A 72,089-nucleotide genomic window follows, 5' to 3' on the forward strand; every position below is an offset into this window, starting at 1 on the left:
AGGTGCTAGACATGTTGTTGTTGTCAGGGTGATAGACAGGCGTTTCTGCAACTGATGACGTGAGTTACACATGGTGTGTTGCCTCCCTGGTGTCAGGGTGAAGGACATCACTGAACGGGTGCAGAACATTCTGCGGGGGAAGGGGAACAGCCAGAAGTCGTGGTCCATGTGGGAACCAATGACATAGGAAGGAAAAGGGTTGAGGTTCTGCAGTCAGATTTTCAGGAGCTTGGGAGGAGGTTATTGTAGTGTATGTGCCTTTAAGTCAGAACTACTTTTACAGCTCCTGTATACTGTAGTACCGGCAGTGACCACACCTGTATATAAGCTTTGCGCATGCCTCTGTACCCCCAGTCTTGAGACTACCCTCCTCCAGTAAAGACCTGTTTATTGTTAATGTACAGCATCCATGTGATTATTTAATAACAGCAAATCCACTGAACCACGGATCCAACAGTGGCGTCGAGTGTCGATTCGAATCTACCTGCAAAATAAAAAAAAAATAGTCGAGGCCAGGAACACGGGCGTCGACCACGAGCAACCGCCCAGCAGTCAGGCAGAGATTGAACTTCGCAGGGGAGGCTGTGGAGAGCCGGGCTTGGTTCCCCAGCCACGACGAGCAGCAAGAGACCGACGACAGGTCCAGTGCAGACCCTTCCCGAGCAGCGGCGGCTGGAGCCGACCGACGACGGAGAGAAAGCCGAGCAGCGTCGACGGGGTAAGACAGAGGGTGAAGAGCGCCGGCTGCAGCCGGGGGTTGAACACCGAGCGGCGTCGAGAAAAAGAAAACAAACCGGAGAGAAAGAGGGTAGAGAAACAGCCGGGTTCTAGACTGAGCGGCGTCGAAAAATATAAAAAGAAGAACGCGCAGAGCACAGCCAGGGCTCACGGGCTGAACAGGGTCCACGGGGCGAAGAAAGGGGAGCACGGGAGACGCCATTGAGCCGCGGAGAAGAAGAAAGAGCGCTGGAGACGCCATTTTTAGAAGCCGCAGCGGAGAAGAAGGGCGAGCGCGGGAAGGAAGGAAAGCGCGGGAGACGCCATTTTGTGCCAGCAGAGAAGAAGGGGAAGCACGGGAGGCGCCATTTTTGACAGTTAACTCACACCCAAGGATGCCGAAGAGTGGCAGTATCTCTACGTTCGACAATGAAGTCGAAGATTGGGCGACATATGTGGAACGTATTGAGGTGTACTGCAGGGCGAATGAAGTGCCAGATGCTAATAAAGCACTGGTTCTGTTAAATTCCATGGGTGCAAAAACTTATGGGTTACTGTGAAATCTAATAACCCCAGAGAAGCCGGTAAACAAGAATTTTGAAAGCATAGTAGAAATCCTACAGGACCACTTAAACCCCACACCGCTGCTGATAGCAGAATGATTTAAGTTCCATAAAAGGAACCAACACAAAGACGAAAGCAATGCTGAGTACCTAATGGAACTGCGCAAGCTATTGAAACACTGCCAGTTTGGAGCGGGACTAGCAGATACGTTAAGGGACAAGTTTGTGTGTGGGCTACAAAGTGAAGGAACCCAGAAATGGTTTCTATCAGAAAAGGACCTTACGCTGGACAAAGCTTTCAGTCTGGCAGTATCACACGAAGCAGCCACAAGGGGCGCTGCAGAGATACAACGGAGACCGCAAAAATATGGCACCAATGAAATGTCCTATGGAACAGGGAAGTGCTATCGCTGCGGCAGAACAACACATGACCAGAAAGATTGTTGGTTCAAGGACCAAGTGTGCAGACAGTGTGGGAAAGCAGGGCACATAGCAAGAGTCTGCAGATCTGGGAAGAAAACCAACAGTAAGAAATCTCCACAGGAGAAGTACAAAAAGGTACACCAGGTGATGGACAGTGGTTCAGATGAACAGAAAAGTGACACAGACTCTGGAAGCAAGGAGCTGGGTTGTCTGAAACTACATAAGGTAACAGAAATGGAGGATCACCAGACTATCTGGGTTACACTCAAGATAGACGGAGTCCAAGTGAAAATGGAATTGGACACAGGGTCAGCTCTAACAGTCATAAATCAAAGAGACTACAAGCGGCTATTTTCACACATACCCTTGAAAGCTACAGAGATTGTCTTGAAGACGTATACGGGGCAAAAAGTCTACCCCAAAGGAAAAATAAGGGTGAAAGTGACATATAAAGGCCAGGAAATACCTAAAATGGATATATATGTATTGCCAGATGGAGGACCACCACTGCTGGGACGTGAATGGATCCGGAAGATACAATTAGATTGGCATTCCATACAGGCACTGAAGGTTGAGGCCAAAAAGGATGACGACGTCACACCTGGACGACTGTCAAAAATGCTAACTGATGCAAAAGAAGTGTTCCAGGAGGGACTAGGGACACTAAAAGGAATAACAGCAATGATTAAAATAGAGGAAAATGCAAGCTCAAAGTTTCTGAAGGCCAGACCAGTGCCTTATGCGATCAGACCAGCTGTTGAAGCAGAGCTGGAAGGGTTGGAACGTTCAGGAGTACTGTCCAAAGTGGACTGGAGCGAGTGGGCTACACCCATCGTTCCTGTAATGAAGAGGTCGTTGAGTAATACGCCTGGGGAACCAAAGAAGGTCTGCATCTGTGGGGATTTTAAGGTGACAGTGAACCCAGTCCATCACACGGTACAATATCCACTTCCACGAATTGAGGATATTTTCGCCTCGCTATCTGGAGGTAAACGCTTCACCAAAATTGCTCTAGCCCAGGCGTACTTGCAAATGGAGGTAGAAGAAGCTTCGAAACAATACCTTACGATCAACACTCATAAAGGTCTCTATCAATACTACCGGCTGGTGTTTGGAGTAGCCTCGGCTCCGGCTATCTGGCAAAGGGCGATGGATCAGGTCCTGCAAGGGATTCCAGGGACCCAGTGTTATTTGGACGACATCTTGGTCACGGGCGAAAATGACGGTGATCACCTCGCCAACTTGGAGAAGGTGCTCACCAGATTAAAGGAGCATGGGCTACGAGCTAATTGCCACAAGTGCGAGTTTTTCCAGAAACAGATCTCGTATTGTGGCCACGTCATCGATGAAGAGGGGTTACATAAGTCCCCTGACAAGATTGAGGCAGTAGTCAAGGCTCCAGCACCGGAAAATGTGTCACAACTGAGGTCGTTCCTCGGGCTGGTAAACTACTACCACAAGTTCTTACCAAATTTGTATTACACCCACTGAACACCCTACTGCAAACAGGGGTACCATGGAAGTGGGATGACGAACGTAGACGAGCTTTCCAGAAGTGTAAAGAATTGATCACATCAAAAGAGGTGTTGGCCCATTTCAACCCAGCACTATCAATTCGTTTGGCATGTGATGCATCACCCTATGGTATTGGAGCGGCGCTGTCGCACAAATTCCCTGACGGGTTGGAGAGGCCAGTAGCCTTTGCGTCTCGGTCACTAAACTCAGCCGAGCGCAACTACGCCCAGATTGACAGGGAGGCCCTCAGCCTAGTATGGGGAGTAAAAAAATTCAACCACTATCTGCATGGGCAGAAGTTCACCTTGCTGACTGACCACCAACCACTTGTCTCCATCTTTAATCCTAAGAAGGGTGTTCCAGTGATGACTGCACAGCGGTTACAAAGATTGTCCCTGTTTCTAGGGGCGAATCAATATGAAATAGAATATAAAGGCACAAAACAGCATGGGAACGCTGATGGGCTATCGCGCCTGCCATTGCCTACTGTGGAGGAAGAACCAGCAGTGGACCCTATCGAGATATTTTATTCGTCAATAATTGAACGATTGCCAGTAACGAACGCGGATATAGAGAAGGAGACCCGCAATGATCCGACGCTGTCTCGGGTATATGAATTGACGGTGAGGGGATGGCCAACTCATGGCGACTCACTGTTGCCAGCATTCTCATCCAGAAGAGAACAGCTGTCAGTATGCCAGGGGACAGTGATGTGTGGGTCCAGAGTGGTGATTCCACCCAAGTTAAGGGAGAGAGTGCTAAATGAGCTACATGAAGGTCATCTGGGGGGAGTGAAAATGAAAAGCCTTGCTAGGGCTTATGTGTGGTGGCTGGGAATCGATCAACAAATCGAAGACCTAACTAAGAGCTGCTTAGGATGCCAGAAGGTCCAAAATGCACCACCACATGCCCCTCTACACCCATGGGAATGGCCCTCCTCTCCATGGCAACGGGTGCATGTTGAATTCGCTGGTCCATTCATGGACTCAATGTTCTTAATAGCAGTGGATGCTCATTCAAAGTGGCCGGAGGTGATAAAAATGTCTTCAACCACTACAGAGAAAATCATTGCAGTCCTACAGACCATATTTGCCAGAAACGGCTTGCCAGAGCAGATTTGCTCTGATAATGGACCACAGTTTGTGTCCGACGAGTTCCAAAAATTTATGAGAAGGAATGGGGTAAGGCATTACACATCCGCCCCGTATCATCCAGCCACAAATGGATTGGCTGAGAGGTTCATACAAACCTTTAAGAAGGCGATAAAGGCCATGTGCGACGATGAAATTCCACTACAGCATAAGATGGACAATTTCTTATTAGCCTACCGAAACGCGACACATGCAGTTACCAACCAGACCCCGGCCATGATGTTCTTTAACCGAAGGTTGAGATCTCGTCTGGACTTGCTCAGGCCAAATGTGCGAAGAAATGTTGAGGACAAACAATTGCAGCACATCAATGAGAAGCCGACAAGGAGCTTCAATGTAGGACAAGCAGTCTTGGCCCGTGACTATCAAACAGAGAAATGGCAACCCGGAACGATATGTACAAGGCAGGGGCCATTAATGTACACAGTGGATGTCGGGGAGAACATTGTGAGACGCCACGTTGATCAGATCTTAGCGTCACAGGAATGCGTCAACCCCATGTCTCGAGTACCTGGGGATGAACCCGACATACCGGTAGCACCTACCTCAGACCCAGTAGCAGTGGAACCCGATGAACTACCCGATGAAAAGGGGTCAGAATCGCCTCTGCACCAAGAACAAGAACTTCCGGAAAGGTGCTATCCCGAAAGGGTCAGGAAGCCGCCCCAAAGACTGAATCTATAAATGGACTTTTGTTGTTTAATGTACATGTTGAAATGTCAATTGTTATTTGAATATTAGGGGTACTACTAATCTAAAAGGGGAGGAATTGTAGTGTATGTGCCTTTAAGTCAGAACGACTTTTACAGCTCCTGTATACTGTAGTACCGGCAGTGACCACACCTGTATATAAGCTTTGCGCATGCCTCTGTACCCCCAGTCTTGTGACTACCCTCCTCCAGTAAAGACCTGTTTATTGTTAATGTACAGCATCCGTGTGATTATTTAATAACAGCATATCCACTGAACCACGGATCCAACAGTTATAGATCAAGATCTCAAAGATAGCAAACTTGGGATTGCTTCCAGTGCCACGCGCCAGTGAGTATAGGAATAGTCGGATAAGACAGGTTAATGCATGGCTGGAGAAATGGTGCAGGTGGGAGGGCTTCAGATTCCTGGGGCATTGGGACCAGTTCTGGGGCAGGAGGGACCTGTTCAAGGTGGATGGGTTGCACCTCAACAGAGCTGGGACCAATGTCCTCGCGGGGAGGTTAACTAGTGCTGAGGGGGAGGGTTTAAACTAATTTGGTGGGTAGAGGGGAACCAGAATGAAACATTAGAGAGGAGAAACCAGGTGCACAGAGAACTGGGAGAGGCAAATAGCCCTAGAGTAAAGAATAGTTCAGAAGTAGGAGGGATCAGACAGGGGGCAAATGCAGGCGGACTAAGATGGGTTTGGAATGCATGTGTGTAAATGCTGCTTTTATTTCAGATTTCCAGCATCCGCAGTACTTTGCTGCTGTATGAGAGGACTCTGGGTAGCGGACACCTTTACTCATTTAAGAAGCAATCAGATGCAGTAATGGGGAGTATAGGCATGTTGTGGAGGGATGAATTAATAAGGGCAAATGGCCTTTCCCATCACCACGTGTCTGGTGATCTGAAGTCCAGGCAGACTCCACACCTCTGTTGGATTAATGTGGAACTGGGAGTTTGTTTGCAAAGGAGGGCGAGGACATCTGTTGGAAGAGCACGGAACTGCAACACATCCGCACGACTGCAAAGCTCGCTGCAATTTCTTGGCAAAAAAAATCAATATTTTCCTTACTTTATTTACAAAATTGTTATTAAAAGTATAATCCATATCTTCAGGGTATAAACAGGAAACAGTCAATGTACAATCAAATATTGTGGAGTAAAGATGAGAGGCTTTTAATCAGGAAATGTCCGATTGTTCAGCATTTGGAGCAGTTTTCACCTCTTGCTGAACTGAAATTGATTTAAACCACTGATTAATCTTAACATTAAGATGGAATAAAAAGCTAGTATCAGTAATGGTGACCATGAAGCTATCAGACTGTTGTAAAAACCCTAAAACAAAATTCAAATACACAACTCGTGCGACACTAGAATCATTAGTCCAGGTCTCCAGATTGCCAGTAACATCAACCACTACACTACCAGACCTACTCTCCGCCAAGGAAAACAACCCCAGTTTCTCTAGTCACTCCATTAAAGTCCCTCATCCCTGGTACCATTCCAGTAAATCTCTCTGCACCTTCTCCGAGGCCTTGACATCCTTCCTGGATTCCTTTATATTCGCTGGAGTTTAGAAGAATGAGAGGGGACCTCATGGAAACTTATAAAATTCTAACAGGACCAGACAGACTAGATACAGGAAGGATGTTCCCGATGGCGGGGGCGCCCAGAACCAGGGGTCACGGTCTAAAGATAAGGGGTAAGCCATTTAGGACAGAGATGAGGAGGAATTTCTTCACCCAGAGAGTGGTGAAGCTGTGGAATTCTCTACCACACAAGGCAGTAGAGGCCAATTCATTAAATATATTCAAGAAGGAGTTAAATATATTTCTTAAGGCTAAAGGGATCAAGGGATATGGGGAGAAAGCAGGGACAGGGTACTGAATTTGGATGATCAGCCATGATCTCATTAAATGGCGGAGCAGGCTCGAGGGGCCGAATGGCCTACTCATGCTCCTATCTTCTTTATTTCTATGTTTCTATGTTTCCTAAAGTGTGGTGCCCAGAACTGAACACAATATTCCAGCTGAGGCCTAACCACTGTTTTATAAAGGTTTAGCAGAATTTCCTTGCTTTTGTACTCGATTCCTCTATTAATAAAGCCAAGGATCACATATGCTTTTTAACAGCCTTCTCAACTTGTCCTGCCACCTTCAAATTGTTGTGTTCATACACCCCCAGGTTTCCCTGTTCCTGCACCCCTCTTTCAAATTGTGCCATTTGGTTCATTTTGCATCTCCTCATTCTTCCTACCAAAATGCATCACTTCACACTTCTCTGCGTTAAATTTCATCTGCCATGTGTCTGCCCATTTCACCAGTCTGCCTATGTCCTCCTGAAGTCTGTTACTATCATCCTCATTGTTTACTACATTTCCGAGTTTTGTGTCACCTGCACACTTTGAAATTATGCCCTGTATACCCAAGCCCAGGTCATTAATATATATCAAAAAGAGCAGTGGTCCTAAAACCGATCCCTGGAGGACACCACTGTACACTTCCCTCCAGTCTGAAAAACAACCATTCACCACGACTCTCTGCTTTCTGTCCCTTAGCCAATTTCGTACCCACGCTGCCACTGTCCCTTTAATCCCATGGGCTTTCATTTTGCCAACAAGTCTATTATGTGGCACTTTGTCAAACACCCTTTGAAAGTCCATATACACAACATCAACTGCACTACCCTCATCAATCCTCTCTGTTACTTCATCAAAGAACTCAACTAAGTTAGTCCAACATGATTTGTCTTTAACTAATCCGTGCTGGCTTTCATTTATTAGCCCATACTTTTCTAAATGCCAATTAATCTTGTCCCGGATTATTGTCGCTAAAAGATTCCCCACCACTGATGTTAGGCTGACTGGCCTGTAGTTGCTGGGTTTATGCCTCCCCACTTTTTTAAACAGGGGTGTAACATTTGCAATCCTCCAGTCCTCTGGCACCACCCCCATATCTAAGGAGGATTGGAAGATTGTGGCCAGAGCCTCTGCAATTTCCACCCTTACTTCCCTTGGTAACCTAGAGACATCCCATCCGGACCGGGTGATTTTTCTACTTTGAGGTTTCATGTAAACCTCAACATTTTATGTACATCCTCTTTATCTATTTTTATCCTATCCAAGATCGCTACTGTCTCTTCCCTCACTGCTACATTGGCAGCATCCTCTTCTTTAGTGAAGACAGATGCAAAGTACTCACTTAGTACCTCAGCCAAGCCCCCTGCCTCTATTAGAAGATTTCCTTTTCCCTAATTTCCTTTGACTTGCCTTGTACTATTTATGTCTTTATAAAAGTACTTTTGGGTTCCCTTTTATGTTTGTCGCTAATCTATTCTCGTACTCTCGCTTTGCCCCACTTATTCCCCTTTATAGATCTCCTCTGTACTTGCTATATTCAGTTTGGTTCGCTATTGCATTATGAACCTTACATTTGTCATAAGCCTCCTTTTTCTGTCCCATTTTAACCTCTATATCTTTAGTCATCCAGGGAGCTCGAGCTTTGGATGTCTTTCCTTTCCCCCTCATGGGAATGTGTCTACTCTGTACCCAAACCATCTCCTCTCTGAAGACCTCCCATTGTTCAATGACTGTTTTGTCTACCAGTTGTTGATTCCAATCCACCAGGACCAGATTCCGTTTCAACTCCCTGAAATTAGCCCTCCTCCAGTTGAATATTTTTACGTTTAATTATTCATTGTCCTTTTCCATAACTATTCTAAACCTAATGATATTGTGATCACTGTTTCCCAAATGCTCCCACACTGAGTCATGCTCCACTTGCCCCACTTCATTCCCCAGAACTAGATCCAGCGCTGATACCTTCTTCGTTGGGCTGGAAACACACTGATCAAGAAAGTTCTCTTGTACATATTTCAGGAATTCCTCCCCCTCTTTTCTCTTTACACTGTTACTATCCCAGTCTATATTAGGAGAATTCAAGCCCCCGTTATCACTGCTCTATAGATCTTGCATCTTTCTGTAATTTGCCTGCAAATGTGCTCCTCTATCTCTTTCCCACTATTCGGTGGCCTATAGTATACCCCCAGTAGTGTAATAACTCCTCTATTGTTCCTTAATTCTAAACAAATAGATTTTGTCTTTGACCCTTCAACTACATCATCCCACTCTAGTGCTATAAAAGTTTCTTTGATCAATACTGCCAGCCTTCTCCTTTTTTCCTCCCCTATCGTTCCTGAATACCTGTAGCCAGGAATATTAAGTTCCCAATCCTTCCCTTCTTCGAGCCAGGTCTCTGTTATTGTCACTATATCATAGTCCCATGTGGTGCCTTGTGCCTGCAGCTCGTCAGCCTTATTGACCACGCTCCAGGCATTTACACTCATGCACTCCAAACCCATCTTAGTCTGCCTCGCATTTGCCCCCTGTCTGATCCCTCCTACTTCTGAACTATTCTTTACTCTAGGGCTATTTGCTCTCCATGTTCTCTGTGCACCTGGTTTCTCCTCTCTAATGTTTCATCCTGGTGCCCACCCCCCTGCCAAATTAGTTTAAACCCTCCCCCACAGCACCAGTTAACCTCCCCGCGAGGACATTGGTCCCAGCTCTGTTAAGGTGCAACCCGTCCACCTTGAACAGGTCCCTCCTGCCCCAGAACTGGTCCCAATGCCCCAGGAATCTGAAGCCCTCCCTTCTGCACCATTTCTCCTGCCATGCATTAACCTGTCTTATCTTATTATTTCTATATTTACTAGGATCACAAGAACTGGCTGTTCCCCTTCCCCCTTCAAAATATTCTTCACCCTTTCAGGGAGGCAGCACTCCATGTGGGACTCATATCAGCAGTTGCATTGTAGGATTCGCAAAATTGAACGTTATATTATAAAGGGTCGAATGGCAGAAGAGGCCATGATTTTAAAGACTGTTTTAAAAGAAGCCTAGGAAAAAGGGGCATTCAAAATGGCCGCCAGACCCCGTGACCAACTTATTGGGACACTTTAAAATGGTTCCTGCAGTCCTCAGACAGCTTTGTGGATTCAGCCCACAGTAAGTTCTGGAAGCCTTTTCTGAGAGAACGAAACCAGACACCCACATATACATATAGATTGGATGCAGATCCAGTCAAGATCGGCCTGTAGATAAAGGCCGTCTAAATGTTTAACCAGACAAAAGGGAACAGTTTCATATTCATGAGAAGAGCATCAAGGACCCATTAAGGACATCACCAGGACATTAAAAACAATGAAGGTCATTCCTGACCAGAGATGGCCCGTTACCGGCCATCCAAGAACAGTTTAAAATATAACAACTACCCCGTTGTGCTCCCAGCCCGCCAAAATTAAAACAAAAGACTAACCTGATTTGTCGCGAGATACGGGCTTCTGATGAGAAGTATATCTGGGAACCCAGAGGTAGAAAGAAAAAAACACGGCCATCGTGGAGAGCGGTCCTCGTGGTGCTACCATCGTATCGGTGGCATCATCGCTAGAAGAAGGAGAAGAAGACAGTTCGAGCCGGCGTCCCCCCCCCCGGGGTAAAACATCGGGAGATCATCGACCAACCCCGGGCCATTGACGAAACAGGAGGCCATCGACCCACTCCGGCTCGGGAGAAGAGACAATAAGAAACTGAAGAAATGATGGGGGCCAGCCCGAGGCTCCTCTGACCGGGGTCGAGCAAACGATCCCCGACCCCGCCGACATCCAGACCAGCCGGTGTCCAGCCATCCCCGACCCCCACCTCAGGAGAGAGGTGTGGCGCAGCTCGCTGGGGCTCCACCAACCACGTGGAGACAAGGCGCCTGAAAGGAGCAAACGCAGACCTGTTTCAAAACCTTACACTTCCTAGTTGGATTGGTGAGCATGTTTCTGGCCCTTCATAATCAGATCTAGATAGGTTTAAGGGGGTGGACATTTAAGGGTATAATTAACATGAGTTGTTGTCCCTCGATGTTCCGTGTGTTTCCCCATTTCATGATGACCTTTGTAGAGTATAAGATGCCTGTATTTGACTTAGTTAGTACTGTGTCATTATGATTTGTTTGTGTTTTCCCCTCCCATGTACCCTCTTATTTGCTTGCATTTTGATTTGTTTTACATTATGCAATAAAATTCCATTTCGTTTCATCAAACTTGGTCTATAAGAGTTTTCTCTACATTGTAGTTCCCGCCCCAAAGTACAGAGTACAGAATCTAAGGGGCGAGTGGGTCGAACCGCTCACGGTTTTACTGTGCAAGAGAGAGAGGCCTCTAGAGAGAGAAACCTCTGCGATCTAAAACCCCTTACAGCATAAATGCCTGTCTATCCCCGACCAATGTTCCCAGTAAGCTCCAGGGATCCCGCACAGCCGGCTTGCTGGCCTTTCAATACAAAAACCGCGCATGTGCCAAAAAAAATTAGAGGAAACATTGCCCCTCGACTGTCAAATCCCCTACGGCTATGACCACTGCATTTCTACACTTTGCTGTGTCCCCCTGTGCAGTCATTTGCCCTACAGTGCTGTGGATGTGCTCTAGACTGCACTCCCCCGAGGTGTTGTCACCCTCAGCACTTGGAAATATATCACCGTTCCTTCATCGTCGCTAGGTCAAAATCCTAGAACTCCCTCCTTAACAGCACTGTGGAAACAGCAGTTCAAGAAGACCCATCACCAGCTGCTCAAGGGCAAGTAGGGACGGGCAATAAATGCTGGCCTTGCCTGCGACGCCAACATCCCGAGAATGAATAAAGAACAGATCACATTTTGAAGCTAAATGAGTGAGTCTGGCTCCAGAGGAGGGAAAGTTGACAGGTCTGAGCAAGGGGGAACCGAGCAGGGGGAAGGAGGAAGGAAAAGTTCAGTCAGTCCCACTCTGGGAGTTGCTGCTGTCAACACTTCCCCACAGGGCTTGCCAACTGTGGGAGGCTCCTCCACCTTTGGAAAGGTGGAGGAGCCTTGTGGAGAAGACTAACTCCACTCACTCCAGCAGGAAAGCAGGGCGCCATTGCATCCCACTTGATACAAACATCAAAGGCTCCGGTGGACAAAGAATTGAGACACCAGGTGAAGCGGCAGCTTTCGACAAACTTGATGGCGGCACCAAGATCGTCAACTACATCTGACCCATTCACCTTGGATAAACTAAACGCAGCCCTGTCGACAACCAAACCTGGAAAAGCTGCTGGTCCAGATGGTGCTTTCCCAGAATTCCTAAAAGCACTGGAACCCAAAACGAAGCGATGGTTGACCTCCTTCTTCTCCGAGGTACTGGCAACCGGTAAAATTCCACCTATCTGGAGGGAGACTAAAATAATTGCCCTCCTGAAACAGGGGAAGAATGCTTGTGAAGCCATGGGCTGCTTTTCAAGCTCATCACCATTTTACCCTGCAGAACAACGATCCATCTTCGCAACTCCGTGCTTAGCTACCGACACTCCAGTGTGTACACTGGCACCCAGAAGAGCAGATATAGGACATTGAACAACGGACTCCCACAGGGTTCTGTCCTGGCACCCATGTTATTCATCGTTTACACAGTGACCTGCCGGAAACAGAGTCCCACAAGTTCGTATACGCTGATGACATTGCCTTGGCCACGCAAAACATGAATCTGTCCGTCACCGAGGAGACCCTGACCAGTGGTTTACCGAGGATGGAGGCCTACTTCCACCGATGGCAACTTCGGCCAAACCCGCAAAAGACCGTCACCTCGACATTCCACCTCGACACCCTCAAGCAAACCAAGCTTTGAAAATCTCCTTTTGTGACGCAGAGATGAACCTTTCCAAAAACCCTCCTATTCAGGAGTTGCGCTTGATCGCACCCTGTCATTTAGACAGCATCTCCAGAAGCTTGGAAAGAAACTAAAGAGTAGGGTCAGCTTGAGCCAGAAACTGGCCGGATCCACATGGGGAGCAGACACTCAAACCCCCCGTATGGCAGCACTCGCCCTGGTGTCCTCTACAGCGGAGTACTGCTCTCCGGCATGGCTATCAAGTCCGTGTGTCAAATCCATTGATGTCCAGCTGAATTCTACTATGAGAATTATCACCGGTACGCTTTTATCGACACCAACACCTTGGCTGTCCGTGCTTGTAAACACCGCTCCACCACACCTACACCGCGAATGTGCAGTCTTCAGAGGAAGTATTAAGGGGTTTAACATCCTTGAAAGTAGATAAATCGCCAGGGCCGGATTAAATATATCCGAGGCTAATAAAAGAAGCAAGGGAGGAAATTGCGGAGGCTCTGACCATCATTTTCCAATCCTCCCTGGCTACAGGAGTGGTGCCAGAGGATTGGAGAACTGCTAACATTGCACCATTGTTTAAAAAGGGAGGAAGAGATAAACCGAGCAATTGCAGGCCAGTTAGTTTAACCTCGGTGGTGGGCAAATTACTGGAATCAATTCTGAGGGTCAGTATAAACCTTCATTTAGAAAGACACAGATTAATCAGGGACAGTCAGCATGGTTTTGTTAAGGGAAGGTTGTGTCTGACTAACTTGATTGAATTCTTTGAGGAGGTAACAAGGAGGGTCGATGAGGGCAGTGCGTTTGATGTAGTCTACATGGATTTTAGCAAGGCTTTTGACAAGGTCCCACATGGCAGGCTGATCAAAAAAGTAAAAGCCCATGGGATCCAAGGGAAAGTGGCAAAGTGGATCCAAAATTGGCTCAGTGGCAGGAAGCAGAGGGTGACGGTTGAGGGGAGTTTTTGCGACTGGAAGGCTGTTTCCAGTGGGGTTCCACAGGGCTCAGTACTCGGTCCCTTACTTTATGTGGTATATATTAATGGTTTAGACTTCAATGTAGGGGGCATGATAAGGAAATTTGCAGATGATTCAAAAATTGTCCGTGTTGTTGACAGTGAGGAGGAAAGCTTCGGACTGCAGGAAGATATCGATGAATTGGTCGGTTGGGCAGAAAAGTGGCAAATGGAATTCAACCTGGAAAAGTGTGAGGTAATGCAACAAGGCAAGGGAGGGGCAACAAGGCAAGGGAATACACAATTAATAGGAGGATACTGAGAGGTGTGGAGGAACAGAGGGACCTTGGAGTGTACGTCCACAGATTGTTAAAGGTAGCAGGACAGGTCGATAAAGTAGTTAAAAAGGCATACAGAATGCTTTCCTTTATTAGCCGAGGCATAGAATATAAGAGCAGGGAGGTTATGCTTGAATTGTATACAACACTAGTTAGGCCACAGCTAGAGTACTGCGTGCAGTTCTGGTCACCACATCACAGGAAGGATGTGATTGCACTGGAGAGGGTGCAGAGGAGATTTACGAGGATGTTGCCAGGACTGGAAAACTTTAGCTATGAGGAAAGATTGGATAGGCTGAGGTTGTTTTCCTTGGAACAGAGGAGGCTGAGGGGAGATTTAATTGAGGTGTATAAAATTATGAGATGCCTAGATAGAGTGGAGAGGAAGGACCTATTTCCCTTAGCAGAGAGGTCAAGAACCAGGCGGCCTAGATTTAAAGTAGTTGGTAGAAGGATTAGAGGGAAGATGAGGAGAAGCTTTTCACCCAGAGGGTGGTGGGGGTCTGGAACTCACTGCCTGAAAGGGTGGGAACGATAGTGCATTCCAGATCCTAACCATTCGCTGCATAAAAAATGTTTTTCCTCATGTCACCTTTGGTTCTTTTGCCAATCACCTTAAATCTGTGTTCTCTGGTTCTCGACCCTTCCACCAATGGGAACAGTTTCTCTCTATCTACTCTGTCCAGACCCCTCATGATTTTGAACACCTCAAATCTCCTCTCAATCTTCTCTGCCCCAAGGAGAACAACCCCAGCTTCTCCAGTCTATCCACATAACTGAAGTCCCTCATCCCTGGAACCGTTCTTGTAAATCTTGTCTGCACCCTCTCCAGGGCCTTCACATCCTTCCTAAAGTGTGGTGCCCAGAATTGGACACAATACTCCAGTTGGGACTGAACCAGTGTTTAATCCTCCGATCCAACAGTCATCTGATTTCTACAAAGTAGAAAGGTTTGACGAGTCCTGAACACAAGATCTCATCAAACTACACAGAATGTCAGTGATTTGACAGCTTCACAGAGCTGTCAAACGATGATATTTCTTCGTTCAAAAGTTCTTGATAGATGACACATCATACGTTGACGTGCTCTGTCACTGACTTCCTACTAATTGGCCTGCTGAGCCCGCCGGGCAGGCTTAACAAGGTCAATCAGGGGAAGATCCTGCTGGTTGGCCAGAGGCTGATGGAGGCGGGACTGAAACCAGGCAAGCAGCAGTCCCGCCTCCAACACCTCTCCATTCATAAAATCCAGCCCTGTGCCTCTATTTATGAAGCCCAGGATCCCGTAAACTTTTTTAACTGCTTTCTCAACCTGCCCTGCCACCTTCACCGATTTGTGCACACATACACCCCTAGGTCTCTCTGTTCATGCACCCCCTTTAGGATTGTACCATTTAGTTTATATGTCCTCTCTTCATTCTTTCTACCAAAATGTATCACTTCACACTTTTCTGCATTAAATTTTATCTGCCACGTGTCTGCCCATCCGTATCTATGGAGGATTGGAATATTATGGCCAGTACCTCCGCGATTTCCCCCCTCAATTCCCTCAGCATCCTAGGATGCATCCCATCCGCTCCTGGTGATTTATCTACTTTAAGTACAGCCAGCCTTTCTAATAGCTCTTCTTTATCAATTTTTATCCTATCAAGTGTCTCCACTACCTCCTCCTTCACTGTGTCTATGGCAGCATCCTCTTCCTTGGTGAAGACAGATGCAAAGTACTCATTTAGTACCTCAGCCATACCCTCTGCCTCCATGTGTAGGTCTCCTTTTTGGTCCCTAATCGGCCCACCCCTCCTCTTACTACCCTTTTGCTATTTATATGCCTGTAGAAGACTTTTAAATTACCTTTTATGTTGTCTGCCATTCTATTCTCATACCCTCTCTTTGCCCCTCTTACTTTCTTTTTCACTTCTCCTCTATATATAGCCTGATTCTCAGATGTATTTGCAACCTGACATCTGTCATTCGTGCTCTTTTTCTGAGTTAGGTGTTGGGTTAAGATTAGAGGCTAGGAGTTGGGTTAGAGGTTAAGATTAGAGGCTAGGAGTTGGGTTAGAGGTTAAGATTAGAGGCTAGGAGTTGGGGTTAGAGGTTAAGATTAGAGGCTAGGAGTTGGGGTTAGAGGTTAAGATTAGAGGCTAGGAGTTGGGGTTAGAGGTTAAGATTAGAGGCTAGGAGTTGGGGTTAGAGGTTAAGATTAGAGGCTAGGAGTTGGGGTTAGAGGTTAAGATTAGAGGCTAGGAGTTGGGGTTAGAGGTTAAGATTAGAGGCTAGGAGTTGGTGGTTGAGGTTAATATTAGAGGCTAGGAGTTGGGGTTAGAGGTTAAGATTAGAGGCTATGAGTTGGGGTTAGAGGTTAAGATTAGAGGCTAGGAGTTGGGGTTAGAGGTTAAGATTAGAGGCTAGGAGTTGGGGTTAGAGGTTAAGTTTAGAGGCTAGGAGTTGGGGTTAGAGGTTAAGATTAGAGGCTAGGAGTTGGGGTTAGAGGTTAAGATTAGAGGCTAGGAGTTGGGGTTAGAGGTTAAGATTAGAGGCTAGGAGTTGGGGTTAGAGGTTAAGATTAGAGGCTAGGAGTTGGGGTTAGAGGTTAAGATTAAAAGTTAGCTGACTGGACAACACTGCTCATCAGCAATTTAAAAAGTGTGAAGATCTGATCGTGGTCCTTTCGTCAATACACACATTGCCGCTTAATCCACAGTCCACTTAACCTCGAGGCCTGGTGAACAATGCTAGGACTGGTCTCAGCCGCTCCATGAGTGGGAGATCCACTCTGACACTATCACAACATGAGTTTATCTGAAAATAGATGGTTTCTTCTCACTGGACAATCACCAGCTCCTTCCAGTCTGCTTTCTAACTGGGCAAATAATGTCCTTTTCATCTCACAGGTTTCAGAATGCTTTTCCATGAGCTTTGGGCTGTTGGGGAACATCAACAGGGCTTTCAAAAATTATCTCCAAATTGTCCTTCCTAAACATGGATCAAGGGGTTGTTGTTCTGACCTTTGTCCAACCAGTCAGGAGTCAGGGCTCGAAGGCCCATTGATCTCTGACCTGTTGGGTTGATTGTATTAAGTAAAACATGAAACATGAACCAACTCTTTGTTTGTTTGGGCTCAAAACGCTGGGAAAGTTGGTCTCTAAGTTATACCTTGCTCAGCTTGTTAAGAACAAAAGAACATAATAATTAGGAGCAGGAGTTGGCCATTCGGCCCCTCGAGCCTGCTCCGCCATTCAATAAGATCATGGCTGATCTTCGACCTCAACTCCACTTTCCCGCCCGATCTCCATATCCCTTGATTCCCTTAGAATCCAAAAATCTATCGATCTCAGCCTTGAATCTACTCAACGACTGAGCATCCACAGCCCTTTGAGGCAGAGAATTCCAAAATTTCACAACTCTCTGAGTGAAGAAATTCTTCCTCATCTCAGTCTAAAACGGCTGACCCCTTATCCTGAGACTATGCCCCTAGTTCTAGACTCTCCAGCCAGGGGAAACACCCTCTCAGCATCTACCTTGTCAATCCCCCTCAGAATCATATATGTTTCAACGAGATCACGTCTTATTCTTCTAAACTCCAGAGAGTATAGGCCCGATCGACTCATCCCAGGGATCAATCTAGTGAACCTTTGTTGCACCACCTCTAAAGCAAATATGTCCTTCCTCAGATAAGGAGACCAAAACTGTGCACAGTACTCCAGGTGTGGTCTCACCAAAGCCCTGTACAATTGTAGTAAGACTTCCTTACTCTTGTACTCCTAACCCCTTGTAATAAAGGTCAACATGCCATTTGCCTTCCTAATTCCTTGCTGTCCCTGCATGCTAACTCTCTGTTTCCTGTACGAGGACACCTAAATCTCTCTATATCGTCGGCAAACTTCGATTCATTGCACTTGTTGACTCCATCAATCACTGTTCTTACATTCTGGGGTTTTTGCACAAGATTTTGGTTTTTTTGGGGTTTTTGCACTTTCTATGAGGTTCGCAGCACCGACCACCCCTGTAAGCAAACACTCGCGCCCTACAACCTGGAGTGGGCACTTACCTGCCCAATGTTCAATGTTCAGGTAAATGTAGCTGCCACGTGGATTCCTCAACTTTGAAGGCAGTTTATTAGACTGTGGCTCAGGCCATAAACAACTAGCCAGATTTATTCAACAGTAAGCAGATAAATTAATAGCATTTAAACAAACAGTAGATTTACAGCATTTAAAGACTTTACGATTCATAAAATCATAGAATGATACAGCACAGAAGGAGGCCATTCGTCCATCGTGCCTGTGCCAGCTCTTTGGTGGAGCTCTCCAATTAGTCCCACTCACTGCTCTTTCCCCATAGCCCTGCAAATTTCTCTCCTTCAAGTATTTCTCCAATTCTCTTTTGAAAGTTACTATTGAATCTTCTTCCACCGCCCTTTCAGGCAGCGCATTCCAGATCACAACAACTCGCTGCGTAAAACAATTCTCCATAGCTCACCTCTGGTTCTTTACCAATGATCATAAATCGGTGTCATAGAGTCATAGAGTTTTACAGCACAGAAAGAGGCCCTTCGGCCCATCATGTCTGCGCCGTCCATCAAGCCCTGTCTAATCTAATCCCATTTTCCAGCATTTGGTCCATAGCCTTGTATGCAATGGCATTTCAAGTGCTCATCCAAATGCTTCTTGAATGTTGTGAGGGTTCCTGCCTCTACCACCCTTTCAGGCAGTGATTTCCAGATTCCAACCACCCTCTGGGTGAAAAAGTTCCTCCTCAAGTCCCCTCTAAACCTCCTGCCCCTTACCTTGAATCTATGCCCCCTTGTTATTGACCCCCCTACTAAGGGGAAAAGTTCCTCTTTATCTACCCTATCTATGCCCCTCATCATTTTGTGCACCTCAATCAGGTCCCCCCTCAGCCTTCTCTGTTCCAAGGAAAACAACCCCAGCCTGTTTAGCCTTTCTTCATAGCTGAGGCGCTCCATCCCAGGTAACATCCTGGTGAATCTTCTCTGCACCCTCTCCAAAGCAATCACATCCTTCCTATAGTGAGGCGACCAGAACTGCACACAGTACTCCAGCTGTGGCCTCACCAGCGTTTTGTACAGCTCCATCATAACCTCCCTGCTCTTATATTCTATGCCTCGGCTAATGAAGGCAAGTATCCCATATGCCTTTTTAACCACCTTATCTACCTGTTCCGCTGCCTTCAGGGATCTATGTACATGTACACCAAGGTCCCTCTGACCCTCTGTACTTCCTAGGGTCCTACCACTCATTGTGTATTCCCTTGCCTTATTTGTCCGTCCAAAATGCATCACCTCGCACTTTTCAGGGTTAAATTCCATTTGCCACTTTTCCGCCCATCTGACCAACCCGTTTATATCGTCCTGTAGCCTGAGGCTTTCCTCCTCGCAATTTACCACCCCACCAATTTTCGTGTCATCTGCGAACTTACTGATCATACCTTTTACATTCTCATCCAAATCATTTATGTATATCACAAACAGCAAGGGACCCAGCACCGATCCCTGAGGTACCCCACTGGACACAGGCTTCCAGTCACAGAAACAACCTTCGACCATCACCCTTTGCCTCCTGCCACTCAGCCAGTTTAGGATCCAACGCTCCAAGGCACCCTGGATCCCATGGGCTCTTACCTTCTTGACCAGTCTCCTATGCGGGACCTTGTCAAAAGCTTTACTGAAGTCCATGTAAACCACATCCACAGCATTTCCCTCATCCACACACCTAGTCAACCCCTCGAAAAATTCAATCAGATTGGTCAGACATGATTTACCCTTGACAAAGCCATGCTGACTATCCCCGATTAATCCTTGCCTCTCCAAGTGGAGACTAATTTTGTCCCTCAGAATTTTTTCCAATAATTTCCCTACCACAGATGTTAGGCTCACTGGCCTGTAATTCCCTGGTTTATCCCTGCTACCCTTCTTGAATAATGGTACTACGTTAGCTGTTCTCCAGTCCTCTGGTACATCCCCTGTGGCCAGAGAGGTTCTGAAAATTTGTGTCAGAGCCCCTGCAATCTCCTCCTTTGCCTCACACAACAGCCTGGGATACATCTCGTCCGGGCCTGGGGGTTTATCCACTTTTTGGCCTGCTAAAACCGCTAGTACCTCCTCCCTCTCGATGCTATTATGTTCAAGTATGTCACAGTCCCCTTGCCCGATTTCTATGTCTACATCGTCTTTCTCCATAGTGAACACAGATGCAAAAAATTCATTTAAGGCCCCGCCTACATCATCTGGCTCTACACACAGATTGCCACTTTGGTCCCTAATGGGCCCTACCCTTTCCCTGGTTATCCTCTTGCCCTTAATATACTTATAAAACATCTTAGGATTTTCCTTTATTTTGCTCGCCAGTGTTATTTCATGGCCCCTCCTTGCCCTCCTAATTTCTTTTTTAAGTATGCCCCTGCACTTTTTATACTCCTCTAGGGCTTCCTCCGTCTTTAGTCTTTTGTAACTGCCAAAAGCCCCCCTTTTTTTCCTAATGCATTTTTGTATATCCCTTGTCATCCAAGGTTCCCTTTGCTTGTTGGTCCCGCCCTTGACCTTTACAGGAACATGTTGGCGTTGTACTCTCTCTATTTCCCTTCTGAAAGTCTCCCACTGCTTTGATGTGGATTTTCCTATAAGTAGCTGCTCCCAGTCCACTTTGGCCAGATCCTGCCTTATCATATTAAAATCGGCCTTCCCCCAATTTAGAACCCTTATTTCCGGGCCGTCTTTGTCTTTTTCCATGACCACCTTAAACCTCACCGAATTATGGTCACTGTCGCCAAAATGCTCTCCTACTGACACTTCCACCACTTGCCCGGCTACATTCCCTAGAATTAGGTTCAGTACTGCCCCCTCTCTTGTAGGACTTTCTACATATTGGCTCAAAAAGCTCTCCTGGATGCACTTTAAGAATTCTGCACCCTCTAAGCCTTTCACACTCTGACTATCCCAATTTATATTGGGGAAGTTGAAATCCCCCACTATTATTACCCCATTATTTTCGCACTTCTCTGAGATTTGCCTACATATCTGTTCCTCTATCTCCCCCTGACTGTTTGGGGGCCTATAGTACACTCCCAGCAAAGTGCTTGCCCCCTTTTTGTTTTTAAGTTCTACCCATATGGCCTCATTAGAGGAACCCGCTAATATATCGTCCCTCCTTACAGCAATAATTGACTCCTTAATTAATATTGCAACACCCCTCCCCTTTTACACCCCCCTCTGTCTCGCCTGAAGATTCTATACCCCGGAATATTGAGCTGCCAGTCCTGACCCTCCCTCAACCATGCCTCCGTGATAGCAACAATATTGTACTCCCATGTGTTCAACAACAACTTCAGTTCATCCACCTTATTTGCAAGACTCCTTGCATTAAAATAAATGCCTTCCAGCCCTGCCATATTCCCTTTTGCCTTCACATATTTGCTCTGCCTTCCCAGCTGACTTGTTTTTTCCTCCGTATTTGGCTGTAAATCACCCCCTACTATAGCTCCACTCTATATCCCATCCCCCTGCCAAGTTGGTTTAAACCCCCCCCAACAGTGCTAGCAAACCTCCCCGCAAGGATATTGGTTCCCCTCTGGTTCAGGTGTAAACCGTCCGACTTGTACAAGTCCCACCTTTCCCAGAAGCAGACCCAGTGATCCAGGAAGCTAAAGCCCTCCCTCCTGCACCATCCCTTTAGCCACGCATTCATCTGTTCTATCTTCCTATTCCTATACTCACGAGCATGTGGCACCGGGAGTAATCCAGAGATTACAACCTTTGAGGTCCTGCTCTTTAAACTCCTCTGGTTACCGATTCTCCTTATTTATTCTATCAAAACTCTTCATGATTTTCAACATCTCTAATAATCTCTGCTCTTAAAACCTTCTCTGCTCTAAGGAGAACCATCCCAGTTGCTCCAGCCTCTCCGCATAACTGAAGTCCCTCAGCCCTGGTACCATTCTTGTCAGAACACCAGAAACAACCAAAGTGTTTCACTTACACAAACACGCGATATAAAACAGTCGGTTGAAACATAGTCCCTAACAAGGCTGTTTTCCAGGGAGTCTCGGACTTGGCCTGAGCTCCAATGGCTTCAGACTGATTACTGACTGGGAGAAGGCCAGTTCACAATCCTTTGAAGATGTAACAGAAGAAAAGGCATCAAAAACATATCTCTCACAACGACATTACGTGATCAGCCATTCACAGGATTCAAAATGCTGTTCTACCACACAAACATAATCAACCATGTCCATCAAAGCGTCCCCAGGATCTTTGAACCGCTGCCGTTCTGTCGCGACCTTTCTTCACCTTCTCTATTTTATTGAAACGACTTGGCCAGTGGTCCTCTGAATGTTCCTCTCTTCTTCTGTACAGGAACAAGAAAGACTGAGGTCCATCCAGTTCACCTTCTACCATCCCGGTAGATAATGGAGTTGTTGACTAATCACAGCCATCAATCTCTGGTCTACAACAGACCCAGACACGAGGAGAGGAAACCCCCCAGTGGTGGAGAGCTTTGGGAACCACAGGTTCAAAGTCACCTGTTCCTCCCGAGCACTCACCACACGTCACGTCGCAAATTGCTCATACGCTGTAACTCTGCTTAATGTGGAACTGGGAGTTTGTTGGCAAAAGAGGGCGAGGACATCTGTTGGAAGAGCACGGAACTGCAACACATCCACACTTCTGCAAAGCTCGCTGCAATTTCTTTTTCTTTATTTTCTTTATTTTTATTTACAAAATTGTTACTAAAAATATAATCCATATCTTCAGGGTATAAACAGGAAACAGTCAATGTACAATAAACTATTGCGGAGTAAAGATCTTTTAATCAGGAAATGTCTGATTGTTCAGCATTTGGAGCAGGTTTTCACCTCTTGCTGAATTGGAAAAGTTCAGATTGATTTAAACCACTGACTGATTAAAATGCAAATCTTAACGATTAAGATGGAATAAAAAGCCGGTATCAGTAACGGTGACCATGAAGCTATTGGATTGTTGTAAAAACCCAACTGGTTCACTAATGTCCTTCAGGGAAGGAAATCTGCCGTCCTTACCCGGTCTGGCCTATATGTGACTCCAGACCCACAGCAATGTGGTTGAATCATAGAATGGCTACAGTATGTAAGGAGGTCATTCGGCCCGTCGAGCCCATTCCGTCTCCCTGCAAGAGCACTTCAGCTACCCCACTCCCCCGCCCTTTCCCCGTAGCCCTGCAAATGTTTCTCCTTCAGGTACTTATCCAACTCCCTTTTGAAAGCCATGATTGAATCTGCCTCCACCACCCTATCAGGCAGTGTATTCCAGATCATAACCACTCGCTGCGTAAAATAGTTTTTCTCATGTTGCCTTTGGTTCTTCTGCCAATCACCTTAAATCTGTGTCCTCTGGTTCTCGACCCTTCTGCCAATGGGAACAGTTTCTCTCTATCTACTCTGTCTAGACCCCTCATGATTTTGAACACCTCTATCAAATCTCCTCTCAACCTTCTCTGCTCTAAGGAGAACAACCCCAGCTTCTCCAGTCTATGCACGTAACTGAAGTCTCTCGTCCCTAGAACCATTCTCGTAAATCTTTCCTGCACCCTCTCTAAGGCCTTCACATCCTTCTTAAAGTGCGGTGCCCAGAACTGGACACAATACTCCAGTTGAGGCTGAAGCAGTGTTTTATAAAGGTTCATCATCATTTCCACACTTTTGTACCACCACACAGTCCTTGTGGAGATGTTGTCCTGACACCCTCCATTGTGTTGTGTGGCACTACCACTGTGCTAATTGGGATAGATTCAGAACTGATTTAGCAGCTCAAAACTGGGGATCCATGAGGTGCTGTAGGCCATCAGCAGCAACAGAATTATATTCCACCACAATCTGTAACCTCATGGCCCGGCATATCCCTCACTCTACCATTACCATCAAGCCAAGACCAACCCTAGTTCAATGAGGAGGGTAGAAGAGCATGCCAGGAGCAGCACCAGGCGTACCTAAAAGTGAGGTGCCAACCTGGGGAAGCTGCAACACAGGACTACAAGCATGCTAAACAGCGGAAGCAAACCAACTGAATTTTTCCCCCCTGGTTTGTTAAAAGCATTATGAAAATACTCCTTCCATCAGCACTTTCATATTCTGAGTATTATCTCGTACAATTCAGATAGGGGGTCCGAGATTACTGATCGATTTGTAAAGGGGTCCTTCGGGGGTCTGTGATTACTAATCGATTTGCAAAGGGGTCCTTCGGGGGTCTGTGATTACTAATCGATTTGTAAAGGGGTCCTTCGGGGGTCTGAGATTACTAATCGATTTGTAAAGGGGTCCTTCGGGGGTCTGAGATTATTAATCGATTTGTAAAGGGGTTCTTCGGGGGTCTGAGATTACTAATCGATTTGTAAAGTGGTCCTTCGGGGGTCTGAGATTACTAATCAATTTGTAAAGGGTCCTTCGGGGGTCTGAGATTACTAATCGATTTGTAAAGGGGTCCTTCGGGGGTCTGAGATTACTAATCGATTTGTAAAGGGGTCCTTCGGGAGTCTGAGATTACTAATCGATTTGTAAAGGGGTCCTTCGGGAGTCTGAGATTACTAATCGATTTGTAAAGGGGTCCTTCGGGGGTCCGAGATTACTAATCGATTTGTAAAGTGGTCCTTCGGGGGTCTGAGATTATTAATCGATTTGTAAAGGGTCCTTCGGGGGTCTGAGATTACTAATCGATTTGTAAAGGGGTCCTTCGGGGGTCTGAGATTACTAATCGATTTGTAAAGGGGTCCTTCGGGAGTCTGAGATTACTAATCGATTTGTAAAGGGGTCCTTCGGGGGTCTGAGATTACTAATCGATTTGTAAAGGGGTCCTTCGGGGCTCTGAGATTACTAATCGATTTGTAAAGTGGTCCTTCGGGGGTCTGAGATTATTAATCGATTTGTAAAGTGGTCCTTCGGGGGTCCGAGATTATTAATCGATTTGTAAAGGGGTCCTTCGGGGGTCTGAGATTACTAATCGATTTGTAAAGGGGTCCTTCGGGGGTCTGAGATTACTAATCGATTTGTAAAGGGTCCTTCGGGGGTCTGAGATTACTAATCGATTTGTAAAGTGGTCCTTCGGGGGTCCGAGATTATTAATCGATTTGTAAAGGGTCCTTCGGGGGTCTGAGGTTACTAATCGATTTGTAAAGGGGTCCTTCGGGGGTCTGAGATTACTAATCGATTTGTAAACGGGTCCTTCTTGGGTCTGAGATTACTAATCGATTTGTAAAGGGGTCCTTCGGGGGTCTGAGATTACCAATCGATTTGTAAAGGGGTCCTTCGGGGGTCTGAGATTATTAATCGATTTGTAAAGGGGTCCGTCGACCAAAAACGTTTGAGACCCACGGCCATAAAAGATGCAAAAATAATATTTTTGTCAGATTGATTCTCTGCTCCGATTAGAGACAAGGGGATAGAAATTCAGTATTGCCACAGTTGGGGCGCTAACTTTTGAAAAGTAGTAGAAGTGGCGCCCGGCGCTAATGATTCTCTCCTGCCGCGTAATTCAGCCTTAGCGCTCCAAGAGGGAAGTGGAGCGCTAAATCAAGCGTAAACCCCTTCTCCTAGGGCGCTAATGTCCGAGAGCGGGGCGGGAGCGACAGAGCGCTGAACAATGTGGAGTGAAAAGATACCGGCATCGCAGGCTGCTTCCCTCGCTTAAAGGGAAGGGCCATTGATGATTCACAACATACTTCTGCTCAGTTCTGTGTTGCCAGGCGACCTGCGCGACTGCTATTGCAGCCTCAAACACTCTCAGAGAGTGGAGGGCTTGGACCTCTCGCAGCAATAAAGCATCGGAAACTTTCAGCAGGCGCCAGAGTGGTGCAAAGAATAAAGTTTGGCCCATCGGAAATAGCGCTCCCCAAGCGGCCAGTCATGTCAGCCGTGGCTCAGTGGGCAGCACTCTCGCCTCTGAGTCAGAAGGTTGTGGGTTCAAATCCCACTCCAGGGACTTGAGCACATAAAGCTAGGCTGACGCTCCAGTGCGGTGCTGAGGGAGCGCTGCACTGTCAGAGGTGCCGTCTTTCGGATGAGACGTTAAACAGAGGCCCCGTCTGCCCTCTCAGGTGGACTTAAAAGATCCCGCGGCACTATTTCGAAGAAGAGAAGGAGAGTTCTCCCCGGTGTCCTGGCCAATATTTATCCCTCAATCAACATCACTAAAAAACAGATTATCTGCTCATTATCACATTGCTGTTTGTGGGAGCTTGCTGTGCACAAATTGTGACTGCCGTGTTTCCCACATTACAACAGTGACTACACTTCATTGGCTGTAAAGCACTTTGAGACGTCCAGTGGTTGCGAAAGGCGCTATAGAAATGCGAGTGTTTCTTTCAGCCGAGGTGAGGACGCCTCCTCTTCCTGCCGTTGTTCACGCCCGGCCATACAGCGGAGGGGGGCGCGGGAGGCAACTTCACATCCGGGGCGGTAACGGGGCGCTGCGCACTTTATTACGTCATGATCTGTCAGGTGCTAGACGGCGAGGCGGTAAGTGTTAGCGCCAGCGCTAGATCGGCAGGGAAGTTCGCGGGCGTCACTGAATTCGTCGTGCCCGGTCGCCAACCCTTCAGCGCCCCCGTTACCGCCTTCCCCAGGCGCTAACAGGAGGCGCAAAGCAGCCGCATTTCTCGAAATTCGGTTGGTTGCGCCACCTATTAGCGCCTAAAGATGCCGAGAAGTGGGGCGCTAACCAACTAGCGCCCAGGCGCAGCGATCCTTGCGCCTCCTCCCATATTGAGCGGACATTTATCGCCGGCGCAAAACGAGCGCAGGCAGATCATGACGTCATTTCAGTGTGCAACGCCTTTTGGGCGCCCCGGACTGGAAATTCAGTGGCGCCCCCCTCCGTTCCGCCTGGCGCTAATAAAGACAGCTTACCTGGAGTGCTCCCCAGCCGCTCTCGGGCTGGGGGGATGCTCTTTAAAGGGGACTGCTGTGGTTTAAAAGCGGCAGCCATTTCTGGAGCACAACTTCTTCCAGAGTTACAGAGAGTTGCTCAGCTGCACACTGAGAGCCCTTTCACCACTGAGCCAGCGCTGGCAGCAGAACTTCAGCCTTCTGACCATCTCCTTGCTGTTGGTGAGCTTTTCAAACGGGGAAACTTTCTGTGTGCACTTATTATGGGGGCTGCATTGGAGGCGAATGTCCTGCTGCTGAATCATCTGGAAAGGGCACAGAGACGCAGGGAGAGAGGGGCAGGCATGGCCAGACAGAGGAGGGACAACAGACGTCGCCACAGGAGACGGTACAGTGCCAGGGTTTTCCGACAGCAGTTCTCATACATGAACATATCGGAGGAGCAGTGTATCAGAAGGCTGCGCTTTAGAAAGGAGGTGGTGACTGAGCTGTGCCACCTGCTTCAGCCAGATCTGCAGCCTCAGCTAAGATGCAGGACATCTCTGTCGGTGGCTGCGAAGATCACTGTTGCCCTTAACTTCTACGCAAGTGGTTCCTTTCAGGGCGCAACTGGGGACATAGCCAACATCTCACAGTTTGTGGTGCATTGCTGAATCCGTCAAGTGACTGATGCCCTGTATAAAAGGAGGCGGCAGTACATCTCCTCCCCAATGACCCCGGACAAGCAGTGGGAGCGCGCAGAGGGCTTCGCAGCAATAGCGGACTTCCCCATGGTGCAGGGTGCCATTGACTGCATGCACGTGGCTTTGCGGGCACCTGTAGAGAATGCGGAGGAGTTCCGCAACCGCAAGGGGTTCCATTCCTTGAATGTCCAGCTGCTCTGTGACCACCGACAGCTGATCCTCACAGTGAATGCTCAGTTCCCAGGAAGCAGCCACGACACCTTCATCCTGCGCCAGACTTCTGTTGCAGACCTTTTCGAGGCCCCGGCTCACCCAGGAGGCTGGCTTCTCGGGGACAAGGGCTATCCTCTGTGCACCTGGCTGATGACCCCGCTCCGTTCGCCCAGCACCCCTGCTGAAGAACGCTACAATGCGAGCCATCAGGTGACGAGGAACATTGTGGAGCACACAATCGGCGTGCTAAAGCAGCGGTTCCGCTGTCTGGACCATTCCGGAGGAGCCCTGCAGTACTCGCCTGAGCGAGTCTCCCACTTTGTGGTAGTGTGCTGCATGCTGCATAACCTGGCAATCCTACGTACCCAGCCAATGCCACCAGACATTGAAGGACCAGCAGAGGAGGAGGAGGAGGAGGAGAAGGAGGAGGAGGAGGAGGAGGAGGAGGACGAGGAGGAGGAGGAGGACGAGGTCCAAGATGGGAGGGAGGCACAAACTGGAAGGTCCGTCCATCAGAGGCTGATCAGAAGTCGCTTCTAGGCCCCTCTAACAGAATGTGAAGGGCAAAATTCATGTAAACAGCAGACATGGCCATTGTAAATAAAGGAAGTTGTTTATTGTACAAAATGTGCTTCCTTCCAGCAAAAAAAAACAATGGCAATGATGTGCCTTCAATAACCACAAAACTAGAAGTTATAGGCCTAGAATTTCGCTATCGCCGCGCCAGGTATTTAGCGCCCGAAATTTAGCGCTCGCCCGGATTCCCGTAGCGCCCGCCTGAAATTCAGTTGCAGCGCCCCAAGAGGGAGGCGGGCGCTATTGCAGGGTTTGGCCACCTCGCTTGGGGCGCTGAAAGTCAGTTTCAGGCGTCCAGCTGCCGCTGCGCCACCCGATGCGGTGCGGCAGGCTGGGGTACTGCAGGCCTCCTCCTTCTCTTAAGGAGGAGCTGCCTGCAGCCATGAGATCGCCGCTGGATTCCCCCGGCAAATGAGCCCGGCACCACGGAGAAGTGCCGGGCTCGCGGGGGTCAGACACCAATGCCGCGGGGGGGGGTGGTGTGGGAGTCCGGGGAGGAAGGAGCGGCCAAGCGGCCGCCGGGAAAGCGGACGGCCGCACCTCCACCTTTGCGCCGCGGCCTCTCGGAGCTGCAAGGCCCCGTTTTACAAACGCTCCTTGCGCCCGCTACGGGTGAGGCGGTGGCAAGTGAATTTGGGCGTTGGGCCGGCATCGCGTTGGAACCGGTAGCGCTGCGCACACCGATGATGTCATCGGTGCCGGTGCAGCGCTACCGGCTAACGCCACCATTTGCGCTACACTGAATTCCAGGCTAACATAGAAACATAGAGATAGGAACAGGAGTAGGCCATTCGGCCCTTCGAGCCTGCTCCGCCATTCAATGAGATCATGGCTGATCTTCGTCTGAGATCATAGCTGATCTTATCAGTTCAGTACCCCGTCCCCGCCTTTTCTCCGTAACCCTTAATCCCCTTAGCCTTCAGAAATATATCCAATTCTCTCTTGAAAATATTTATTGAATTAGCCTTCACAGCCCTCTGTGGCAGGGAATTCCACAGGCTCACCACTCTTTGAGTGAAGAAATTCTTCCTCATCTCTGTTTTAAATGATTTGCCCGCTATTTTTAGACTGTGGCCCCTGGTTCTGTGCTCCCCTGCCATTGGAAACATTCTCTCTGAATTCAGCCTGTCCAGGCCTGCCATAATTTTATATGTTTCGATGAGATCCCCTCTCAATCGTCTAAACTCCAGTGAGTACAAGCCCAAACTATTCAATCTCTCCTCGTAGGTCATTCCCGCCATTCCAGGTATCAGCCTGGTGAATCGCCGCTGCACTCTTTCCATGGCAAGAACATCCTTCCGCAGATGGGGCGACCAAAACTGTACACAATACTCCAGATGTGGTCTCACCAGCACCTTGTACAGCTGTAGTAAGGTATCCCTATTCCTATACTCGAACCCCCTTGATATGAAGGCCAACATACCATTTGCCTTCTTAATCGCCTGTTGCACCTGCATGCTCTCCTTCAGTGACTGGTGCACAAGAACACCCAGGTCCCTCTGCACTTCCCCATCTCCCAATCTATTGCCATTTAGATAATAATCCACCCTCCTGTTTTTACCCCCAAAGTGGATAACCTCGCATTTATCCACATTATAGTGCATCTGCCACGTATCCGCCCAGTCCCCCAACCTGTCCAAATCGCACTGTAGCCTCCTGACATCCTCATCAGAGCCCACCCCTCCTCCTAGTTTAGTGTCATCAGCGAATTTGGAAATATTGCATCCAATTCCCTGATCCAGATCATTTATATATATTGTGAACAGCTGGGGTCCCAGGACAGATCCTTGCGGCACCCCGCTGGTCACTGCCTGCCACTCCGAAAACGAGCCGTTTATTCCAACTCTCTGTTTTCTATCCGCCAGCCAGTTCTCTATCCACGTTAATACTTTGCCCCCAATCCCATGAGCCTTAATTTTGCATGATAATCTTTTGTGTGGAACCTTATCGAAGGCTTTCTGGAAGTCAAGGTACACCACATCCACTGGCTCTCCCCCATCTATTTTACCAGTTACTTCCTCAAAAAATTCCAGCAGATTAGTCAAACACGATTTACCCTTTGTAAATCCATGTTGACTCTGTCCGATCCTTTCCCCATTTGTCAAGTGCTCCGCTATTTTATCCTTAATAATGGACTCTAGCATTTTGCCCACAACCGATGTAAGGCTTACTGGTCTATAATTCCCTGCTTTCTCTCTACCCCCCTTTTTAAATATTGGGGTAACATTAGCTACCCTCCAATCCACGGGTACTGTTCCCGAGTCAATGGAGTTCCGGAAGATGATCCTTAGAGCATCTGCTATCTCCAGGGCCACCTCCTTAAGTACCCTAGGATGTAGTTTATCAGGCCCCGGGGATTTGTCGGCCTTCAGTCCCCTCAACTTACCCAACACCATATCCCTAGAGATACTAATTTCTGTCAGCTCCTCCCTCTCATTAGTCCCTATGTTTGCCAATATTCCTGGGAGGTTATTTGTGTCCTCCTTTGTGAATACAGAACCAAAGTATGAGTTTAATTGGTCTGCCATTTCCTTATTCTCCATTATATATTCTCCCGAATCGGACTGCAAGGGACCGACTTGGGATTTTACCAGTCTTTTCCTCCTGATATACCGATAAAAGCTTTTGCAGTCTGTCTTTATGTTTGCTGCAAGTTTACTTTCGTATTCTATTTTCCCCTTCCTGATTAATCCCTTTGTCCTCTTTTGCTGTATCCTGTACTGCCCCCAATCTTCCGGTCTGGTGCCTTTTTTTGCCAGTTGATATGCCCTTTTTTTTGATTTTATGCTGTCCCTAATTTCCCTCGTTATCCACGGTTGAGTCACCTTTTTAGGTTTATTTTTATGCCAAACCGGTATAAACATGTTCTGGAATTCTTCCATTCTATCTTTGAATGCTTGCCATTGTCTATCCACTGTCAATCCCCCCAGAAACACCACCCAATCAATCTTACCCAATTCCCGTCTCATACCCTCGTAATTCCCTTTATTTAAGTTCTGGACCTTAGTCTCTGATTCAATTTCCTCACTCTCCATCTCGACTGAGAGCTCGATCATATTATGATCGCTCTGACCCAAGGGGCCTCGTACAAGAAGATTGCTGATAAGTCCCTTCTCATTGCACAATACCCAGTCTAAAATGGCCTGATCTCGAGTCGGCTCCTCGACATATTGGTCCAGATAACCGTCCCGAAAACATTCCAGGAATTCCTCCTCCTCAGAATTTTTACTAATTTGGGTAGTCCAATCAATATGTAAATTAAAGTCACCCATGATGACAGCTGTGCTCTTATCGCACGCTTCTCTAATTTCCCTTTTTATGCCTTCCCTCACCTCCATATTACTATTTGGAGGCCTATATATCACACCCACTAACGTTTTCCTCCCCTTGCTATTTCTCATTTCTACCCATACAGATTCCGTTTCATCCGAGTTAATATCCTTCCTTTCCATTGCATTAATCCCCTCCTTTACCAGCAATGCTACCCCACCTCCCCTACCTTTTTGCCGATCCTTCCTAAATATTGTATATCCCTGGATGTTAAGTTCCCAGCCTTGCCCACCCTGCAGCCACGTTTCTGTAATCCCAATCAAATCATACTTGTTTACCTCTATTTCCACAACTAATTCATCCACCTTGTTCCTAATGCTTCTAGCATTAAGATACAAAGCCTTCAGGCTTGCTTTTTTCACACTCTCATTATGAATTAGTTTGGCCCTTTGTGTTTCTCTCCTTTGCTTATTGCTTCTCACCTTTCTACCATCTATTTCTAACTTCATATGACTTCCCTCTTTTCCACTACCTAGGTTCCCATCCCCCTGCCAAATTAGTTTAAATCCTCCCGAACCGCCCTAGAAAATATTACCCCGAGGACATCGGCTCCCTCACAGTTCAGGTGTAGACCGTCCCCTTGGTACAGGTCACTCCTCCCCAAGAACTGGTTCCAATGCCTCAAGAATTTAAATCCCTCTCCCTTGCACCACTGCTCAAGCCACGTATTTAGCTTATCTATCTTACTCTCTCTAAACTTATTAGCTCGTGGCACTGGTAGCAATCCAGAGACTACTACCTTTGAGGTCCTACTTTTCAATTTAGCTCCTAACTCCCTAAATTCAGCTTGTAGGACCTCCTCCCTCTTTTTACCTACATCGTTGGTACCTACATGTACCACGACAACTGGCTGATCCCCCTCCCCCTTCAGAATGCTCTGCACCCGCTCCGAGACATCCTTGACCCTTGCACCAGGGAGGCAACATACCATCTTGGAGTCTCGGTCTCGGCCACAGAAACTCCTATCTATCCCCCTTACAATTGAATCCCCTATCACTATAGCCCTATCCCTCTTTTTCCCGCCCTTCTGTGCAGCAGAGCCAGTCATGGTGCCCTGAACCTGGCTGCTGGTGCCTTCCCCTGATAAGTCATCTCCCCCAACAGTACCCAAAACGGTAAACCTGTTTTGGAGGCTACCAACAGCGCCGGCGCTAAAGACCTCTTTAGGCGCTAAGTGGGCGCTAACACCACTGAATTTCTAGGCCATAGACTTTAACAAGTTGGCTTTTAATCACTAAGATCAGAGCTAACATCTCAACACACTGACTGGCTCACAGGAATGAGTCATACAGATCCTGGGATCTTTAAGTAAGAGAAGTCAGGGGCGGAGCCAAGAGCCAAGACCTGGAACCTTCCAGGTTAGTCAGGGAAGAGGAAGTGAAACTATACACCGTGTGGGGGAGGGGAATATACATGAGTGCTAAACGAATACAGACAAGACAAGCAGATTTCATTACATTCACCCCTTCTTTAGATTTAGTCCATCGGGGTGATGTTTCTTAAAAGTTGGTATAAGTGAGTCTGTCAGGAGGTTTTGCGGTTCTCAGTGATCGGCGCAAAGCCGGTTGGGGTGCCTCTAGGGGAGTGGATTCTGGTTCCTCCGCTATCCGGGCCTCCGCAGTGTCTTCCAGGTTATCTGCAGTGTCCTCCAGGTTAAAGTTGGGTATTGATACCTCTGGGCGTCCTGTCTCTTTTTGGTGTAGGCCTTCCTCGGGTAGTCTCTCATCGTTCTCTCCGCTCCCCGAGGGAGCGAGGTCTTTTATGGAAACAGTGTCCTCTCGCCCGTCAGAGTATTCGATATAGGCGTACTGAGGGTTTGCATGGAGGAGCTGTACCTTTTCCACAAGGGGGTCCGTTTTATGGCCTCTCACGTGCTTCCACAATAGTACTGTCCCCGGAGACGTCAGCCACGCGGGTAGAGATATGCCCGAGGTGGATTTCCGGGGGAAAACTAACATCTTTTCGTGAGGGGTAGCGTTAGTGGCTGTACATAACAGAGACCTTATGGAGTGGAGCACGTCTGGGAGGACTTCCTGCCAGCGGGAAGTCGGAAGGCCTTTTGGCCTAGAAATTCAGTTGGTTGCGCTAGCCGGTAGCGCCTTAGGAGGAGTAGATGTCGGGCGCTAGGCGGCTAGCGGCCGGGCGCAGCGCGATCTGCGCCTCTCCCCAACTTCACTCACGATTTAGCGGCGGCGCAAAGTCTTTGTGCGCGCTCAGCTGCGCGCGCAGATCCTGACGTCATTTCCTCGTGCAACGCCCTTTGTGCGCCCCAAACCGGAAATTCAGTCGCGACGCCCTCTTGTGCGTCTGGCGCCCCTAGCTACTGGTAGAGTGGAACGGTGCTCAGTCGATGCGGGGCGCGGGGGGGCGCAAATTAAAGGGCACTCCTCCTGCACTAGAAAAGGCTGCCATTTCGCAGCACTCCTTCTTGAGAGGCGGATCTTTGCAGAGAGACCAAGGTAGAGAGCTTTCTGCTTTGGCTCAACACTCGGACAGGTACTTGTGGCTTCAGGCCACAGCTTTCCACTTGTCTTTGCCTTCATTGACATATCATTGTTTGCTAACATATAATGGGGGCTGCAATGGGTGCAAACGCTGGCCTTCTCCATTGCATCCAAAGGGCTCACAGACGCCGTGAGAGAGTGGCAGTCCTGGCTAGACGGAGAGGGGGCAAAAGGCGTCGGGAACGGAGGCCTTACCCACCCAGGGTATACCGCCAGCAGTTCTCCTATCTGAACATGTCTGACGAGCAGTGTGTTCGGAGGCTGCGATTCCGAAGGGAGGTGGTCACAGAGATCTGCCACCTGCTTGGCGGTGATCTGCAGCCACATCTGAGGAGCAGGACGTCTCTATCGGTGGCAGTGAAGGTGACGGTGGCTCTCAACTTCTATGCCACCGGCTCCTTCCAATCTGCTACTGGGGACATTTCCAACATCTCCCAGTTCGCCGTGCATTGCTGCATCCGCCAGGTGACCAATGCACTTTTCAAAAGGAGACGTCAGTTCATCTCCTTCTCCATGGCCCTTGCCAAGCAGCAACAGCGTGCAATGGGCTTTGCAGCATTCGCGGGCTTCCCCATGGTGCAGGGCGCCATTGACTGCACGCATGTGGCTTTGCGGGCACCTCTGGAGAATTCCGAGGATTACCGCAACCGGAAGGGCTACCATTCACTGAACGTCCAGCTGGTGTGTGACCACAGGCAGCTCATCCTAGCTGTCAATGCCCGCTTTCCAGGCAGCAGCCACGATGCCTTCATCCTGCGCCAGATTTCTGTGGCAGACATGTTCCAGGCCCAGCCTCACCCACGAGGATGGCTTCTCGGGGACAAAGGCTATCCTTTGTGTACCTGGCTGATGACCCCGCTCCGTGCGCCCAGCACCCCTGCTGAAGAGGGATACAACGACAGCCATCAAGCGACCAGGAACATCATTGAGCAAACAATCGGCGTCCTGAAGCAACGGTTCTGCTGTCTGGATCATTCCGGTGGAGCCCTACAATGTTCGCCGGAGCGAGTCTCCCATTTCGTGGTCGTGTGCTGCATGCTGCACAACCTGGCTATCCGCAGGACTCAGCCACTGCCACCAGAGATTTGAGGACCACCTGAGGAGGAGGAGGAGGAGGAGGAGGAGGACCAGCACAGGAGGGAGGCAGAAAGTGCAAGGGCCGCCCGTCGCCGGCTTATTGAACGTTGGTTCTAGGCCCCCTCTCAGGGAATGGCTTGTGCCAATGTCAGCAGATGAATGTAGCTGCTCCACAAGCCCTCAGCCGAGCAGGGCAACCAGGACTTGCCAAAAAAAACATGCACAGTGCGATTTAAGAACATTAATTTATTGCAAACCTCTGCCCTTCCCACATTACAACCTCATGTTGAGAAGCCCTCTCCAAAAACACAAAACTAACAGTCTCGGCCTTACAAAAACAAAGAAAGACACCAGTCTCGGCCTTACAAAAACAAAGAAAGACACCAGTCTCGGCCTTTCAACAACCACAAAGCATTTATGCAGACCTTCTACTTTTTGCCCTGCGAGGGCGATGCCTTTTGCATCCTTGCCTGGCCCCTGCCCGCCCTGCAGCTCCTCCTCAATGGGAGCCCAGTGGCTGCAGCAAGGCTGGGGGAAGGCTGCTGAGGGTCAGATGGCGAGACGGCAGATGCCCTTGGGGGTCGGCCTGTACCAGCTCTGGCCCTGGAGGGGCCGGCTGCTGACTGCTCCAACTCTGCTTGGGCAGCAGCAGTCTGTCCAGCGGCTCGTGGCAGCTGCAATGGCGGAGTGGCAGTGTCGGCTGCAGGAATGGTGCCAACCTGACAGATCGCAGGTGCCCCCTGGTCACCTGATACATTGGCACTCGCACGGGCCAGCACTGCAACATGCGCAGCAAGTGCCCGTGTGGCCCTGGTCTGTGTCCGCATGACAACAGCCAGTGAATGGACGGCACGACTGAGCACTTGGCTCGAAGCCGCCTGTGCTGCCGCGAAGTCCTGTAGACTCCTGGCCTGTGCTGCTCCAAATTGCTGCACACTCCTTGACAAAGACTCAATGGAGTCAGGCATCCTTGCCACTGCAGCCATGAGCTCATTGTGCCTGCGCTCAGCCTGGACGGCCATTTCCTCCAGGAGCCGCAGCTCCTCTGCGCTCACCGTCGCAGGACTGGAGGCCGCACTCACCCTCTGGGGAGAAGTCCGCCGAGCTTCCCCACCCCTCCCGCGTTGCTGCAGCCCACTGGGCCCCGGAGCTTCACTCTCCTCCGACCCTTCCCCCCCGGCTCCCCTCCAGGGAAGACGTGTCCCCTTCATCGCCATGGGCTGGCGCGGCTGAGGGTGGCACTGATGGGCCGGCTTCCTCTTCCTCCTCCTCGAATTCGGAATCGCTGACAGTGGCAGCTTGAGGGCCCGCCTCCTCACCTGGCGATTCACCATCTGAAAGCAGGAAGGCACAAGAGTTGCTTTAGAGTGAGGACAGGGCGGCAGCGAGGGAGGCATGAGTGCTGCCATGCACTGCATTGGTCGGACAGTGGAAAAGGATGCTGATCTGAGGTGCAAGTGGAAAGAGAGAGGTCAAAAAGGTGATGCCCTTACCATTGGTGCCCCGAACAGGGTCGGCATCTCCACTGGCAACGGGGCCAATCAGCCGGCCTGCCATAATGCGCTCCACACGCTGGTCGAGGTCGGAGAGCTCTTTGACGTCAGGACGGCCTCCCCCGGTCTCACTTAGTTTCCGCCGGTTGTGCGCCACCTTGGCCTGCAAGAGAAAGGACGGCCTCTAAGTACAGTGTAAAGCCCTGATCTTGTCTGCACTGCCTCCCATGGTGGAATAGCTTGTACAGTGTGAAGCCCTGATCTTGTCTGCACTGCCTCCCATGGTCGAATAGCTTGTACAGTGTGAAGCCCTGATCTTGTCTGCAATGCCTCCCATGGTCGAATAGCTTGTACAGTGTGAAGCCCTGATCTTGTCTACAATGCCTCCCATGGTCGAATAGCTTGTACAGTGTGTAAAGTGCTGAATGTGCAAGTGATTTTCATGACAGTCCCATAGCTGCTGGATGAGGGCTGGCCATTAGGGCTTTCAGGTCCCTTTGCCCATAAACTGAGGTGCACATGCAGGGATGAGGAGGACACTGGAAAGGGTACTCACCCTGACAACCCGAGTGAGGTCGTTGAACTTTTTCCGGCATTGCACAGGAGTCCTGGCAACCACGCTGTTGGAAGACACCCTGTTTGAGACCTCCCTCCAGGCTTTCCGGTAGGCGCTGGGCAGTGGCCTCCTGCCACCTTCTGGGAACAGAACATGGCGCCTGCGCTCCACTCCGCCAACCAGCAGCCTCAGGTCACCGTCGCTGAAGTGCTGCGCTCTCTCCCTGGCCTTCTCCATAGCCCTGGGTGTTGTGCAGATGAAGCAGAAGTGGTCAGGCCTAGGTTGAGGGCTGCAGTGTGCAGGGCGTGGCGGGCAAACAAATCCACCCTCCCCCTTTAAGAGCTGACCGGCGCCAGAGTGTCTGCCATCAATCAACAACTCGCCGCACCTGCGCTGCGCCCGGCCTCGGGGGTATCGCTCAGCACCGCCGGCTTAGCGCCTAAAGATAGTCGTGCATCACCTGTTTTAGCGCAGCAGCAACCTCTTGGGGCGATGCGACTGAATATCGGCGAAGGTGGCGCGACTTTGCGCCGGGCGCAAACTTTAGCGGCCGCCCGACTTTAGCGCCCCAAACGTGGCTATACTGAATTTCTAGGCCTTTGACTTTAAGGCTAACGTGACAGCCTTCCAAACAGTAGCATTCTCCCTTTCCACTTGCCCATTACCCCGGGGGTTGTAGCTAGTGGTTCTGCTAGTGGCTATCCCCTTTGAGAGCAAGAACTGGCGCAGTTCATCACTCATAAATGACGTCCCCCTATCGCTGTGTATGTAGTTCGGCATGCCAAACATGCAGAATAGATTACAGAGACACTTGATGACCGTGGCACTGGTCATGTCTGGGCAGGGAATGGCGAAGGGGAAGCGGGAATATTCATCGATGATATTGAGGAAGTATACGTTACGGTCGGCAGAGGGAAGGGGTCCCTTGAAGTCCAGACTTAGGCGCTCGAATGGCCGTGTGGCTTTGATAAGGTGTGCACGGTCAGGCCTGTAGAAACGAGGCTTGCATTCCGCACAGGTGCGGCAGGCTCTGGTCATTGCCCTGACCTCCTCGATGGAGTGGGGCAGATTGCGGGACTTTATAAAATGGTATAGTCGGGTGACCCCTGGGTGACAGAGGTCGTTGTGGAGACCCTGTAATTTGTCCGTATGGATGCTGGCACACATTCCCTGCGATAGGGCGCCTGGGGGTTCATTAAGGGCTCCCGGCCTGTACATAATATCATAGTCGAACGTGGATAGTTCAATCCTCCACCTGAGTATTTTGTCATTCTTGATTTTCCCCCTTTGTTTGTTATTAAACATGAAAGCCACCGACCGCTGGTCGGTGAGCAGGGTGAAACGTTTGCCGGCTAGGTAGTGTCTCCAGTGCCACACTGCCTCCACTATAGCCTGTGCCTCCTTTTCAGAAGAGTGCCTGATTTCAGGTCCCTGAAGGGTTCGGGAGAAGAAGGCCACAGGTCTCCCAGCCTGATTGAGGGTCGCAGCTAAGGCAAAGTCTGACGCATCGCTTTCGACTTGAAAGGGAATGCTTTCATCCACTGCACACACTGCAGCCCTTTCAATGTCCTGTTTGATACTGGTGAAAGCCTCCTGAGCTTCAGCTGATAGTGGGAAGGACGTCGATTTAATGAGGGGTCGGGCCTTATCGGAGTAATTGGGCACCCATTGGGCATAATACGAAAAAAATCCCAGGCACCTTTTTAAAGCTTTGGGATTGTGTGGCAGGGGCAGTTCCTTTAGGGGGCATAATCGGTCAGGGTCCGGTCCAATTACCCCATCTTCCACCACACAGCCGAGGATACAGAGACGGGTTGTGTTGAAGACACATTTGTCTTCGTTGTAGGTTAGATTCAGCTTCAGGGCAGTTTTTAAAAATCTCGCAAGATTTAGATTGTGGTCTTGCTGGTTGTGCCCGCAGATAGTGACATTGTCCAGATAGGGGTAGGTAGCTTGTAGTTTATTCTAGTCAACCATGCGGTCCATCTCACGTTGGAAGACCGAGACCCCATTTGTTACCCCGAAGGGCACTCTGAGAAAATGGTAGAGGCGTCCGTTCGCCTCAAAGGCGGTGTATGGGCGGTCCTCCGTTCTAATGGGGAGCTGGTGATACGCGGATTTGAGGTCGATAGTCGAGAAGACTCGGTATTGCGCAATCTGGTTGACCATTTCTGATATGCGGGGTAAAGGGTAGGCGTCCAGCTGGGTATAAATATTAACAGTCTGGCTGTAGTCAATTACCATCCGTTTCTTTTCGCTATTTTTAACTATGACTACTTGGGCACGCCACGGACTGGTACTGCATTCAATAATGCCTTCCCGCAGGAGTCTGTCCACTTCCGCCTTGATAAAGTGTCTGTCTTCCAGACTGTACCGTCTACTTTTGGTCGCTATGGGCCTACAGTTCGGAGCGAGATTAGCGAATAAAGAGGGCGGGCTGATTTTTAAGGTTGATAGGCCACAGACTGTGAGTGGCGGCTGGGACCCGCCATATGCTAGCGTGACACTTTCGTGGTGGCACTGGAAGTCCAGGCCCAAGATTACATTAACACAGAGTTCTGGCATCACGAGGAGTTTAAAATCCTTGTAGTCGTGCCTGTTACAGTCAGTGTTACCACACAGTAGCCCAAAATGTCCGAAGTGTGGGGCTTAGCAGCCATAGCAATTCTGCTCCGTATAGGGGTTACCGTTAATGAGTGCCGCCGTACCAGGCTAGGGTGGATAAAACTCTCGGTACTCCCACAGTCAATTAAACATTTCGTTAAATTCCTGTTTACCTGTATGTCCATCATAGATTTTGTCAACGGGTGTGGCCTGGATTGATCCACCGTGATCGAAGCCACTGTTGGGCCCTGGGCGGCCGTTGAGTCGGGAAAAGATGGCGGATCCCAAGATGGCGGCCCGCACGGCACGCACGAGGCGGTGACGGAGTTGGAAATCGGATTCCCCCTGCAGACTTTGCTAAAATGCCCCTTTTTCTTACATTTGAAGCATGTAGCGTCCTTCGCTGGGCATCGTTGTCTCGGGTGCTTGGCCTGGCCGCAGAAGTAGCATTTCGGGCCTCGAGACATTGCCACTGTAGTAGGACTCCTGGGTGAACTTCTGTGTGGGGACTCCGGCGGTGTAGAGCTGGTCTGAGACCTGGATGGGGAAGATGGCTGATTCCAAGATGGCGGCCCGCTCGGCGCGCACGAGGCGGTGAGGGCCGCATGGCTAGAAGAATAAGAGTCAGAGTTTTTCTGGGCCACGACTCGCACACCCGGGAAACTGTCCAAAACAGTACGACCATCCAGACCTGCATCCTCGGCCTTGATTTCAACAAAAACGGAGTTTCAACAGCACCCTCTAATCTTTCCCCCTTAATGGTGATCTGCTTCTCCTGCGAGTTCTGCCCCGTCCCTCCCTGCAGCTCCTTCGTAGTGGGACCCCAGTGGCTGCAGCAAGGCTGGGGGAGGCCTGCTGACTGTCCGAAATCGCAGCTGCCCGTGAGGAACGGCCTGGACGAGCTCTGGCCCTGGAGGGCCCGGCTGCTGACTGCTCCAACATGGCATGGGTGGAAGCAGTCTGTCCTGCAGGTGGTGGCAGCTGCAGTGGAGAAGTGCCAGCGGTTGGAGCAGGAATGCTGTCATCCTGAGAGCGGACAGCAGCTCCCTGGTCGGCCAACACACTGGCACTCTGACGGGCCAGCAACGCAGCATGCGCAGCAATCGGCTGGTCCACAGATTGCTGGCCTGCTGTGGTGCTGCAAGGGCCCCGGGGAATCCTGCCTGATCCAGCGAGGGTGGCAGTAGTCAGTTGTCGCGTGGCCTCAATCTGCGCCTGCATGAGGCCAGTGAGTGACTGCGTGGCAGCACTCAGCACTTGCGTGGCAGGTGCCAGTGCTTCGGTGAAGCCCTGGACAGTCCTTTCCATTGCCGCCCCGAAGTCCTGGACAGTCCTTTCCATTGCTGCCCCGAAGCCCTGGACAGTCCTTTCCAGTGCTGTCCCGAAGTCCTGCGCACTCCGGGCCTGTGCTGCGCCAAAGTCTTGGACACTCCTTGCCAGTGTCTCGATGGATTCAGACATCCTTGCCACTGCAGCCATGAGCTCAGTGTGCCTCAGCCCAGCCTGGGCACTCATTTCAGAGAGGGCACGCACCTCCTCTGCGCTCTGTGCAGCAGCACTCGCGGCCTGACTCGCCCTCCGGGGAGATGGCCCCCGAGCTTCCCTACCCCCCTTGCGTTGCTGCAGGCCGCTGGTTCCTGGAGCTGGCTCCTCCCCAGAGCATTCCCCCCCGCTCCCCTCCAGGGAAGTAGTCTCCCCAGTCGGCAGATGGGCTGGCTCGCCTGAGGGTGGTTCGGATGGTCCGGCTTCCTCCTGGTCATCACCTCCAGAGTCAGTGGCAGTGGCAGCTTGAGGGCTCAGCTCCCGAGCTGGTGATGCAGCATCTGAAAGCAGGGAGGTTGAAGAGTGGCTTTACCGAAAGGACAGGGTGGCAGCAAGGGATGCATGAGTGCTGCAACGTGTTGATTTGGGCCCAAAGTGAAAAAGCATGCTGGTGGGGGGAACAAGTGGAAGGAGAGAGTTCAGAAAGGTGATGACCTTACCATCGCTCTGCACAATGGGGTCGGCGGCTCCAGAGGTGACAGGACCACTCATCCGGCCTCCAGCAATCTGGTGTACACGCTCTTCGAGGTCTGTCTGGGTCTGCAGATGAGGCCGGCCTCCTCCGGTGCGAATCTGCTCCCGATGGTTCCTGGCCAACTTGGCCTGCAAGAGAAAGAACGGGAAGTGATGAAACATGCTGCCCTGAGCTGACAGCACATGCCCCCATGGTCGAATAGCCCTTACATTATGCTGCCCTGAGCTGACATCACATGCCCCCCATGGTTGAATAGCCCTTACATTACGCTGCCCTGAGCTGACATCACATGCCCCCCATGGTCGAATAGCCCTTACATTATGCTTCCCTGAGCTGACATCACATGCACCCCATGGTTGAATAGCCCTTACATTATGCTGCCCTGAGCTGACATCACATGCCCCCCATGGTCGAATAGTCCTTACATTATGCTGCCCTGAGCTGACATCACATGCCCCCATGGTCGAATAGCCCTTACATTATGCTGCCCTGAGCTGACATCACATGCCCCCCATGGTCGAATAGCCCTTAAATTATGCACTGAGCTGACATCACATGCCCCCCATGGTTGAATAGCCCTTACATTACGCTGCCCTGATCTGACATCACATGCCCCCATGGTCGAATAGCCCTTACATTATGCTGCCCTGAGCTGACATCACATGCCCCCCATGGTCGAATAGCCCTTACATTATGCTGCCCTGAGCTGACATCACATGCCCCCCATGGTCGAATAGCCATTACATTATACTGCCCTGAGCTGACATCACATGCCCCCCATGGTCGAATAGCCCTTACATTACGCTGCCCTGAGCTGACATCACATGCCCCCCATGGTCGAATAGCCCTTACATTATGCTGCCCTGAGCTGACATCACATGCCCCCCATGGTCGAATAGCCCTTACATTATGCACTGAGCTGACATCACATGCCCCCCATGGTTGAATAGCCCTTACATTACGCTGCCCTGAGCTGACATCACATGCCCCCATGGTCGAATAGCCCTTACATTACGCTGCCCTGATCTGACATCACATGCCCCCCATGGTCGAATAGCCCTTACATTATGCTGCCCTGAGCTGACATCACATGCCCCCATGGTCGAATAGCCCTTACATTATGCTGCCCTGAGCTGACATCACATGCCCCCCATGGTCGAATAGCCCTTACATTATGCTGCCCTGAGCTGACATCACATGCCCCCCATGGTCGAATAGCCCTTACATTATGCTGCCCTGAGCTGACATCACATGCCCCCCATGGTCGAATAGCCCTTACATTATGCTGCCCTGAGCTGACATCACATGCCCCCCATGGTCGAATAGCCCTTACATTATGCACTGAGCTGACATCACATGCCCCCCATGGTTGAATAGCCCTTACATTACGCTGCCCTGAGCTGACATCACATGCCCCCCATGGTCGAATAGCCCTTACATTACGCTGCCCTGATCTGACATCACATGCCCCCCATGGTCGAATAGCCCTTACATTATGCTGCCCTGAGCTGACATCACATGCCCCCCATGGTCGAATAGCCCTTACATTATGCTGCCCTGAGCTGACATCACGTGCCCCCCATGGTCGAATAGCCCTTACTTTATGCTGCCCTGATCTGACATCACGTGCCCCCCATGGTCGAATAGCCCTTACATTATGCACTGAGCTGAATGTGCGTGTGTGTTTCCAGAAAGGGCCATGGGTTATGGGTGACAGCTGGCCATTGGGGTTTCGCAGACCCTCTGGCCATAAAGTGAGTTGCAGATGGAGGGATGGAGATGATTGTGAAAAAGGCACTTACCCTAACGACCCGAGTGAGGTCGTTGAACTTCTTCCTGCATTGAACAGGAGTCCTGGGCACCACGCTGGTGGAGGGCACTCTCTGGGAAACTTCCCTCCAAGCTCGCCGGTAATCTCTCTGATGAGGCCGCCTGCCATTTTCGGGGTGCAGCACAGCCTGCCGGCGCTCCACTGCACCAACCAGAGCATCCAAGGCCTCATCGCTGAATCGCTCCACTCTCTGCCTGGCCCTCTCCATGTCTGCGAAGTCTGGGACGCCACAGCTTGCTCAGCACCGATTTTGAGGCCGACAAGGCGCAGAGTGTGGCTGCTGATGCTACTTGACCTGCCCCTTTAAGAGCGGGCCGGCGCCAGTGTGTCTCGTGGAAATCGATTATTGACAGCACCTGCGCTGTGCCTGGCCGCCGAGAAATTGAGTTGCGCCGCCGGGTTAGCGCCTTAAGAGTAGCGTGCAGCGCCTGATTTAGTGCCGCAATCACCTTCAGGGGCGCTGCAACCCAATATCACGCGAGGTGGCGATAAATTGCGCCTGGTGCTAAAGTTTGCGCAATGCCAGTACTAGCGCCCCAAACGGGGCGATACCGAATTTCTCCCCCTTGGTGTCATATTTGACCCTGAAATGAGCTCCCGACCACATATCCACAGCATAACAAAGACCGCCTACTTCCACCGCCCGCCTCCGCCCCTTGCGTCAGCTCATCCGCTGCTGAAACCCTCATCCATGCCTTTGTTACCTCCAGACTTGACTATTCCAACACACTCCTGGCCGGCCTCCCACATTCCACCCTACGTAAACTTGAAGTCTTCCAAAACTCGGCTGCCCGTGTCCTAACTCGCACCAAGTCCCGTTCACCCATCACCCCTGTGCTCGCTGACCTACATTGGCTCCTGGTTAAACAGCACCTCAATTTCAAAATTCTCATCCTTGTTTTCAAATCCCTCCATGGCCTCGCCCCTCCCTATCTCTGTAATCTCCTTCATCCCTACAACCACCCCCCCCCCGAGATATCTGCGCTCCTCTAATTCTGCCCTCCTGAGCATCCCTGTTTATAATCACTCAACCATTGGTGGCCGTGCCTTCTGTTGCCTGGGCCCTAAGCTCTGGAATTCCCTCCCTACACCTCTCCGCCTCGCTACCTCTCTTTCCTCCTTTAAGAAGCTCCTTAAAACCTACCTCTTTGTCCAAGCTTTTGGTCACCTGCCCTAATTTCTCCTTATGTGGCTCGGTGTCAAATGTTTTGTCTTATAATACTCCTGTGAAGCGCCTTGAGGCGTTTTACTACATTAAAGGCGCTATATAAATACAAGTTGTTGCTGTTGTTGTTGATATCGCCAAGGGGCAGCATGTAGATGAGAAATGAGATGAGGGGGCCAAGTATAGATCCTTGGGGGACAGCAGAGGTAACGGTGCGGGAGCGGGAAGAGAAGCCATTGCAGGTGATTCTCTGGGTACGATTAGATAGATAAGAATGGAACCAAGCGAGAGCAGTCACACCCAGCTGGACGATGGTGGAGAGGCATTGGAGAAGGATGGAGTGGTCAACCGTGTCAAAGGATACAGACAAGTCAAGAAGGACGAAGAGGGATAGTTTACCTTTGTCACAGTCACATAGGATGTCATTTGTGACTTTGATGAGAGCCGTTTTGGTACTGTGGCAAGGGCGGAAACCTGATTGGAGGGATTCAAACATGGAGTTCCGGGAAAGATGGGCACGGATTTGAGAGGCGACAACATGTTCAAGGATTTTGGAGAGGAAAGGGAGGTTGGAAATGGGGCGGTAGTTTGGAAGGATGGAGGGGTCAAGGGTTGTTTTTTGAGGAAAGGGGTGATGATGGCAGATTTGAGGGAGAGGGGGACAGTACCTGAGGAGAGAGAACCGTTAACAATGTCAGCTAACATGGGGGCCAGGAAGGGAAGTTGGGTGGTCAGGAGTTTAGTGGGAATAGGGTCGAGGGAGCAGGAAGTGGGTCCATGGACAAGATGAGCTTGGAGAGGGCGTGAGGGGAAATAGGAGAGAAACTAGAGAAAGATGCGAGTTCAGGGCTGGGGCATGGGGGGAACCTTAGAGGAAGTTTGACCCGGTTAGTTCGGGAAAGAGAGGGAAGTGGCAGAGGCAGCTGATCGGATGGTCTCAATCTTAGAGAGTCCATGAGCTCCTCGCACTTGTTGTTGGAGGTGAGGGTGGAGGAGACCACTGCATTTCTACACTTTGCAGTGACTCCTGTGCATTCATTTGCTCCACGGTGCCGTGGATTTTCTCCAGACCGCACTCCCCTGGTCTTCAGCACTTGGACATATAACTTTGTTCGTTTATCGTCACTGAGTCAAAAACCTGGAACTCCCTACCCAATAGCACCGTGGAAACATCTTCACCACTCGGGCTGCAGCGGTTCAAGAAGACCCATCACCACCTTCTCAAGGGCAAGAAAGGGAGGGCAACAGACGGTGGGCTCGCCAGCGACCAATGTTCCCGTGAAGTTGCTCAGTCATGCTGCGGTCTACAGGTCCCGCGCAGGCTGCTCACCAGCTTTTGAATGGACAAACCGAGCTTGCGCAGAAATTTGAAAGGGTCGCACAGCCCGTTAAAGGGGGCCGTGCACCCAAAAAATTTAGAAGTGACATTGCCTGTGATGCCAACATCCCGAGAATGAATAAAGAACAGATCACATTTTGAAGCTAAACGAGTGAGTCTGGCTCCAGAGGAGGGAAAGTTGACAGGTCTGAGCGAGGGGGAACCGAGCAGGGGGAAGGAGGAAGGAAAAGTTCAGTCAGTCCCACTCTGGGAGTTGCTGCTGTCAACACTTCCCCACAGGGCTTGCCAACTGTGGGAGGCGGCACATAACCAACAGGCCCGCCCCCACACACAGCATCACCAATCCCATGGCTTGGATAGGGTTGAATGGCATTGTGAACAACCAATAAACAAAACGGAAAAGGTGGGGTACTAACCTGATTGGCATTGTGCTGAGCCAATCATCAGCGACTATAAAGCAGTCCTGGGTCTGCCACGTGGGGACGAGGAATAATCCGCTGCCCGATTGGCGAATGTCTGTAGATATGCAAATAAGGAAACAATTTAAATGCGTCGCCAAAAAGAGAAAGGAGAGATACTTCTTTATTTATTTTGGGCTCTGATTAAAAATACAGGGAAAGCCTTAGGAATAAACAAAGTTCCATATGAATAGGTGATGGCTCATGAGCAGTCATTGTGATGTAAAAGAGGTGAGGCCTGAGAGACATGAGCGGGAAGCAAGATTTTGTTTTATATTTTGAATCGCTTTATGTCGAGTCAATTCAATTCACAATTCAAATAATTTTTGGCCTGGGGAGATGGTGGGGGCTTCCTCTGCTCTACGAGATAGAGGGAGACCAATTGTTGGTTTCCTCTGCTCCGTCTCCCTTCCCCTCTGGGGGAACATGAACAAAAATCAGAATTGTATCTGTGACAAGTGCCACCGCGCATCAGCGTGATTTACCATTGCTATCTGGCATTGCTGATGTCATAATGGGTATTGCCAACGTCAGGTTTAGGTTAGAGGTTAGTAGAGTGGACAATACCACTCTTCGAGGTCATCAAAAGAACAAAATTGTTAATCTTTTAGGTGGAAGATGGGGTGCCCAATCAATTAGTTCCAATTCCAATCCTCACCTGTGGTGCCAGGAGGGTTGGAGAACTGCTAACTTTGTACCATCAGAACCCAATGAGGCTGAAAAGGCCATCGGACAACTGAAGAACAAGAAGGCCTCAGGAGCAGATGGAATCCCTGCCGAGGCACTAAAGCATGGCGGAGAAGCACTACTGGTGTCAATTCATGAACTCATTTCTCTTATCCGGAAGGAGGAGGTCAGAGACGCCGTAACTGTGACCATCTTCAACGAAGGTGACAAGTCCGATTGCGGTAATTACAGAGGAGTTTCCCTGCTGTCTGCCACAGGGAAAGTCATCGCAAGAATCCTCCTCAATCGCCTTTTCCCAGTGGCCGAAGACCTCCTCCCAGAGTCGCAATGCGGATTACGTCCACTAGGGCACAATGGACACGATCTTCACCGCACGTCAATTACAAGAGAAATGCAGGGAACAGCACCAACCGCTGCACATGGCCTTCTTTGATCTCACAAAGGCCTTCGACACTGTCAACCGTTGAGGATTATGGAGTGTCCTCCTCAAATTCGGCTGCCCTCAAAGGTTTGTCACCAACCTCCGCCTGCTTCACGACAACCTGCAAGCCGTGATCCAGACCAATGGTTCCACCACAGACCCAATTCACGTACGAACCGGGGTCAAGCAAGGCTGTGTCACCGCACCAACGCTCTTTATCTTCCTTGCTGCAATGCTCCATTTCACTCTCAGTAAGCTCCCCACTGGAGTGGAGCTAATTTACAGAACAAATGGGAAACTGTTCAACCTCCGTCGCCTCCAGTCCAGATCCAAGGTTGTTCCATCCTCTGTCATCGAATTACAGTATGCACACGATGGAGGTCAAACTCCAAACCATCGTCAACACCGTCACCGAAGCGTACGAGAGCATGGGCCTTATACTAAACATCCATAAGACAAAGGCCCTCTACCAACCTGCCCCCGCCACACAGTACTGCCCCCCGATTATCAAAATCCACGACAAGGCCTTGGACAACGTGGACCACCTCGGGTGCCTACTGTCAACAAGGGCAGACGTCGACGACGAAGTCCAACACTGCCTTCAGTGTGCCAGTGCAGCCTTCGGTCGCCTGAGGAAGAGAGTGTTTGAAGACCAGGACCTCAAACCCGGCACTAAGCTCATGGTCTACAGAGCACAGTGATACCCCGCCCTGCTGTATGCCTCAGAGACATGGACCATGTACAGCAGGCACCTCAAAGTACGGGAGAGGTAACACCAACGCTGCCTCTGCAAGATCCTGCAAATCCATTGGCAGGATAGGCGCACCAATATCAGTGTTCTTGCTCAGGCCAACATCCCCAGCATCGAAGCTTTGACCACACTCAATCAGCTCCGATGGATGGGTCACATTGTCCACATGCCCGATATGAGACTCCCAAAACAAGCTCAACTCGGAGCTCCGGCACGGCAAGAGAGCCCCAGGTGGGCAGAGGAAACGCTTCAAGGACACCCTCAAAGCCTCCTTGAAAAAGTGTAACATCCTCACTGACACCTTGGAATCCCTGGCCCAAGACCGCACAAAGTGGAGGAGAAGCATCCGGGAAGGCGCCGAACACCTCGAGTCTCTTCGCCAGGAGCAAGCAGAAGCCAAGCGCAGGCAGCGCAAGGAGCGCACGTCAACCCAAGCACCCCACCCGCCCGCCCCTTCAACCACCGTCTGCCCCACCTGTGACAGAGACTGTAGGTCCCACATTGGACTCATCAGTCACCTGAGAACTCATTTTTAATGTGGAAGCAAGTCATCCTCGGTTCCGAGGGACTGCCTAAGAAGAAGATTGTTTAAAAAGGGAGGAAGGACAAACCGAGCAATGGCAGGCCTGTTAGTTTAACCTCGGTGGTGGACAAATTACTGGAATCAATTCTGAGGGATAATATAAACCTTCATTTAGAAAGACACAGATTAATCAGGGACAGTCAGCATGGTTTTGTTAAGGGAAGGTTGTGTCTGACTAACATGATTGAATTCTTTGAGGAGGTATCAAGGAGGGTCGATGAGGGCAGTGCATTTGATGTAGTCTGCGTGGATTTTAGCAAGGCTTTTGACAAGGTCCCACATGGCAGGCTGATCAAAAAAGTAAAAGCCCATGGGATCTAAGGGAAAGTGGCAAAGTGGATCCAAAATTGGCTCAGTGGCAGGAAGCAGAGGGTGACGGTTGAGGGGAGTTTTTGTGACTGGAAGGCTGTTTCCAGTGGGGTTCCACAGGGCTCAGTACTCGGTCCCTTACTTTATGTGGTATATATTAATGGTTTAGACTTCAATGTAGGGGGCATGATAAAGAAATTTGCAGATGATACAAAAATTGGCTGTGTGGTTGACAGTGAGGAGGAAAGCTTCAGACTGCAGGAAGATATCGATGAACTGGTCAGTTGGGCAGAAAAGTGGCAAATGGAATTCAGTCTGGAAAAGTGTGAGGTAATGCATTTGGGGAGGGGCAACAAGGCAAGGGAATACACAATTCATGGGAGGATATTGAGAGGTGTGGAGGAACAGAGAGACCTTGGAGTGCACGTCCACAGATCCTTAAAGGTAGCAGGACAAGTCGATAAAGTAGTTAAAAAGGCATACAGAATGCTTTCTTTTAATAGTCGAGGCATAGAATTTAAGAGCTGGGAAGTTATGCTTGAACTGTATACAGCACTAGTTAGGCCACAGCTAGAGTACTGCATGCAGTTCTGGTCACCACATTACAGGAAGGATGTGCTTGCACTAGAGAGGGTGCAGAGGAGATTTAGGAGGATGTTGCCAGGACTGGAAAACTTTAGCTGTGATTGGATAGGCTGGGTTGTTTTCCTTGGAACAGAGGTGGCTGAGGGGAGACTTGATTGAGGTGTATAAAATTATTAGATGCCGAGATAGAGTGGATAGGAAGGACCTAGTTCCCTTAGCAGAGGGGTCAAGAACCAGGGGGCATAGATTTAAAGTAATTGGTAGAAGGATTAGAGGGGAGATGAGGAAAAAAATGTCACCCAGAGGGTGGTGGGGGTCTGGAACTCACTGCCCGAAAGGGTGGTAGAGGCAGAGACCCTCATCACATTTAAAAACTACTTGGATGTGCAACTGAAGAGTTATAACCTAAAGGCTACGGACCGAGTGCTGGAAGGTGGGTTTAGGCTGGATAGCTCTTTTCCGACCGGCACGGACACGATGGGCCGAATGGCCTCCTGCTGTGTCGTAATTTTTCTTTGATTCTATTCTATGATACAATGTAAACAGTGTGCGATCCAATCATGGTCCTTTAGTCATAACACACACTGCCGCTTAATCCACAATCTATGCAACCTGTCGTCCTGGTGAACAATGCCCAGACTGGTCTCTCAGCCGCTGCAAGAGTGGGAGATCCACTCCGACATCATCACAACATGAGTTTATCTGAGAATCGATGGTTTTCCCTCACTGGACAATCACCAGTCTGCTTTCCTACATTACAACAGTGACTGCACTTCAAAAAGTACTTCATTGGCTGTAAAGCACCTTGGGACGTCCGGTGGACATGAAAGGCTTTCTGTTTTTCATTCCAACTGAGCACAAAATGTGTGTCAGCCAGTGGCTCTGTGGGTAGCACCCTTGCCTCTGAGTCCGAAGGTTCTGGGTTTAAATCCCACTCCAGAGACTTGAGCACCAAAAGCTAGGCTGACACTCCAGTGCAGTACTGAGGGAGTGCTGCACTGTCGGAGGTGCCGTCTTTCAGATGAGACATTAAACCGAAGCCCCGTCTACTCTCTTAGGTAGATGTAAAAGATCCCATGGCACTATTCCAAAGAAGAGCAGGGGCGTTCTCCCCGGTGTCCTGGCCAATATTTATCCTTCAATCTACATCACTAAAACAGATTATCTGGTCATTATCACATTGGTGTTTGTGGGAGTTTGCTGTGTGCAATTGGCTGCCACGGCACAACAGTGACTACACTCCAAAAAGTACTTCATTGGCTGTAAAGTGCTTTGAGGTGTCCGCTGGTTGTGAAAGGCGCTATAGAAATGCAAGTCTCTCTTTCTTTCCTTTTCATCTCACAGGTTTCAGAATGCTTTTCCACGATCCATGAGCTTTGGGCTGTTGGGGAACAGCAACAGGGCCTTCAAAAATTATCTCCAAATCGTCCTTCCTAAACATGGATCGAGAGGTTGTTGTTCTGACCTTTGACACACTGTCCAACATGTCAGGAGTTAGTGCTCGAAGGCCCATTGAACTCTGACCTGTTGGGTTGATTGTATTAAGTAAATATGCAACATGAAGCAACTCTTTGTTTGTTTGGGCTCAAAACTCTGGGAAATTTGGTCTCGAAGTTATGCCTTGCTCAGCTTGTTAAGAACAAACAAACATAATAATTAGGAGCAGGAGTAGGCCATACGGCCCCTCGAGCCTGCTCCGCCATTCAGTGGTGGAGAGCTTTGGGAACCATAGGTCCAAAGTTACCTGTTCCTCCTGAGCACTTTACACTCACCACACGTCACGTCGCAAATTACTCGTACACTGTAACTCTGTTTAATGTGGAACTGGGAGTTTGTTGGCAAAGGAGGGCGAGGACATCTGTTGGAAGAGCCTGGAACTGCAACACATCCGCACGACTGCAAAGCTCGCTGCAATTTCTTTGGAAAACATATTTTCCTTATTGACAAAATTGTTATTAAAAAGATATTCCATATCTTCAGGGTATAAACAGGAAACAGTCAATGTACAATAAACTATTGCGGAGTAAAGATGAGAGGCTTTTAATAAGGAAATGTCCGATTGTTCAGCATTTGGAGCAGGTTTTCACCTCTTGCTGAATTGGAAAAGTTCAGATTGATTTAAACCACTGACTGATTAAAATGCAAATCTTAACGATTAAGATGGAATAAAAAGCCGGTATCAGTGACGGTGACCATGAAGATATGGGATTGTTGTAAAAACCCAACTGGTTCGCTAATGTTCTTCAGGGAAGCAAACTTGCCGTCCTTACCTGGTCTGGCCTTAATGTAACTCCACAGCAATGTGGTTGACTCTTAAATGGCCTATTAAACCACTACAAAAAAAGCATAATAAGAAGAAAACTGGTAGACCACACAGCATCAAGCTAGGCATCGAATTCAGACACGACAAAAGCACACCCAGCCCAGTCGACCCTGCAAAGTCCTCCTCACTGACAACTGAGAACTTGTGCTAAAATTGGGAGAGCTGTCCCACAGGCTACTCGAGCAATAGTCATACTCACAGAATCATTCCTTTCAGCCAACGTCCCAGATTCCTTTATTACCATCCCTGGGTGTGTCCTGTCCCACCGGCAGGACAGACCCACTAGTTTTGGCAGCACGGTGGTATACAGTCGGGAAGGAGTGGCCCTGGGAGTCCTCAACATTGACTACGGACCCCATGAAGTCTCATGGTATCAGGTCAAACATGGGCAAGGAAAGCGGGCCCCCCTGAGTTACTCATACCGTGCCCGGTCGCCTCCTGCCAGTGGCTGGGCCCCGGGCTCGTTTCGCCTCCGGCTCAATTGATTCGGTTTGAGGCCGGGGACTGCTGAGTTGTGACGGCTCAGAGTGTGGGGAGGGGTGGCGCGGGCCGGGGGTATTACAGGAAACTCTCTTTTAACCGGCACCCAAAAATATCCGGAAATCTCTCTTAACCGGCCAAATTCAGGAGTAGGTTCAGGTAAGTTTTACTATATATTAGTGGCCGTGTAACCGGGTTTCCTGGATCTATGGCCGTGTAACCGGGGTTCCTGGATCTGTGGCCGTGTAACCGGGGTTCCTGTATCTGTGGCCGTGTAACTGGGGTTCCTGGATCTGTGGCCGTGTAACCGGGGTTCCTGGATCTGTGGCCGTGTAACCGGGGTTCCTGGATCTGTGGCCGTGTAACCGGGGTTCCTGGATCTGTGGCCGTGTAACCGGGGTTCCTGGATCTCTGGCCGTGTAACCGGGGTTCCTGGATCTGTGGCCGTGTAACCGGGGTTCCTGGATCTGTGGCCGTGTAGCCGGGGTTCCTGGATCTGTGGCCGTGTAACCGGGGTTCCTGGATCTGTGGCCGTGTAACCGGGGTTCCTGGATCTGTGGCCGTGTAACCGGGGTTCCTGCACCTGTGGCCGTGTACGGGGCTCTCGTACCTTGGTAAGTATACCTCTCTGTATTCCTGACTTTTTGATCAACCGGCACCACGCCGGTCCCGTCGGTGCCGGATAAAAAAGAGTTTCCTGTATTACTGGGGGGGAGGGGGGCGCGCGCCGGGGCTTTGTGACCAGAAACATTTCGCCCGCACACGGTGCATGCATACGGCTGTGGGTCCGGGGTCTGTACTTTGTGCACGTGCTGAGTTCTTGTTTCGAGCGAGATCCTTTCTCCTGTGTGTGGAGGCTGCAGCACAATCATCCCTCTGGAATTATCATCCTTAAAGGTCATCTGGGCTGGAATGTCCAACCAAGATAAAAATACATTAAAATCCCCCACTGTACAAGGATTTTCCATCTCTGCTGCTTCAGCGAATAACCCCCGAAAAAACTCGCGAAGCTTGCAATGGTCGTTCGGTGCATAGATATTAAAGAGATCGCAGTTAAATCCCTCCATTTTTACCCTTAGCCGTAAAAATGTCCCCTCAGCGTCCTTGTCCACCAAGGCAACGTTCTCTTCTATGGACGGACTCAGCAAAACAGCCACCCCTCTACGGTTATTGTTGCACAACTCGCAAACACCTCTCCCTTCCAAACCTTCTGAACACTTTCTAGAATATCCTCATCCCAAAAGGTTTCTTGCAGACACAACAAGTCCGTGCCTTTAAAACCCTGCAACAACTGCTGCAATTTCTTCTCACCCCTCAGTCCATTCACATTAATCGAGACCAATGTAATCATGGCTCCAAAGAAGGGAAGTATGCCTGATAATCTCCCCATCATTTAATCTCTGGCTCTTCCCTCCTCACATGCTCCTTCCCAACTTCTCGGGCAGCTGTTGCTTTTTCCTGCAGCCTCCGACTCTTTTTCCCCTCCTGTTTAAACTTTCCCTGCTGTTTCAGCCTCTTCCTTGCCTTAAGTTTGGGCCCAGGAGCTGCCCTTTCTCCCTCCTTCTGCTCCTCACTAACCTTTCCCTTTCCACATGATGCCACCCCACCCCCGACTTCCATGTCTCTGTCCCCCTCTAATTCCTCACACTCAAGCTCTTCTGCAACCCCCTGTGCCTGCTCCCCGTCCAATACATAATCCTGCTCCCCGTCAGATACTTCATCTCCCATAGAGAGTCTTCCTGCTATCGCAGTTTCTCCCACTGTGCCGCTCGCTTCGACCACATCTCCACCTCTGACCCTTGCACCCTGTTCCCTCTCTCCATGGGACAATGGTGCACCTAAATTGTTCCCTTCTGGCGTCTCTATCTCGCCGATCCCATCCTGCTGTCCCTTTAAGGCTCCTGCCTCTTGCACCCTCGCCCCGTCCTGCCCACTCCCGCTCACCAAGATATCCGACTCCCCGCCTCTCCCCGGAGCACCCACATCCACCACACACCCCGCTCCCACCTCCTCTCCCCCCGCAGACACCAGACTCCCCAGGGGGAGCCGAACCGCACTAAGGCTCGAGTCTGCACTCGACCCTCGCTGCCCGCTGCTGTCTTTGTTCCCCTCCACAGCACTCTGCATGTTTTCCGCCATCTCCATCCCGTTCTCCACTCCTCCATCCTCTGCCTCTTCCTGTGCTCCTTTCTCCTTCATTTTACCGGCTGTGTCCTCCGACTGCACCGCTCCTCCGGCCGTTCCACACTCATCTCCTGCTCCTTCTCCCATCTCCTCATCACTCATATCGCTCCCTTCTGCCACACACTCACAGCGGGTGGGGCCTTTGCGACACACCCCACAGCGCTCTACTTTGCAGCTCCGAGCAATGTGTCCCGACTCACCGCAATTGTAACAATACAGGTCTGGACAGTTTCTTACGAGATGGTCATGTCCAAGACAATAATAGCACACCTTTACTTGGTTATCATGCAGCACACGAAAGTACTGCACTCCTTCCAGTGTCTCGAACTTCATACTGTACGGCAATGACCTCACCCCCTCTGGGAACCGCACCTTTCCATACCGGGTTCCGTCTGCTACCCGTGTTCCCGGATAGTACCTCCTCTTTATTGCAGAACAGATTTTAATGTCCCACGACTCCAACTTCTTGCTTAGCACTTCATCCTCGATGTAAACTGGCAAGTTCAAAAATGAAACCACCACCTCCTCTGAATATAGCAGAGTCACCTCCAAGAATTTCTCACCAACTTTCAGACTGAGTAACAGTCTTTCCACCTCCTCACGACCACTGACCATCACCTCGAATCCCACATTTGGCTTTGGTCGGCAGGCAAAGCAACTTCCCTCGCCACAGTCCTCATGAACCGCCTGGATAATATCCCAAGCTCGAATCTTCTTATCCTCACACTGCACCACCACCGTGTTTTCTTCACCAAAACTCCTGAGGTCCCGGCCGAAATCTTTGGGCCTTTTTTTTTCCTTTCCCACCACAGTTTCTTCCCTAATTAAATTCCTCTCGGGAACATTGTCCTCCGAGGGGCCCGGCTCTCCGGACCCCTCAGCAGCCATCTGGCTGTTTTTGTGGGCCAAAAAGCCCTAAAACCTGAAAACAAAACCCCAAAACCCACCACCAACTTTTTACAAAACTCCCTCCAACTCCCAGCTGCAATCAGGCAACCAGTAACACCTGGCTCACTCCTAGCCCCTCCCACCTAGAGAGTGCCGCCCACTGAGCCACAGCTGAGTGTTGTGCAATGTGTTTGGCTGATGATCCTGTCATGGTTGAACAGCTGGCAGTGTGTGCGAGCTGTGAGATGTGGGTGTGAGGCTTGCAGCAGTTCTTGTTATATATAAATGACCTGGACTTGGGTGCAGGGAGTGCAATTTTGAAGTTTGCGGGTGATCCAAAACTTGGCAACGTAGTAAATAGTGAACAAGATAGCAGCAGATTTCAGGAGGACACAGGCAGACTGGTGAAATCGCAGACACATGGCAGATGAAATGTGGATAAGTGTGAAGTGGTGCACTTTGGGAGAAAGAGCATGGAGAGGCAGTATAATCTAAATGGGACTATTTTGAGGGGGTGCAAGAGCAGAGGGACCTGGGGGTGCATATTCCCAAATCCTTGAAGGTGGCAGGGCAAGTTGATAAGGCAGTTAAGAAAGCGTATGGGATACTTTGCTTTGTAAATAGAGGCATTGAATACAAAAACAAGATAGTTATGCTAAACCTGGTTAGGCCTCAGCTGGAGTATTGTGTCCAGTTCTGGGCACCACACTTTAGGAAAGATGTCAAGGCCCTGGAGAGGGTGCAGAGAGATTTACCAGGATGATACCAGGGATGAGGGACTTCAGTTATGTGGAGAGATTGGAGAAGCTGGGCTTGTTCTCCTTAAAGCAGCGAACGTTCAGGGAGACCTAATAGAGGTATTCAAAATTATCGGGGTTTTGATAGAGCAAGTAGGGAGAAACTGTTTCCTCTGGCAAGTGGGTCAATAACCAGAGGTCAGAGATAAGATCTAGAGGGGAAATGGGGAGACAATTCTTCACACAGAGGGTTGTTATGATCTGGAACGCACTTGCTGAAAGTGTGGTGGAATCAGATTCCATTGTAACTTTCAAAGGGCAATTGGACATGTACTTGAAGAGGAAAAACCTGCAGGGTTATAGGGAAAACGCTGGGGAGTGGGATTAATTGGACAGCTCATTCACAGGCGTGACAGGCCGCATGGCCTCTTCTGTGCTGCAGGGTTCTAGGTTTCAAATTTCCAGCATCGACAATTAGCTGCTTTTCACTTGGACATTTGAAGCATCAAATACTGTAATCCTGCCCAAAGTCAAGGAATGGAGAGAAAATAAAATAAAAGTTGAACACAAGCTGAACCAACAGCTCAGCTCCCCAGAGTAGGTCCAAGCAATGGGGACCCACAACTCACATGTGAACCCCATACAGACCAAGGAAAGATCCACCATCGCTTCTCACTAAATGACTGAGGTTTACCCCCGCCTTTAAACGGTTAAATGGTTTTCAATCAGGGTCACCCTGTGCTGAGCTTGTAATTGCTCCGTACTTTATTCTTACACCTTCTGAACACCTTGGGGGAGAAATGCGGCTGCTTTGCGCCTCCTGTTAGCGCCTGGGGAAGGCGGTAACGGGGGCGCTGAAGGGTTGGCGACCGGGCGCGACGAATTCATCCTTTACAGCAGTGGGTCTCAAACGTTCTTGGTTGAAGGAGCCCTTTACAAATCGATTAGTAATCACGGACCCCGCATCTGAATTATACAATATCATACTCAGAATATGAAAGCGCTTCATGTAAAGAGTGTTTTAATAACGCTTTTAAGAAACCAGGGGCGCGAGATTTGGTAGCGCCCCATTTTGGGGAGGTAACACTGGCGAGGGGGGGACATCCTGCGTCCGGCGAGGAAGTCGTGCCCCGGCCGCAAAATTCGCCTTACCGCCCCGCCCAGGAAGTGAAGCGCAATGTCAGGCGCTCCACTTCCTGGTGGGGCGGTAACCGAGACGCTGTGCCAGGCTGCACGATGGTGGCCAAGTCTACGCCACGGCCCACCACGGAGAGCCGGCCTGGAGGACGGCCAAAAAAAAGAAAATGGCGGCACGGTTCGGGTACGCAACATCCCTTTAAATAGCGCCCCGCGAAAGGAGGTCGGCCCGGTTCACGCCCCGAGAGGCTGGCATTGACACCGCCTGTGGCGGCCTCGCAGGGCGCAGCCGAATTTGTAAGGGGTCGCGGCGCACGGCGATGACATCATCACTGGAGGTGCGGTGGCCTGGGGCACTACTGGCGGGGGCAGAGCGCTATTGGGTAGCGCCTCAGCAACACCCCGCCAAATTTCGTGGGAGGCGCTTTTTTCCACCCCTCCCCGGGCGATAACCGTTTTGCGCCCCATTAGCGCCCCCTGGAGGTGGTAATGACAGACGCAAGGGGGCCGAATTTCACAAATTTCGGTGAGATGGGCGTGCCCGCTTCTCACACCAGTTCTGGGCACTCACTCCGCAGCAACAGACGGCCAGGAAACGCTCGTTGCAGTGTCAGTAAGAGCTTCGAGGGCCTCTGAGAGGAGGCGGGCTCAGCCGTTGAGAATAATTCACAAGAACTGAATCCGTGTTGGTTTTATAAAGGGGAGCAGGCTTGAAATGACCTGATTCTGTGATCACTGAGACTCCTGGACAGTTTCAGGAGTCAGGCTGACTTTTGGTGCCATTGACATAGTGGATAAGACATACCGACCGTCACCGCCACAGGTTTACTTCTTCCCCCAGCACTAGTCCTGGTTGAGAAGGCAGGCACGTGACCTGCTCACAAACCCCTGCCACTGGAGCCGGGCGGAAACAGATTATGTGGTTCATTCGCCAGCTGCTGCAGCCTCCACACACAGGAAAAAGGATCTCGCTCGAAACAAGAACTCAGCACGTGCACAAAGTACAGACCCTGGAACCACAGCCGTACGCGTGCGCCGTGTGCGGGTGAAACGTTTCGGGTCACAAAGCCCCGGCGCGCGCACACCTCCCCCCCAGTAATACAGGAAACTCTTTTTTATCCGGGACCGGCGTGGTGCCGGTTGATCAAAATGTCCGGAATGCAGAGAGGTATACTTACCAAGGTACGAATGCCCCGTACACGGCCACAGGTGCAGGAGCCCCGGTTACACAGCCACAGATCCAGGAATCCCGGTTACACGGCCACAGATCCAGGAACCCCGGTTACACGGCCACAGATCCAGAAACCCCGGTTACACGGCCACAGATCCAGGAACCCCGGTTACACGGCCACAGATCCAGGAACCATGGTTACACGGCCACTAATATATAGTGAAACTTACCTGAACCTACTCCTGAATTTTGCCGGTTAAGAGAGATTTCCGGATATTTTTTAGGTGCCGGTTAAAAGAGAGTTTCCTGTAATACCCCCGGCCCGCGCCACCCCTCCCCCTACTCTGAGCCGTCACAACGCAGCGGTCCCCGGCCTCAAACCGAATAAATTCAGCCGGAGGCGAAACGAGCCCGGGGCCCAGCCGCTGGCAGGAGGCGACCCGGCACAGTATGAGTAACTCAGGGGGGTCCGCTTTCCTTGCCCATGTTTGACCTGATACCATGAGACTTCATGGGGTCCGGAGTCAATGTTGAGGACTCCCAGGGCCACTCCTTCCCGACTGTATACCACCGTGCTGCTAAAACTAGTGGGTCTGTCTTGCCGGTGGGACAGGACACACCCAGGGATGGTAATAAAGGAATCTGGGACGTTGGCTGAAAGGAATGATTCTGTGAGTATGACTATTGCTCGAGTAGCCTGTGGGACAGCTCTCCCAATTTTAGCACAAGTTCTCAGTTGTCAGTGAGGAGGACTTTGCAGGGTCGACTGGGCTGGGTGTGCCTCTGTCGTGTCTGAATTCGATGCCTAGGTTGATGCTGTGTGGTCTGCCAGTTTTATTCTTATTATGCTTTTTTTGTAGTGGTTTAATAGGCCATTTAAGAGTCAACCACATTGCTGTGGAGTTACATAAAGGCCAGACCAGGTAAGGACGGCAAGTTTGCTTCCCTGAAGGACGTTAGTGAACCAGTTGGGTTTTTACAACAATCCGATATCTTCATGGTCACCGTTACTGATACCGGCTTTTTATTCCATCTTAATCGTTAAGATTTGCATTTTAATCAGTCAGTGGTTTAAATCAATCTGAACTTTTCCAATTCAGCAAGAGGTGAAAACCTGCTCCAAATGCTGAACAATCGGACATTTCCTGATTAAAAGCCTCTCATCTTTACTCCGCAATAGTTTATTGTACATTGACTGTTTCCTGTTTACACCCTGAAGATATGGAATATCTTTTTAATAACAATTTTGTCAATAAGGAAAATATGTTTTCCAAAGAAATTGCAGCGAGCTTTGCAGTAGTGCGGATGTGTTGCAGTTCCAGGCTCTTCCAACAGATGTCCTCACCCGCCTTTGCCAACAAACTCCCAGTTCCACATTAAACAGAGTTACAGTGTACGAGTAATTTGTGACGTGACGTGTGGTGAGTGTAAAATGCTCAGCAGGAACAGATAACTTTGGACCTATGGTTCCCAAAGCTCTCCACCACTGAATGGCGGAGCAGGCTCGAGGGGCCGTATGGCCTACTCCTGCTCCTAATTATTATGTTCATTTGTTCTTAACAAGCTGAGCAAGGCATAACTTAGAGACCAAATTTCCCAGAGTTTTGAGCCCAAACAAACAAAGAGTTGCTTCATGTTGCATATTTACTTAATACAATCAACCCAACAGGTCAGAGTTCAATGGGCCTTCGAGCACTAACTCCTGACAAGTTGGACAGTGTGTCAAAGGTCAGAACAACAACCTCTTGATCCATGTTTAGGAAGGACGATTTGGAGATAATTTTTGAAAGCCCTGTTGCTGTTCCCCAACAGCCCAAAGCTCATGGATCGTGGAAAAGCATTCTGAAACCTGTGAGATGAAAAGGAAAGAAAGAGAGACTTGCATTTCTATAGCGCCTTTCACAACCAGCGGACACCTCAAAGCACTTTACAGCCAATGAAGTACTTTTTGGAGTGTAGTCACTGTTGTACCGTGGCAGCCAATTGCACACAGCAAACTCCCACAAACACCAATGTGATAATGACCAGATAATCTGTTTTAGTGATGTAGATTGAAGGATAAATATTGGCCAGGACACCGGGGAGAACGCCCCTGCTCTTCTTTGAAATAGTGCCATGGGATCTTTTACATCTACCTAAGAGAGTAGACGGGGCTTCGGTTTAATGTCTCATCTGAAAGACGGCACCTCCGACAGTGCAGCACTCCCTCAGTACTGCACTGGAGTGTCAGCCTAGCTTTTGGTGCTCAAGTCTCTGGAGTGGGATTTAAACCCACAACCTTCGGACTCAGAGGCAAGGGTGCTACCCACAGAGCCACTGGCTGACACACATTTTGTGCTCAGTTGGAATGAAAAAAAAAGCCTTTCACGTCCACCGGACGTCCCAAAGTGCTTTACAGCCAATGAAGTGCTTTTTGAAGTGCAGTCACTGTTGTAATGTAGGAAAGCAGACTGGTGATTGTCCAGTGAGGGAAAACCATCGATTCTCAGATAAACTCATGTTGTGATGATGTCGGAGTGGATCTCCCACTCTTGCAGCAGCTGAGAGACCAGTCTGGCCATTGTTCACCAGGACGACAGGTTGCATAGATTGTGGATTAAGCGGCAGTGTGTGTTATGACTAAAGGACCATGATTGGATCGCACACTGTTTACATTGTATCATAGAATAGAATCAAAGAAAAATTACGACACAGCAGGAGGCCATTCGGCCCATCGTGTCCGTGCCGGTCGGAAAAGAGCTATCCAGCCTAAACCCACCTTCCAGCACTCGGTCCGTAGCCTTTAGGTTATAACTCTTCAATTGCACATCCAAGTACTTTTTAAATGTGATGAGGGTCTCTGCCTCAACCACCCTTTCGGGCAGTGAGTTCCAGACCCCCACCACCCTCTGAGTGACATTTTTTTTCCTCATCTCCCCTCTAATCCTTCTACCAATTACTTTAAATCTATGCCCCCTGGTTCTTGACCCCTCTGCTAAGGGAACTAGCTCCTTCCTATCCACTCTATCTCGGCATCTCATAATTTTATACACCTCAATCAAGTCTCCCCTCAGCCACCTCTGTTCCAAGGAAAACAACCCCAGCCTATCCAATCATAGCTAAAGTTTTCCAGTCCTGGCAACATCCTCCTAAATCTCCTTTGCACCCTCTCCAGTGCAAGCACATCCTTCCTGTAATGTGGTGACCAGAACTGCATGCAGTACTCTAGCTGTGGCCTAACTAGTGTTGTATACAGTTCAAGCTTAACTTCCCAGCTCTTAAATTCTATGCCTCGGCTATTAAAAGAAAGCATTCTGTATGCCTTTTTAACTACTTTATCGACTTGTCCTGCTACCTTTAAGGACCTGTGGACGTACACTCCAAGGTCTCTCTGTTCCTCCACACCTCTCAATATCCTCCCATGTATTGTGTATTCCCTTGCCTTGTTGCCCCTCCCCAAATGCATTACCTCACACTTTTCCAGACTGAATTCCATTTGCCACTTTTCTGCCCAACTGACCAGTTCATCGATATCTTCCTGCAGTCTGAAGCTTTCCTCCTCACTGTCAACCACACAGCCAATTTTTGTATCATCTGCAAATTTCTTTATCATGCCCCCCACATTTCAGTCTAAACCATTAATATATACCACATAAAGTAAGGGACCGAGTACTGAGCCCTGTGGAACCCCACTGGAAACAGCCTTCCAGTCGCAAAAACTCCCCTCAACCGTCACCCTCTGCTTCCTGCCACTGAGCCAATTTTGGATCCACTTTGCCACTTTCCCTTGGATCCCATGGGCTTTTACTTTTTTGATCAGCCTGCCATGTGGGACCTTGTCAAAAGCCTTGCTAAAATCCATGTAGACTACATCAAACACACTGCCCTCATCGACCCTCCTTGTTACCTCCTCAAAGAATTCAATCATGTTAGTCAGACACAACCTTCCCTTAACAAAACCATGCTGACTGCCCCTGATTAATCTGTGTCTTTCTAAATGAAGGTTTATATTATCCCTCAGAATTGATTCCAGTAATTTGTCCACCACCGAGGTTAAACTAACAGGCCTGCCATTGCTCGGTTTATCCTTCCTCCCATTTTAAACAATCTTCTTCTTAAGCAGTCCCTCGGAACCGAGGATGACTTGCTTCCACATTAAAAATGAGTTCTCAGGTGACTGATGAGTCCAATGCGGGACCTACAGTCTCTGTCACAGGTGGGGCAGACGGTGGTTGAAGGGGCAGGTGGGTGGGGTGCTTGGGTTGACGTGCGCTCCTTGCGCTGCCTGCGCTTGGCTTCTGCTTGCTCCTGGCGAAGAGACTCGAGGTGTTCGGCGCCTTCCCGGATGCTTCTCCTCCACTTTGTGTGGTCTTGGGCCAGGGATTCCCAGGTGTCAGTGGGGATGTTACACTTTTTCAAGGAGGCTTTGAGGGTGTCCTTGAAGCGTTTCCTCTGCCCACCTGGGGCTCTCTTGCCGTGCCGGAGCTCCGAGTTGAGCTTGTTTTGGGGGTCTCATATCGGGCTTCGGTGACGGTGTTGACGATGGTTTGGAGTTTGACCTCCATCGTCTGCATACTGTAATTCGATGACAGAGAATGGAACAACCTTGGATCTGGACTGGAGGCGACGGAGGTTGAACAGTTTCCCATTTGTTCTGTAAATTAGCTCCACTCCAGTGGGGAGCTTACTGAGAGTGAAATGGAGCATTGCAGCAAGGAAGATAAAGAGCGTTGGTGCGGTGACACAGCCTTGCTTGACCCCGGTTCGTACGTGAATTGGGTTTGTGGTGGAACCATTGGTCTGGATCACGGCTTGCAGGTTGTCGTGAAGCAGGCGGAGGATGGTGACAAACCTTTGAGGGCAGCCGAATTTGAGGAGGACACTCCATAATCCTCAACGGTTGACAGTGTCGAAGGCCTTTGTGAGATCAAAGAAGGCCATGTGCAGCGGTTGGTGCTGTTCCCTGCATTTCTCTTGTAATTGACGCACAGTGAAGATCATGTCCATTGTGCCCTAGTGGACGTAATCCGCATTGCGACTCTGGGAGGAGCTCTTCGGCCACTGGGAGAAGGCAATTGAGGAGGATTCTTGCGATGACTTTCCCTGTGGCAGACAGCAGGGAAACTCCTCTGTAATTACCGCAATCGGACTTGTCACCTTTGTTGAAGATGGTCACAATTACGGCGTCTCTGACCTCCTCCTTCCGGATAAGAGAAATGAGTTCATGAATTGACACCAGTAGTGCTTCTCCGCCATGCTTTAGTGCCTCGGCAGGGATTCCATCTGCTCCTGAGGCCTTGTTGTTCTTCAGTTGTCCGATGACCTTTTCAGCCTCATGGGGTTGTGATGGTACAAAGTTAGCAGTTCTCCAATCCTCCTGGCACCACAGGTGAGGATTGGAATTGGAACTAATTGATTGGCACCCCATCTTCCACCTAAAAGATTTACGATTTTGTTCTTTTGATGACCTGGAAGAGTGGTATTGTCCAGTCTACTAACCTCTAACCTAACGTTGGCAATACCCAATATGACATCAGCAATGCCATATAAACAACAGTGAGTCACGCTGATGAGCATTGGCACTTGTCACACATGCAATTCTGATTTTTGTTCATGTTCCCCCAGAGGGGAAGGGAGACGGAGCAGAGGAAACCAACAATTGGTCTCCCTCTAGCTCATAGAGCAGAGGAAGCCCCCACCATCTCCCCAGACCAAAAATTATTTGAATTGAATTGAATTGACGCACAATAAAGCGATTCAAAATATAAAATAAAACCCTGCTTCCCGCTCGTGTCTCTCAGGCCTCACCTCTTTTACATCACAGTGACTGCTCATGAGCCATCACCTATTCATATGGAAGTTTGTTTGTTCCTAAGGCTTTCCCTGTATTTTTAATCGTAGCCCAAAATAAATAAAGAAGTATCTCTCCTTTCTCTTTTTGGTGAAGCAATTAAATTGCTTCCTTATTTGCATATCTACAGACATTCGCCAATCGGGCAGCGGATTATTCATCGTCCCCACGTGGCAGACCCAGGACTGCTTTATAGTCGCTGATGATTGGCTCAGCACAATGCCAATCAGGTTAGAACCCCACCTTTTCCGTTTTGTTTATTGGTTGTTCGTAATGCCATTCAACCCTATCCGAGCCATGTGAATGGTGATGCTGTGTGTGGGGGCGGGCCTGTTGGTTATGTGCCGCCTCCCACAGTTGGCAAGCCCTGTGGGGAAGTGTTGACAGCAGCAACTCCCAGAGTGGGACTGACTGAACTTTTCTTTCCTCCTTCCCCCCTGCTCGGTTCCCCCTTGCTCAGACCTGTCAACTTTCCCTCCTCTGGAGCCAGACTCACTCGTTTAGCTTCAAAATGTGATCTGTTCTTTATTCATTCTCGGGATGTTGGCATCACAGGCAATGTCACTTCTAAATTTTTTGGGTGCACGGCCCCCTTTAACGGGCTGTGCGACCCTTTCAAATTTCTGCGCAAGCTCGGTTTGTCCATTCAAAAGCTGGTGAGCAGCCTGCGCGGGACCTGTAGACCGCAGCATGACTGCGCAACTTCACGGGAACATTGGTCGCTGGTGAGCCCACCATCTATTGCCCTCCCTTTCTTGCCCTTGAGAAGGTGGTGATGGGTCTTCTTGAACCGCTGCAGCCCGAGTGGTGAAGATGTTTCCACGGTGCTATTGGGTAGGGAGTTCCAGGTTTTTGACTCAGTGACGATAAACGAAGAGCGTTATATGTCCAAGTGCTGAAGACCAGGGGAGTGCGGTCTAGAGAAAATCCACGGCACCGTGGAGCAAATGAATGCACAGGAGTCACTGCAAAGTGTAGAAATGCAGTGGTCTCCTCCACCCTCACCTCCAACAACAAGTGCGAGGAGCTCATGGACTCTCTAAGACTGAGACCATCCGATCAGCTGCCTCTGCCACTTCCCTCTCTTCCCCGAGCTTACCGGGTCAAACTTCCTCTAAGGTTCCCCCCATGCCCCAGCCCTGAACTCGCATCTTTCTCTAGTTTCTCTCCTATTTCCCCTCACGCCCTCTCCAAGCTCATCTTGTCCATGGACCCACTTCCTGCTCCCTCGACCCTATTCCCACTAAACTCCTGACCACCCAACTTCCCTTCCTGGCCCCCATGTTAGCTGACATTGTTAACGGTTCTCTCTCCTCAGGTACTGTCCCCCTCTCCCTCAAATCTGCCATCATCACCCCTTTCCTCAAAAAACAACCCTTGACCCCTCCATCCTTCCAAACTACCGCCCCATTTCCAACCTCCCGTTTCTCTCCAAAATCCTTGAACATGTTGTCGCCTCTCAAATCCGTGCCCATCTTTCCCGGAACTCCATGTTTGAATCTCTCCAATCAGGTTTCCGCCCTTGCCAGAGTACCAAAACAGCTCTCATCAAAGTCACAAATGACATCCTATGTGACTGTGACAAAGGTAAACTATCCCTCTTCGTCCTTCTTGACTTGTCTGCAGCCTTTGACACGGTTGACCACTCCATCCTTCTCCAACGCCTCTCCACCATCGTCCAGCTGGGTGTGACTGCACTCGCCTGGTTCCATTCTTATCTATCTAATCATAGCCAGAGAATCACCTGCAATGGCTTCTCTTCCCGCTCCCGCACCGTTACCTCTGCTGTCCCCCAAGGATCTATACTTGGCCCCCTCATCTCATTTCTCATCTACATGCTGCCCCTTGGTGATATCAACAACAACAGCAACAACTTGTATTTATATAGCTCCCTTAATGTAGTAAAACGCCTCAAGGCGCTTCACAGGAGTATTATAAGACAAAACATTTGACACCGAGCCACATAAGGAGAAATTAGGGCAGGTGACCAAAAGCTTGGACAAAGAGGTAGGTTTTAAGGAGCTTCTTAAAGGAGGAAAGAGAGGTAGCGAGGCGGAGAGGTGTAGGGAGGGAATTCCAGAGCTTCGGGCCCAGGCAACAGAAGGCACGGCCACCAATGGTTGAGTGATTATAAACAGGGATGCTCAGGAGGGCAGAATTAGAGGAGCGCAGATATCTCGGGGGTGGGGGGGGGGTGGTTGTAGGGATGAAGGAGATTACAGAGATAGGGAGGGGCGAGGCCATGGAGGGATTTGAAAACAAGGATGAGAATTTTGAAATTGAGGTGCTGTTTAACCAGGAGCCAATGTAGGTCAGCGAGCACAGGGGTGATGGGTGAACGGGACTTGGTGCGAGTTAGGACACGGGCAGCCGAGTCTTGGAAGACTTCAAGTTTATGTAGGGTGGAATGTGGGAGGCCGGCCAGGAGTGTGTTGGAATAGTCAAGTCTGGAGGTAACAAAGGCATGGATGAGGGTTTCAGCAGCGGATGAGCTGACGCAAGGGGTGGAGACGGGCGGTGGAAGTAGGCGGTCTTTGTTATGCTGTGGATATGTGGTCGGAAGCTCATTTCATGGTCAAATATGACACCAAGGGGGAGAAATTCGGTATCGCCCCGTTTGGGGCGCTAGTACTGGCGTTGCGCAAACTTTAGCACCAGGCGCAATTTATCGCCACCTCGCGTGATATTGGGCTGCAGCGCCCCTGAAGGTGATTGCGGCACTAAATCAGGCGCTACACGCTACTCTTAAGGCGCTAACCCCGGCGGCGCAACTCAATTTCTCGGCGGCCAGGCACAGCGCAGGTGCTGTCAATAATCGATTTCCACGAGACACACTGGCGCCGGCCCGCTCTTAAAGGGGCAGGTCAAGTCACATCAGCAGCCACACTCTGCGCCTTGTTGGCCTCAAAATCGGTGCTGAGCAAGCTGTGGCGTCCCAGACTTCGCAGACATGGAGAGGGCCAGGCAGAGAGTGGAGCGATTCAGCGATGAGGCCTTGGATGCTCTGGTTGGTGCAGTGGAGCGCCGGCAGGCTGTGCTGTACCCCGAAAATGGCAGGCGGCCTCATCAGAGAGATTACCGGCGAGCTTGGAGGGAAGTTTCCCAGAGAGTGACCTCCACCAGCGTGGTGCCCAGGACTCCTGTTCAATGCAGGAAGAAGTTCAACGACCTCACTCGGGTCGTTAGGGTAAGTGCCTTTTTCACAATCATCTCCATCCCTCCATCTGCCACTCACTTTATGGCCAGAGGGTCTGCAAAACCCCAATGGCCAGCTGTCACCCATAACCCATGGCCCTTTCTGGAAACACACACGCACATTCAGCTCAGTGCATAATGTAAGGGCTATTCGACCATGGGGGGCATGTGATGTCAGCTCAGGGCAGCGTAATGTAAGGGCTATTCGACCATGGGGGGCATGTGATGTCAGCTCAGTGCAGCATAATGTAAGGGCTATTCGACCATGGGGGGCATGTGATGTCAGCTCAGTGCATAATGTAAGGGCTATTCGACCATGGGGGGCAGGTGATGTCAGCTCAGGGCAGCATAATGTAAGGGCTATTCGACCATGGGGGGCAGGTGATGTCAGCTCAGGGCAGCATAATGTAAGGGCTATTCGACCATGGGGGGCATGTGATGTCAGCTCAGTGCATAATGTAAGGGCTATTTAACCATGGGGGGCATGTGATGTCAGCTCAGGGCAGCGTAATGTAAGGGCTATTCGACCATGGGGGGCACGTGATGTCAGCTCAGGGCAGCATAATGTAAGGGCTATTCAACCACGGGGGGCATGTGATGTCAGCTCAGGGCAGCGTAATGTAAGGGCTATTCGACCATGGGGGGCATGTGATGTCAGCTCAGGGCAGCATAATGTAAGGGCTATTCGACCATGGGGGGCATGTGATGTCAGCTCAGGGCAGCATAATGTAAGGGCTATTCGACCATGGGGGCATGTGATGTCAGCTCAGGGCAGCATGTTTCATCAGTTCCCGTTCTTTCTCTTGCAGGCCAAGCTGGCCAGGAACCGTCGGGAGCAGATTCGCACCGGAGGAGGCCGGCCTCATCTGCAGACCCAGACAGACCTCGAAGAGCGTGTACACCAGATTGCTGGAGGCCGGATGAGTGGTCCTGTCACCTCTGGAGCCGCCGACCCCATTGTGCAGAGCGATGGTAAGGTCATCACCTTTCTGAACTCTCTCCTTCCACATGTTCCCCCCACCAGCATGCTTTTTCACTTTGGGCCCAAGTCAACGCATTGCAGCACTCATGCATCCCTTGCTGCCACCCTGTCCTTTCGCTAAAGCCACTCTTCAACCTCCCTGCTTTCAGATGCTGCTTCACCAGCTCGGGAGCCGGGCCCTCAAGCTGCCAGTGCCACTGACCCTGGAGGCGATGACCAGGAGGAAGCCGGACCATCCGAACCACCCTCAGGCGAGCCAGCCCATCTGCCAACTGGGGAGACTACTTCCCTGGAGGGGAGCGGGGGGGAATGCTCTGGGGAGGAGCCAGCTCCAGGAACCAGCGGCCTGCAGCAACGCAAGGGGGGTAGGGAAGCTCGGGGGCCGTCTCCCCGGAGGGCGAGTCAGGCCGCGAGTGCTGCTGCACAGAGCGCAGAGGAGGTGCGTGCCCTCTCTGAAATGAGCGCCCAGGCTGGGCTGAGGCACACTGAGCTCATGGCTGCAGTGGCAAGGATGCCTGAATCCATCGAGACACTGGCAAGGAGTGTCCAAGGCTTTGGCGCAGCACAGGCCCGGAGTGCGCAGGACTTCGGGACAGCACTGGAAAGGACTGTCCAGGGCTTCACCGAAGCACTGGCACCTGCCACGCAAGAGCTGAGTGCTACCACACAGTCACCCGCTGGCCTCATGCAGGCGCAGATTGAGGCCAATGTGATGAAATAATCATCATCATCACTGCCTGTGACTGAGATCAGTTTCAGTGCCATTTCCCTTCCCCCAGACCTCATTGTATTGTGTACTGGAATGTGCTGTATTGTATACTGGAATGTGCTGGAATGTGCTGTGTGTAGGGCTCCGCCCATACCTGGCCCCGTTTGTAGGCTGGCTCAGTCTGGCCTCAGCCTCCAGAAGGAAGACATCTCTCTCGCTTATGTGTTACGTTCTAAGTTAATAAAAGCCTTGTTTTGTTCTGCTAACTTCGAGTCTCGGAATTATTGAGGCACATCAATTTTATTAACTTATTTTTCAACACTATGGATCAACTCCTGAAACCCGAACGTTTGGATTTGGATCAACATGCTCCGGACGCATCAGCACGCTTCGGACACTGGTTTGAGTGTATGGAATTCTTCCTGGACAATTCCGCAGCCGTCAAAGACGCTACGGACGCTGCGAGGATGAGACTCGGAATTCTGCGGAATTGGGTAAGCCACCGGGTTTACCCCCTCATCCAAGACGCCGAGACGTACCTGGCCGCCTGCGACATCTTAAAGGCGCATTACCAGCAGCCTACGAATGAGGTGTATGCTAGGCACCTGCTCGCTACCCGCGCACAGCGACCTGGGGAATCGGTGGAGGAGTTCCTAAGCACCCTGAAAATGCTTGGCAAAGACTGCAAGTGCCGAGATGTAAAAGCCGCAGTGTACACTGACGAGCTTGTTCGCGATGCCTTCATCACAGGCCTCAGCTCCACTTACATCCGGCAAAGACTGCTGGAAAAAACGGGGTTGGACCTGAAACAGGCTGCGGACACCGCGCGATCCCTGGATGTGGCCCAGAGAAACTCGGACGCCTACTCTTCAGCCCGCGCCGTCCACGCCGCCACGTGTGCACCGAGGGCACCGCCATCTTGGAAGGCATCTTCCCCGCCCGACAGCCCGACACCGGCTGGGCCCCGCTCTCCCCCCAGAAGCCCTACGACAGCCGCGACGTGTCAGGGACCCAACTGCTACTTCTGCGGGCAGCCAAAGCACACCAGAAACCTGTGCCCGGCGAAAGGCACCACCTGCTTTAAGTGCGGTAAGAAGGGGCACTTCGGGAAGGTGTGCAGAGGGAACCCCGCCGGAAAACCAACCGCCGGAAAACCCGCCACCGCCGCGTGTGCGCCGTGGGAGCGGCCATCTTGGACGCCATCTTGCCCGACCTCGTGGGGTCCGCCATCTTGTGAGCAGACAGCGTGGACGCCATCTTGTATCGATCAGGGCCCTACAGTGGCATCGGTCACAGTGGACCAGACCAGGCCGCACCCGCTATCCAGATCAATGGTGGACATCGAGGTAAACGGGTGCCGGGTTAAATGCTTAATTGACAGTGGAAGCACGGAGAGCTTTATCCACCCAGAACGGGGCAGCACGGTGGCATAGTGGTTAGCACTGTTGCCTCACAGCGCCAGGGACCCGGGTTCGAATCCGGCCTCGGGTGACTGTCTGTGTGGAGTTTGCACATTCTCCCCGTGTTTGCGTGGGTTTCCTCCGGGTGCTCCGGTTTCCTCCCACATTCCAAAGATGTGCGGGTTAGGTTGATTGGCTATGATAAATTGACCCTTAGTGTTAGGGGGATAGGGTGGGATATGTGTTGGTGTAGGGGTTACGGGGATCGGGTGGGATATGTGTCGGTGCAGGCTCGATGGGCCGAAATGGCCTCTATCTGCACTGTGGGGTTTCTGTGATTCTGTGATTCTGTGAACTGGCACAACAACTCTCCCTAAAGGTGGTCCCTACTCAGGGTACCATCTCTATGGCTGACAAAACCCAGACATCGACCATTCTGGGTTACTGCACGGTACAATTGTGCGTTAACGGAACTGTATATGATAATTTTAAAGTATTAATCATGAAGAACCTATGTGCGAGCGTGATCTTGGGCCTGGATTTCCAGTGCAACCACCAAAGCATTACGCTCAAGTACGGTGGGTCCCAGCCGCCCCTCACAGTGTGCGGTCTGGCTACCCTGAAGGTAAAGCCGCCTTCGCTATTCGCGAACCTTACCCCTAGCTGCCGGCCAATAGCGACCAAAAGCAGGAGGTACAGCTGGGAGGACAGGCGGTTTATCGCGACCGAGGTAGACAGGCTCCTGAAAGAGCGCATTATTGAACGCAGCAACAGCCCGTGGCGCGCCCAAGTGGTAGTGGTAAGGGGTAGCGAGAAGAAATGGATGGTGATCGACTATAGTCAAACGATCAACAGGTACACCCTACTAGACGCCTACCCGCTACCCCGCATATCAGAAATGGTGAACCAAATCGCCCAATACCGGGTGTTCTCCACCATCGACCTCAA

The sequence above is a fragment of the Somniosus microcephalus genome, chromosome 28 (genome assembly GCF_052327205.1).
Source record: "Somniosus microcephalus isolate GS21.2 chromosome 28, FLI_Smic_1.0, whole genome shotgun sequence".
Taxonomy (NCBI): domain Eukaryota; kingdom Metazoa; phylum Chordata; class Chondrichthyes; order Squaliformes; family Somniosidae; genus Somniosus; species Somniosus microcephalus.